A 61,245-nucleotide genomic window follows, 5' to 3' on the forward strand; every position below is an offset into this window, starting at 1 on the left:
AAAGATCTCATTTCAATTCTGAAAGAACTTGTTACCTCTAGAAGAAAAATGTGAGGACAAAAACCTATGTCTGGCTATTTTGAATTTGAATGATGGAAAGGATATTCTTGCAGATGATTTCAACCTGTCCACAATTTTGTAGACTTTACTGTTTCTAACATTTCTGATATCTGAAGAATTGAGCAATGAACAGGAAAATAGCCTTTTATTTTATTGGCAACTGAGATGAGAACTACCTTCAATACCCAATGTATCTATTTTGGAGAAAAGAAGAGTTTCCTCTGCTTTTTTCGCTGGTAGCTTCTGTTAAAATGAGAGTCCTGGTGCCTGTGTAAAGCAGGTCTCTTTCAGTGGCAAGTAGAGTAAATGGAGTGGCCACTGGGCAACATGATTCCTTTCTCTCTCCTAGACCACTTGCTAAAGAGAACGTAGTAAATATAGTGACCACAGAGAATATTGCACCTGTTTTCAAACAGTTCGACTCAAGTTCGCCTTTTCTCAATTGATTTGCTCTCCCTTCTACCTCCTTACTCTAACAGAATTTTATTTGGCCAAGGTGGTCAAGACCAAGTCAACTGCATGGCTAATATATACTCAACAAAATGCACATGGAAACTAACCTTAAGAATAAAGAGATTAATGAAATCTTCAACAAATACACATGTTCTTCAGCTGCATCAGTTATTAGAATCTTGTCACTAGAGGGCCCCTGAAGGTCACCTGAGAAATGTACACCATCCAGTGACTGTGGCAGATATCACAAATTGATGGCAGAATTTTTCCCACTCTGCAGACATGACCTGAGAACCCTTCTTATCCAACCATTCCACTTCTCCACTATCGTATATTAAAGTCAGTGCTCAAGGTAGAACCTCTTTTCTCCTCCTGGCTTAGTGGGACTACCCACTGTGTGGAGGCAGTTTCCCTTATAAGGGAAGGCCTTTGGTGGATAACTCAAGGATTCCCATCTCTGCTTCTAACTTTTCTCTCTAGCTCTAAACAGTGAGATGTAACATGAAGCTCAGCCTAATTAGATGCTCCCTGGTCCATAAATGAAGCCTTCATTGTTCTTGTATGACTATGCAAATGGTTGGGAGTCTCCAGCATTGCTACCAGCCCAACAACATTCCAGCATTCTCCAATGAGCATCCAAGAAATGCCTCTGCAGCAAAGACTTCTGAACCCTTGTGCCTGGTAGAATGTTATGTGGTCACCTCTTCACTGAAGTCCTCACAGCACTCTCTACCTTGTAATCAACCCTAGCAGGTGTTTTGCCACCAAGCTTTCTTATGTGGTTGGTGCTTTTTGTTTTCTGTTTAAGAAACCGTGTCTATCCCAATTTATACATGCTTCTTTAAAGTATTAACAAAGACACTAAGAAAACATCTCTGATGACTACTAACACTTTTAACATCCAGAAAAGAAGTCTGCTAAGAAAAATACTATAGACTGGGGAGCTGCAAGGAGCCTGCTAAGGAGAGGTGGAAGCCACAATTTGTAGGACTTGATTAAAAAAAAAGTCAAAATATTTAGCCAGTGTATAGACAGAGATGGCATGTTTGGGGTTATTTAATGAGATGTTCCTGAGTGGTAGGTCGCTTACAGTAAGAACATAAATTGGAAGTCACAAAAGGTAGAGTGAATAACATTAGGAACCATGTCCTGAAGATTTTCTGTGAACATGAAGGACTTATTGGGCCACAGAGCAAGGATACACAAACTACAGTTCATGGACTCAATATGGTCCACCACCTGCTTTGGTCAAGTTTTACTGGAACACGTACTGTCATTGGAGCTACAACAGCAGAGCTGAGTAGCTGAGACAGACACCATGTTGCCAACGATGCTGAAAATAGTTATTATCTGACCCTTTGAAAGTGTACAGTCCCTGCTAGAGAACAGCATTATGGACAAGGTTCATATTCCCCGGATCCTCAAGATGCTCCAGACTGAAGGAACTGATGGAGATGGGGTGCCAAGGACCCCTGGACATGAGTGCAGATGCCCACTGGGCAGTCTTGGGGTGTTTTGAAATGTTTTCAATGTTGCCTGTGAAATATAATTTAACAAAACAACAGCAAGCATCTAGAATAGAGCAAAGGATTGTCTCTGGTTGCACATTCTGTTGTAAGATTATTTGCACACTTACTGCTTTCAATTGTTTCTGTTAGAGAAGAGAGAAAACTCGCCTTGTAGTGCCCAAACGAGAATGGAACCAGATATATAGATGCCATCACTGTCGGCCATTGGGGATAAGTAGAGAAATAGACAGGTGAACTTGAGGGGAGGACCAGTGACATGATACGTTGCTGATGCCTGAGTGCAGGCAGACTTTTGTGCCGGCCCCTCCTAAGCTGGGGCATGTGCACATCTCTGCTCTGCTCAGCCCTGAAAGCAGGGGGCAAGTTAAAAAGAGAGACCTCTGCATTGGACAGCTGAGAAACTAGGGAAGATCATGCATATTTTTATAGCATCTTGATTAAAAAATAAGGGACTTTATTTAAAACTATTCTTGACTAAGATCTGTCCCTTAGTATGATAGATATTGTATTCTTTGACTCATAAAGTAATATTCTTTGTTGCTGTTGAAATCCAGCAACATAAAAGGTTTTTCCCCTGATGCCTGGACCGTGACAAGAGACCGAGGATCAGAGGGTGACTGGGGCTCCCCGCAGGAACTGGCGTTTCCACGTTGGATGGGAGGAAGGTGCCTTGCCTGGGGACAGGCTTTCTGGGAGTTTTCTTCCTCTCAGAGCACACACAGAGTTGCAGATTGACTTACTTTGTTGGTGCTGCTGTTATTATTAGGATAGGCTTCAGGTGCTATTTCAGTCATCACCCCAGAAATCAAGAACGCATTTTATTCTTCAACATCTCTTCTGATGGAAAGGCATTCAGTCTGAGGGAGACACTGCCCAACGTGTCACACAACAGTGGCGCAGTTACTCAAACACGACATCCAGTTGTAAACTGCGGGGGCTTGGGAATGTGTCAACTTGCCTCGACAGAACCGTGTTTCCCAGAATTTTTGTCTTTGTGTGACTCCAGTCAAGGTGAGCCAGGAGACATTTCTACATGTGATTTGGAGGGTGGAAAAGAAGCCCTCATTCTGCTTTTTATGCTTGGAATGGCAGGGTGGGTGTTTTTGTAGCTTGTAGCTCCCTGTTGCTTATCTCCTGGCTCCACACTGTGGTGTACAGGGCCCACCACCCCAGACCCCAATCCTCCCACAGGGTCTCAGAATCCCACGAAGCTTATCTCCACGGTGAAGAGCACCAGCTTCTCCTGTGGGACCCCCACATCATCCAGGGTGGTGGCAGTAAGAGCTGGCTTGGATTCCAGTCCACCATTGTGGGGGTGTATGCAGCCGGCTGAGGTCCTGCTGTCCCTGCTGTCCCCACATCACACACATCTTCCCTTCTCTACTGCCTGCTGTGGACTTTCAGCTCCTGCATCACACAGGAAGGCGGGAGCCTCACAGGCACTGCTTAGCCAGCTCCTGCCATTGCATAAAGTCAAATTCCTGTGAGAAATACATACTCATATGCATACCCCGCAGCGGTTCTTCTTCTCTCACTCAACCCTAACGCATGATTAAAGACACTTCATGAAACTGGGAACTAGGAAGTTAGTGATCTAGTTTCATTTCTGCCAGTTCTGGTTCTGTCACTTGGTGAAAATTATTTCACCCTTTAGGCCTCAGTGTCTTTCAAGTACAGGAGTGTTACCGAGTGACCAACTTAAATCCCATTCCAGCCCACTTAGGGCTACTAAGTGACTTGATGACTCTGTGCCAAAGTATAGCAGGCCCTTCATAAGTAGCTCTCTCACTGTGATGTATGGAGACTATATCATAAAACATGGGGGCTGAACAGAGCCCAGAAAAGGTAGGGTGAGGAGAGTAAGGCCCCTAGGGCACATCATTCAAAGACACACCCACTCTCATGGTCAGGCAAGTGCAGGGTCAGCATTCATACCATCCTGACAGCAAGGGTCTTCTTCAATATTACACCCCAGGTGCCTCACCCCCCTCACTCTGGTCTTCTGTCTGGTTCTGGAGCCAGACACAGGGGTTTGAAGCAAAGATCCACCACTTGCTAGTGTGTAGTCTTATGCAAGTTATTTAATCCCCTGGAGTCTGTTTTCTGATCTCTAAGATGGACATAATCACAAAATACATTGTAGAGCTGTGTCAGGGATTAAAACACCACAGTATACACAAAACAGCTAAAGCAGTTCTTGGCACACAGCTAAGGATCAGTTAATGTTAGCTATCTTTATTTTTATTTGTGTTATATTCCAATGTTAGAGGCATAGAACCATGTCTGCCATGTGGTTGAAATTCAATAAATATTGATTGAGTGAATTACTGAATGAATGAAGAGGATAGATGATAGACATGAACGAGATATTTATTCTGCATTCAGCACCCCTGAATTTCCCCTGAGCTCTTCAGAAAAATGCCAACAAAATAAAGGAAACAATCGCTGAAAAATTATTGATGATTATTTTTAAATGGAGGAAACTCTTTAAAATGACCACAATTGACAACTTGGTTTAGAGATATGACTGGGTTGGCAGCAGTGAGGTGCCTTCCTTCATTCATTCATTCATTCATTCTCCAAGTAAAGAAAGCACAAGTTTCAGTTTGAATCTCCCTAGTGTCTTTTATTCTGTGGTTGTTTTTACCCAAATAACAACCACCTTCCCACTCTTTTTTATGGGAACATGCTCCCCCAATTTTTGTTTTGCTTTTGTTTATTTATTCTTAAGTGTTCCAGCCTCAGCTGTATTAGAAATGAAACTTGAAAATACACAGTGCTGTGTAAATGCGACGGAAATGAGATGGCATGCTGTTGTGTGGAAACTCCATTGTACAACCCTGCCTTCTTCCTTCCCTCTCCCTCTCTCTGATCAGAAAAAGTGCTTTGTGGGAATCAGGCTCAGGGCCAAGAACCTGAGTGAGGTGACACCAGTGTGGCAATGGGAGAAAGAACAATTCTCACTCAGATAACGTACTGAGTTTCTTTCCTGGGAAGTATAAAGAGGGTGGTCTCATTTTCTCAGTTCTAACTTCATATCTGTGCTGAAGAAAAGGAACAGGTGACAGTGATCTCCTTACTAAAACTTTTGACAAACATGCGATGTCATGGCTGACTGACTCCAAAAGCTAGAGTCCAGACAGGACTAGTCTAGCTGGGGCATGAACCACCCTGCCCAGAAGCCCCCAGCCAGTCTTGTGAGATAAGTCTCTCTGTGCCACAGTGCCAGGGCGCTCTGGGCACTGTTATCCTGTAACTAACCCTTAGCAATAGCTTACACTTTGTCAGGCGCTATCCTTAGGGCTTATCTTGGCTTATCCCATGGAATTCTTACAATAACCAGATGGGGTAGGAAGCAGAGGCAAGGGGTTAAGTAACTTTTCCAAAGCTACTCAACTGGGAAACCTGCCCTACTTTACTTCAGAGCTAGAGGATGTGACAATTAAAATGGTTAGTTTGGAATATTAGCCAAAAAAATGATAAAGACAGACTCCAAGTTGTGCTTTATGCTTTAAAAAAGCAAGAAATCTCATAATATATGTTTAAATTTTAAAAAATATCAAATCTTAAGTTCAGGTTAAGTGCTCAGAATATATATTACTGATACATACATTATACATATTATACAGAATATATAATAGAATATTATATGATAAAATATATTACTTTCACATATTATATAAAAACATCTGCAATAATAAATAATGTGTAATATATTGATATAAATATTTTATTACATTTATGTGATATTTAAGTATTATTATAATATATTTACATATAAATATTATCACTTTATAATATAATATACCATCAATTTTACATGTTATATAAAATATATTTTGAAATAATATATAAATTGCTTAAATAAATAATAAGTGTGTCATCATAAATGGAAGATATTATAAAGACACAGATACATACATGTGTATCACGGGAACATGGAGAACAGCAGAGATTTTTGTCAACCTCTGCTTTACTGCAGCTCACATAAAATATACTTCAGAGACTGGCTTCTGTGGAAGATCAGTTATGATCAAGAACATGATATGCTCCCGGAAAAATAGCTGCCCCTTGGCTACATTAATACAGGCAAGGTAGACCAAAACAAGGTCATGAGATTCTGTGTGAGGTGATGAGTCCATCTGAGACTCCAGTGCTCATGGATGAACCCCTACCTGCCTCTCCCACCACCTTCTCTGCCCTTTTCTATGATATGCACCCCACCTTCTTCCCTCCCCCTGAGCCTCATGAGTTTAATGTCCAATGAGTTTAGTCCAAAAGGGACTATTCTCTAGAGGCGGATAGAGGAAACGAGATGAGGAGGCCCTGCTCAGCAGTGAGGCTGGGGGCGAGTTCTAGAGAAACGCCCAAGACTGCCTTTCTACCTCAGAGGCAGGTGGAGGAAACAGGGCAAGGTGGGAGTGGAGGAGACCTCCATGTTCAGGAAGGATTTCAGGAGCCAAGGGCCTGCCCCAACCTTGACTCAGAAAACAGGGCTTCTAGCCAAGCCACAAGAAGCGATAGAGACAACCAATGGAGAAATGCATCCGTTTCCTGAGAAAGGGCTTTGAGCTGAATCTTGACAAATAAGAGGATGCGCCAAGAGAGTACAGATGTCATTAATAGACACCTTTAACCAAACCTCACAACTATAACAATACATTACAGTGCAGGCAAATTTTAACACAGAACAAGAAATCTAGAAAAGGCTCTGAATTACTCATAAGGGTTTATGAATTCTCACCAAAAATTGCCTACCTGCTTCACCAGACGTAAAACTACTCTGGGGTAAAAAATTTAAAATTCAAAAGCTTATAAATCAAATGGGAAAGAACAAATTCCACTTTTTTTAATACAATGTCTTTATTTTTATTTTTTCTTTCAGTTTTATTGAGATATAACTAGCATACAATACTGTGTAAGGTGTATAGCATAATGACTTGAGATATATACATACTGTATAATACTGTGAAATAATTACCATAATAAGTCTAGTTAACATCCATCACCTCATGTAGTTACAAATACAATTGTTTTCCCTTGTGATGAGAAGCTTTTAGGATCTTTTTTCTTAGCAACTTTCAAATACAACACACCACGTTAACTGTAATCACCATGGTATGCTTTACATCCCCAGTACTCATTTATCTCATAACTTCTAGTTCACCTGCACCCCAGGCTCTGGTGACCACAAATCTGATCTCTATTTCCATGAGTTTGGACTTTCTTAGATTTCACATATAAATGAGATCATGCCGGGGTTCAGCCTGGGTGGGGTCTCAGGGTCCCCAAAGGATGCACAGCTAGGGTGAAGCAAATGAAGCAAGACACCCGGTGGGGTGCCACAGGACAGCCAGGCTTTTTGGGCCTGACTCACAGAAAAAAATCAATCTTTATTTTTATAGGGGAGGTTACACAACATTCAATGCATAGTGTGATTATTAAAACAGAAACGGTTACCATAGGAATAACTTCGAAAAGTACAGAAGGTTTTACAGATCAATCATGTTAAATAAAGAAATAACCAAAAAGTACAGAAGGTCCCACAGATCAACCATATTAAACAAAGGTTATTTTGATCAAGAGGGCCATTAATCAGATAGCCAACAAAGCTATACAGACACAAATTATCAGGTGCCGATTAGTAACTAGGTGTCTATTAAGATTCTAGGGATTGGTCTAAATTGAAAGGGTGCTAGAGGTGATTTCTAGGTTATGTAGAAATTAGCTATTATCTGTTGAGGTTAGATTTGTTTCAGTTAGGTCACTGGCTTTTTACCTAGGTTTTTTGATTTATATGTCTTGGGGGGATTGTTTTATATTCATTTTCATGTACTGAGATTATTATTTCCAACTAGAACTCCTTGCTTCTTTACACTCCTGACCAGGGTATGGGAGGGGTAGTAGCTCTAATAAATCTTAACCTTTTGAGTGGTGACTCCTTAAGAAACATTTCTAGCAACAGCTTGCTTCAACATTCTGGCAGTTGGTCTGCCCATAGTTTAATTTTGTCCTTAACTTCCCAGGTGGGGGAAGCAGGCAGCATTAGGGTTGCTAGGGGTCTCTACTCTGTAGTCAGCAAGTCATTTCACACAGACTCAGAGGCATCGTGCAGATTTTTTGTTATAGTGCACAGGTATCCCATACCCCACCACCTATTGCTAGCAGGGACAGGCATACAGGAGGAGATAGACAGGAGATCTGGCCACAGTTGCCTCTGCTGTGCAGATGTGTCTTATCTGACCTGACTGTGTCAAAGGCCAGCTGTTAGTAGGCTCCCAACAAGATCAGGTAGTATTTGTGTGTTTTTGTCAGACTCATTTCATTTAACATTAATGCCCTCAAGTTCCATCCACATTTTTACCAACAACAGTATTTCCTTTTGTGACTGAACAATATTCCATTGTATACATAGGCCACATTTTCTTTATTGTTCATTCATTCATCAGTGGACACTTAGGTGGATTTCGTGTCTGAGCCCCTGTAAATAATGGTACAACAAACATGGGGGCACAGATATCACTTCAAACTAGTAATATCCTCTCCTTCAGAGGCATATGCAGAAGTTGAATGGCTGGACCATCTGGTAGTCCCATTTTTCATTTTTTGAAGAAGCTCCATACTGTTTTCCATAATAACTCTACCAATTTACATTCCCACCAACAGTGTATAAGTGAACTCCTGAAGTTCAGATCCAGAGAGTCCTTGCTCTTAAGCCCACAACTAAACAAATGAGGTTCTAAAGTGAGTCCGACCTGGATTTGTCTCCTCGAGCATATTTTAAGCTCTCTGAGTCTTCTCTTATTCCAACGGTAAAATGCCATCTCTCACATGTGTGTCCAATGAAATAAATTAGGCCAGTCCTATAAATCCTTCAGCAAAGACTCTCAATCGACATTAGCTAGTGTTGTTATCAGTAACAGCAGCTCCCCTGAAGCCACTCAGGTCCAGGGGCCATTTAGATTTCTAGTTCTCTAAGTGCCACATTTGTGGTCCTCCCTTTTGGAAAGTTTCCTCTGCCTTGAACTTCCTTCCACAGGCTTTCTCCAAAACATTTTGTCCCAGTTGAGTTCTCAGGCAGAAAAGTCAAAGTGAAAGGGCTTCTTGCTAGAATCTCCTTTCTCCCAGCAGGAAACCAAAGTATCTGAAAGTTAGCTGTGCTTGCCCAGATCAATGTCTGTGTCCTGTGTGCAAGTGCACATCGAGGTACCCTTGCTCCTTGTCCTCGGGAGTCTGCTGCGGCTGCGGTCAGCTCAGGCTGATTCTCAGCAGCAACCAGCCTCTGCCAGACATTGCAGGAAGGACAGCTGCACTGCAGCCCGTGGCCAACGACCATGAGCTAAATGGTTTTGACGGTGCACTGATTCCTTGAAATTGTGCCTAGTGTCTTTGAAAATCTTAAAGCAGGCTTTTTTGAGGGCTAGGTTTCAGTATCTGCTTAAATATTTAACATACTTTAATCTAGATGGTAAGTATTTCAGGCATTGTAAAGTCCCTAGCACTTCCGGGCTCACACAGCCTCTCCCTAACAGAAACCTTTAGAAATCCTAGCCAGGAAGTGGCCAAGGCTGGAGTACAAAGGAACTAGAGAAAGGGCACCAGAGGCTTTGGGGAGGGGGGAGGGGCGAATTTATTTCCTTCTGCTGCTGGAAATTTTCATCAGTTCAGGATGCAAACCAGGCAGAAATGTTCTTACAGGCTTTTATTTTTCTGTTTTTCATTTGAAAGGAAAAGTCGGGAGTTTGGGGTTATTTAATTATAGTTTTAAATGGAAGGTATCTCTATCAGAGCCCCATAGTGGCTGTTTTTAGTTAAAAATGCATTTAGCTAATTATTTCCCAAGGAGCCACAGTTAGGCATGAAACGAGAACCCACATCTCTGAGGTGCCCCTGAACCTCCAGAGAAGCTGGGTTTGGTTAGTCCCTGTGCCCACACTAGCTTTCCTGCTTTGCTTTTAATCCTGAGTGATCTGTAGACAACAAAAGAGAACACATACAACACCCGCAAAACTAAAATTATGAGGGATGTTTTTAAGGATAAAAACACTATGAGCACACTTAAGAAACCTTGGGAAAAAAATCAGCTAATATAAGAGGGAAATTCAGACAGCCTAGTATATATAACCATCCAGAAATAAAACATTTCAACATTTATAAAACAAATTTGGGAGAACTTTTTTTAAGTTGAGAGTATATATTACATATATCGTTTCATCTTGTCTTTTAACATTATATTGTGGGAATTTCCAATTATTAACATTCTTTTATATTGTGAATATCGAAGGCTTCATAATAATGTTGCAAAGTATGGATGTATCACGATTTCCTTACCTTCCTTCTTTCCCTGCACCTTCCTCCCACCCTCCTCCCTTCCTCTCCCCATTCCTTCTTGCTCTTCTCCCTCATTTCCTCTTTCTGTCCTTCCTGAGTTCTTTCCCTTTTTCCTCCTTTCCTTCCTTTTTGATTTGTTCTTTTATAGTTTAACCAAATTTATACATTCACACTATTTAAATATTCTGCAAGGCAGGAGAAATAGCAGTCCCCCACCGTATTTCCCACCTCCCAGAGGCAACCATACATAATTCTTTTAGTGATTATTATGTTATTCATTCTATACTAAATAATGTTTATATTGTAAATTCTTGATTTTAAAAAACGTTTAGGCATTATCCAAAACAGAACTGCCTCCCCTAACACACACATACACGACTCCTCTGCCACATCCTTCCATCCCCGTATGGCAGTCACTGTGATTAGATTAATATTCAGTGATCAGGTTATTGCAACCACATAAATGCTGTTCACAACTGAGCCATGTCTTGTTTACAATGACTTCAATGCCTGCTCGGACCTTGCCTGCTTCTAGGGAATGACAGGTCAGGATGATGAGGAGGAGCATGACTTCCAGAATGAATTCAGTAAGGATCTCCCTGCAGGGAGAAACAAGTGCTCCATCTGCAGAAGGGCAACTTTCAGCGTTACCAGAGGCTGTGCGATGACACTGCCATCGGCCTCTACCAAACAGCCTTGACCATCAACAGGACCTTGACTGAGAAGGCAACACTGATCATTAACCTAAGAAGAATCGCCAATAAATAATCACACCAGACCCCCAAATCCAGGTGTTGGCCCCTGTGACATATCTTGTCTCTGCCAGCTTCTGTTGCTGCATTGGTTCATGGAGACAGTTGGATGGACAGTCCTTGAATCCATGGTCCTAGATTCTGGATCCTGGATTCAGTCCCTAAATCCATGGGGAGCAGAGGCTCCCCACTGGAGAGGATCAGACATTCACAGGTGGTATCAGTGAGGTTCACCGGGAGTCAGGAAGAGGGAGAAAAGATGAGAGGGAAAAGCATAAGTCTCACCAAAAGAGAAAGGGAAGTAGAAAATGGCTACTAAACAAAGAACACACTAACACACAACCCTTCAAGCCTATGAGCCTCATGGAGTTTTATTCAAAGTTCAAATATGGCTGTTTGTATGTCACAAAGTAGCTATTATGCTGTTTCCACATATTAGCCAATACCAATTATTGTTTATTATTGCAGCCTAACCATATCAGAAAAGCATATCAACTGTTATTCCGTCCATCTGACGGTACTGTAAGGCTCTGGGAAAAGCCCATGAACATGGGCTTCCAGAGACAGGGGTGCAAATCAGGGGTAGTGAAAATACGTGTACATACAAAACTAAAACACAAAGTGATTCCTGAGCTTTAGTCTTACCACGTTCACATTTCTTTCTAGTGAAAACGCATTAGGACACTCCTCAGGGGCAGCCTCGGGGCTTCCGCCTCACACACGGCCACCCGAGCTACACCAGCTGGTGAAGACAGTACATTGACTTCAGGAAAAACAGTGGCATCATCTCTCCACAGCACTTTTCTTCTCAAACCAGTGGATTTAGGACCTGACTCACAATTCAAGGTTCATGAACACACATGGTTGTGTGTATCAGTCTTCAAGTATTGAACATCAGCTGTTGTTGTTTAATGAGTGGAATTTGATTTTGAGGACTGCAGCAAACTAATTTGCTTCATCTGAGCAATGTAAACTCTTGGTAAACAACAGCTATCACAGATGAGACTTGATAAAACTCATTATAGAATCTTTATAACTGACACGGCTGGAGTGTCACTGGATTTGACTCGACACCTACTTCATGAGGACATGACAGAGTGTCCTTTAGATCCCCAAACACAGGGCCATTCTGCTGGACAGCCTCTCGGGGCCCAGTGATGAGAACCGGGTGCTTATGCACCAAGCTTCCCTCAAGGCGGTCTCAGGTTATTTACCAATGAACAGCTCAGTCTAAAAGTTCCAACACAGGGGGCAGTGTGTGCTGTGTGTGGGTACAAAAAGAAATACGGTGCATTTGAACCTGTGTGGACAAGCAGAATGGTTATGACCTTTCACACGTCAGTGATATTTTAGAAGTCTTAAAGAAACTACCCTGTGGTTGAAACACAAGCTGCATAATGGCCATGATTAAACAACAACAAAAACGCGAGTGCATTTCTAACCCTAACTGGAGAGACTTAGGTTATCTTCAACATCATCATTTTCTTGGATATAAAACTATAAAAGGGCTGGGAAAGAAAAATAAGGACTTTAGAAAAATTGAGCCAAGACATTTTGGACATGCTTCGATCACTGACTTGATGATGGTGAATGTGTCCACCTGGCCTTCACTGATACTTCCTCATGAGGTTCACCACCTCCTTATAGAGCTGCCAAGGGGCATCCAAGCCCCAGATAAAGTCCAGATGTTCCCACCCTTCATTACACTCATGGTACACCAAGTTGGGGATCTGGGTCAGTAAGACATTGACGTCACTGACGTCTGCGAGCCAGTCATGGTCCCCGCTCCACACCGCAGTCGGCACAGACATGTCTCTCACGTTGTAAGCGGGAGGAGAAGTCTGTAAGAAAAACCCACAGAGCACCTTCATGATGGTTGTTTTAACTTACAAAAACACAATCGACAGTCTCCATTAAACACTGATTAGTTCATTGAGAATAAAAGGCTACATTTTGAAAATCGTTCTCAGTTTGCTTTTCACATCACTTTACCAGAACAAAAAGAAACCTAACCCACAATGAAAGAACAGTTACTATAGTAATGTGGTGGGCTTGGTAACAAGTGTTTAAATCCCCTGGAAGGAGGCTGTACTCCCAGGTGGTCAGTGCAAACCCACAGAACCAAGCAGTTGGGAAGGGGCTATGGATCCATATCCTCCCCCTTTCCCTCCCTCTGGGGTGTGACACAAGGCACAGAAGGTCTCTAAGCCTCAGTTTCTTCATGTTTGATCATCATCATCATCACAGGGAAGTTGTAAAAATTAAATAAAATATGGCAAAGTGCCTTACACTTTAGAATACTTAGCACTCAAAAAGGGTAAATTTCTTGGTATATGGAAGAAAAGGCTTAGGCAATGTAATCTGGCCAAGGCCCTCCAGCTACAGATGACAGACCTAGTTTTGTCTGATTCTAAAGTCTGTGTTCCTAATCACTGTGAGTCACATGGAACAGTGATGGTGACAGCTGGTCCACAGGGCCAAGGACAGAACAAAGAGGGAAGGCTTGGACCACAACACCGACCACCAAGTTCAGGTTGTTCTGGAACTGAATGCTATCTGCCCAGCTCTCCCAAGCCTTTCCATGCACCCAAGCCCTGGCAGCGTCCCGACAACGACTTCCTTGATGCGTCTCCAGGGCCCATGATTTCTGAAGACTTTCAAGACTTACCTGGTTGTAATGAAAATAGTTCCTGGCACTGCTCCCCCAGTCAAAGGCTTGAAACTTTTGTGATTTCTTAATCTAAAGAGAAGATAATTTGGAAAAAAAGTTATCTGGCACAGATGTTTGAGATAACGTCACAGGTTGCTAGAATCAGCCACATCCTCAGAACCAATCCTACACCAATACTCAGACCTAGTCTTCACTTCCAAACTGTAATTTAAAGTAAATGACATCAGTTTGCTCTCCTTTAATAAATGACGCAATTTCTCACTGTAGGACAGGAAAGCAGCTACTGCATGACCCGATAAAGCAGCTATACACATGCTGTGAATGATACAGGACGGGGTGAAAGCAGGTGCAGTTGTGAGTGAGGAAAACACAGAGTTCTCTTCTTGTGTTATTTACTTACTAATGACTGCATTATTTTCCATATGAACAACTGTAAACCTACTCTTTCCTCACCCTGTACTGGATCAATGGTTACGTCCATTGGATAAACTTTGTGCTGACACCTTTTACTGAAATGTGAGTCTTAAACTTTTGAAAGACTTAACTATCTTATTTGGGAAAGATATATATCATACATAATATATAGGTTACTATATATTTATGTGGATTAATAGGTATTTCTATGGATTAATAACATATTTATACTTGGATATAAATATTGATTATATATCACATATTTATATGGCTTAATATAAACATTGTATATCTATATGTGGATTAACACAGTTATATATGCTTATATATAATCTCTATATTTTCTATGTATGCATTCTACTTGACTACTTACATTATTCTATATTTTAATGATTTTACTGATTTGGCACTTTGTCCTGAGTACCAGTATCAGCATAACCACCAAATTGTACAGCACACCAGCACAATTCTGACTAGTTGGGGACAGCAGTAATGAAATAATATTGTACATAAAATTTAAACTTATGCATATATAGTGTAATATAAAAGTATTAGCAAAGGTCACTTAGTTTTTTAATTTTAAGTAATGTACATTCATACTTCCTCTATACCCGCAAATTAAAACTGTCAAGAATTAAATCCAAAATTGGCAAGCCAAGTGAATTAGAAACTGTTCAATCTTTGGCCAGAGGATGGCGTATGGTCAAGAGGAAGAACCTAGACATTCTTTGTCTAGACTGCTCTTGATTTGTGTGAGGTTTCAATTCTTATCAATTGCATAAAACTCTACTGCTTGATGTAACAGGAAACAGGGTGAGACTAGAAACTACAGGGATTTCTGCAGGCAAAACGCTAACATCTGCTTTTGCCATAGCAAATAACGAATTTTTAAATGCGTCTGGCAGGTCTGGCAGGTCCAATGAGCCCGCGCATCTGCAGCATCTGTCAGTGCATCTACGCTGCAGCTCTAGCTGTCTGTGAGAAAACAGCCATGCAAGCTGCTCTGCCACCATAGACCGTTTACCACCTGAAACTTCATCACAGTGTCTTTCAGCACTGGTTAAAGCACCCGGTATGAGCAAGGAAGACACTGAGAAAACCTGCCTAGGGCTCAGGCTGAACCTCTAAACTTGACGTTTGTGCTCACAGTCATTGCCACTTGAAAGGGAGTCTCAGAAGGAGGGAAATGTGAAGATGAATGTTTACAGCCACAAAAACAGGGAAAAAAGTTAAAGCCCCACAGTAGATGTTCGGTTAAACGCATCGTGTTACCTCAATATGTTGCAACAGTATGCCACTTTCATAAATATAAATACAATAACATAGAAAGAGAAATATGGATAATGTTTATAAATAACATTGAGTGGGAAAAAAGAAAATGAAAATGAACAAGCACCTTGGTTACACTTACATGACAAGTATATGTGGCCAAAGATCAGAAGGAAATACTCATAACATTAAGCTTTAGGATAGATGGGTTTTTAGGTGACATTTTCAAGGGAAATTATTTTTACACCTTGAATGGTAATAAAAATGCCAATAGGTTCAACTCTTCTAACGTACAATACATATTGTCTTAAAGATATGCCAACCCTCTGGCCTCTAAGTCTACTTCTACCACTAGACCCTAAAAAAATAATCTAATGTATAAGGAGAGATCTTTAATTCAAGAATATTCTTCCCGGGATGTTTACTATTGCAAAAATAGCTATCATAGCAAAAATAATAGTAATGGTAATAATTATACCATTAATAATAATAATACAAGCAAAGGAAAACTGTCCTCAGTTACAAATATTTAAAATCATTGACCTGAACGGGTATTTTTGATTAAAGCAGAGACGGCTAATGGCCCATTCTTGCCCTCTTCCTTAATCCCCGAAGCTTTCGCTCAGCACATGGCCACCAGGGCAGGTACCACATCCCTTGCGGGCTTCCTTCCTGTGGCGGTAACACACATGGAGACCACCCGGCTTCCCTCAGACAGAAGAGGACCGCAGCCAGTAATGGCAGAGCTGCAGTGCGGAGGGAACCGGGATCCCGCGTGACCCTGGGGAGCACCACCACACCCCCCGCACCGCACACCTGTGCCGCTGATGTCTGGACTGCATCATGAGAAAGACAAACTATTCACAGGCTGTGTTTTGGCATCTCTGATTCAGCAATTTAGCAAATATAATGCTATTTAACTAAAAATTTTTTAAGTTACTTAAACGTGCACATAGTAGGATTGTACTTTTCTAATGAAAACACTTACACCAAAAGAATGTAAGCTGACACTGAGAGAGTTCAGAACATGCCACCAAAAATATGCTGCTTTGGCTGTTTTAATTACTGACTTAAAGGCACTTACAAAATGGCAGATTCAAGGAAGGTACTCTGGCCTTCCTTTGACTTTCTAAAAGCAAGATATAAAATTTCCAAGTGAAAAAAGCCATCCATCCCTGGACCATAAGCAAGAACAGTTCTTGTCACCAGAGACGGGGGGAAGCCTAGAGAAATTGTACAAAAAGACCTGGTTAAAATAACTCTTATCTCCTTTAGTCTCTCATATTTATTTTAGTAATTTTTTACAGTTGTTACTCTTTGTTCAACGTAAGCACTTAGGCCTAGGCACTTCTTTGAGTCTTCATCTTTCTTGTGAGAGCTCTTATGCACACGTAAATAAGATTCATGTGTCTTTCTCCTGTTAATGTCTTAGGTCGGTCCCAGACAGAAAGCTTAAGAGGGGAAAGGGAAATTTTAGCCTCCTCTACAATACCAACACACGAACAGTAGTTATCCCTGGGGGTGGAAACATGGGTGGTTTATTTTCTTCTCTGTACTCCCATATACTTTTAAACTTCATAATGAACACATATTACATGTATAATAAAAATTATGCTAAACATTGTTTTATAATGTTTTCAAGAGCCTACCCTCTTGAAAAAATGCTGCACATTTTTTTTAGGCTACTAGGTGGTTTCAAAGAACAGAACATCAGAATCGTAACAGGAACTACTTAAAATGCAGATCGCAGGAACATACCTCCAGGAATTTGAATTCTCAACAGGTCATGGGCAGGCCCAAGAACCTGGATTTTGTACAGCATCCTAAGTATTTCTGAACAACCCTGAAGAGACAGGTTGGGACCAGCTTTCTTCCAACACCAGTGAACACTGGGGCTCTGGACACTGGAGGCAGGGACTAGGGGACTAAAAGAGGCGTGGCTCTGGGGGGCGGGGCTCTAAAATTTGCCAGCTTTAGAAATGGAATAAGGTTTCTAAACTAAATTTAAAAGCCCAGTAGAGAACTAGGTTTTGGACTGTCTAATGACTATGCTATACATCTGAAACAAATATAAAATAAAACTGAGGGTACACTCTAATTAAAATGTTTTTAATTTAAAAAGAGTAGGAAACCAAAAAAATAAACATGTACAGAATAACAAGTAAAAAGTAAAAATGAGATTTTAGCACTGGCTGGTGTGGCTCAGTGGACTGAGTGTAGGCCTGCTAACCAAAATCTTGCTGGTTCAATTCCGAGTCAGGGCACGTGCCTGGGTTGGGGGCCAGGTCCCCAGTGAGGGGCATGTGAGAGGCGACCACACATTGATGTTACTCTCCCTTTTTTTCTCCCTCCCTTCCCCTCTCTCTAAAAATAAATAAAGAAAATCTTAAAAACAACAACACTAGGTTTTGGAACTGTTTAAAAAAACAGAATTGTAACTACTTAATTAAACTGTAAATTTCTGAATGTACTATGAATAAAATGGCCTGAAAAGGCACCTCCAAACTACCACAGGAACCCAAAACAAAACAGCTGAACTGCAGCCCTTAGCCTGCCAGCACCCAGAAGGCACACCTTCAGCAGCAGCCTCTCCCAGCTGGCACCACGGCAGCCTCAACCAGTGAGTTGTTGACAGGCAGAGGGGCAGCCCCTGGCCACCAGCCCAGAGGAGAGAGAATCAAGGAGAAGGCCCTCTGAGACAGCTGCACGAAATAACCTTTCTCAACAAAGAGATGGCACAGGGGAAAGAGGGCAAAGGGCAAGACTGCCTCCCGCAGTGAATCTGGACTTGGGAAACGTTCCTGAGGCACATTCCAATGGGGTTAGAACCTAAAACCACAATGGGGCCCCAGAGCAGTGCTCTGAACCTCCGCCTGTGGCCCCTGACCTCGGCCAGCTGCTAGATTAAAGGGTCTGGGCCACAAACAGAAGCCTGGGTTGCAGCCGGCCCAAGAGCTCTTGTGCACCCACAGCGCAGTGGCGGCCTGCCACACAGCAGGGTGAAGGAGCACTTCTGTACATGCAACAGCGTGGTCTGGCAGTCTTGGCTGCCACATTCCCAAAGTGCCCTGACAGGTGGGGTCTGGCGGTCATTTGAGAGTTGCTGAGGCATGTGGCACAGCACTCATGGGCTGCAGTGGTCACTCAGCATCTGCCTTCCTCCTGGCCAGTCATCCTCCCTACAAAAGTGCACTAATTCCTGAGGCAACAGAAACTGGACCTTGAAAAACAATGTCCACTAGGTAAGAGGGTAAAAAGTGTTCCAAAAGGTAGGGGCACTGTGGTGATAGGGCACACAAAGAAATCAAGTGCCCATAAACAGAAATGGGACTGAGGAGAAAAGCAGGAGGCCTGAGTGAAGGATCGTGAATCTGAGAACTTTTCAAGGTTTCGGGACATTCCTTAAGAGCTAAGGGGTGCTCTTCAGCATATCAACTACCTGTGTTCCCGGAGCCCCTCATCTAAGCCACAGGAAACTGGCACTGCATCACTGACATTTAACACTGGGCCTTACTGTCACCAGGAGGGGCCAAAAGCCTCAGGCACAGTCCTGCCTGGTTCCTCAGGGACCAGCCCAGGGAGAGGTGACCTACAGCACTCCCACCTGCCGCAGGTCACTAAGCCACTCAGCAGCAAAGGAGTGAACTGCTGACACACCTGACAACAGGTACCAATCTCAGAACAGTTATGCTGAGTGGGAGAAGTCACACAAAGCAAGTAGAGACTTCATTACTGTGGTCATACAAAACTGTAGAAAATGCAAACTAACCTATAATGAAAGAGCAGATGGCTGGTGGTTTGGGGACAGAGGTGAAAAGGGTGGAGAGGAGGGTGTACAAAGGGGGCAGGAGAAAACCTTTGGGGTGATAGGTTCACTCTCTTGATCATAGTGATGGTTTCATGGGCATATGCCCATGTCAAAGCACGCTAAATTGAACACTTTAAATATTGTATGTTCTGCCACTTACACATCCATAAAGCTGATTTTGAAAAAAATAAAAATAGAGATTCTGCAGTCTAAATGGATTAGAACCTCTAGGGATGGGACACAAGAGCCTTTGTTTTTAAAGACTCTGATTGTAGCTAATCCAACAGCTCTGCCACCAATTCAACTCCCCTTGGGGCAGACTAAGCTTCTTTCAGATGGCTGGGAATGTCCTTCAGTTTCTCTTTATTTTAATCCTCCCCCTAGGATATGTTTATTGATTTTAGGGGTTGGGAGAGAGCAAGAGAAACACTGATTGGTCACCCCGCCCCTGCACATGTCCCCACTGGTGATTGGAACCACAACCCAGGTATGTGCCCTGACCAGAAATCGAACCCGCAACCCTTTGGTGCATGGGATGATGCCCCAACCAAATGAGCCACCCGGCCAAGGGCCAATTACTTCTAGAGCCTCTCCTAGATAAGATTAAAGTTTCACTTGAATACTCAATGCTGCCAGCCCAGGGGGAACATGGAGGACAAGAGACACACTCTGCTCACCTGCATGAAGAAGGAAAAAAGAAGAAACCCTGTGCTGTAAGAGCCAGACCCTGGAGGCAGTTCCGGAGCCACACTGTCTACCAGTGCGGGCGCCCTTGATGCGTCAGGCTCCCTCCCTCCACCTTTTCCTCTCAGCCCATTTTCAGTAAACCTCTTTTCTTCTCAGTCTGTTCTGCCTCCTCTCTTGCTTTCTCTGGGGCCAGCAGGGGCTGGGAGAGGAGGCATGGCAAGAACCCCCTTACTGTTCTTAAACAATATTTTCTTAAAGGTATACTTTTCAAGTAATTCTGATGACTCTGATGCAGGCAGTGACTGCCCAATGTTTGGAAATTACTACCCAAGACACCCGCTGCATCTTGGTTTGAAACTCAAAAGGTAAGTAATTTCTATGTAAAAATTTAGGGGAGGGGAATTGTACAAAAATAGGTTCTGAGGTAAAAAATAAGGCCCTCACATATTGTTAGTTTGTTTTTTTTAAAGGCAAGTTACAGAAGAGTAAGAGAAGGTAAATTAATATATTTCTACTGCACAACTGTTATTTCTATCTGTACCTGTAACCACTGCCTCCTGAAATGACACGCAGCAGGAGGTGCAGGGCAGAACACAGAGACATTTCAAACCTCCGGGTACACGTTTTCCCTCTCTGTGTACAATTATAGGATAATTCTATTTTTTAATAATAAGTGAATTTTATTATTTGTTGCCTATGTGTAATTTCTAATTTTCTAGAATGAATATGCATTACTTTTGTGATATGTGATAAAACGATCAAACTCTACTTTAAAAGTTAGTTGCTCCCATTTACCTCCATGAGTGGTTTACCCATTGATGTTTCAGCATATTATGTTCACAGGTTGATGCTGAAATAGCAGCTTCTGTTTCCAAAGTGGTTCTAAAAGCTTGTCTTATGGAGCAATAGAGAAATAAAATAAATCTGGTGCCCTAGCCAGGTAGCTCAGTTAGTTAGACTATTGTCCCCATATGCCAAGGTTGTGGGTTCAATCCCAAGTCATGGAACATACAAGAATCAACCAATGAAGGCACAAATAAGTGGAACAACAAATCAATGTTTCTCTCTCACGTGCGCCACCCCCACCCCTTCCTCTCTCTCTCTTTCTCTACAAATTTAAAAAATATATACATAAATAAGAAACTTAATGCAAAACTGACAGAGGGGAGAGAAGGGGAAAGAAAAAGTGAAGTCAACTCCAACAGCTGTTTGGCAAACTCACACAAACAGTACAGTTGTGCCAGGGAGGAAAACAAAAGCAACACACACACAAACCAGGGATCCACCAATAGGGGGAGGACACCAGCTCAGCTTTGTAAGCAGACTGTCTTGCTGTTCGGGAAGGGCTTGCAGGAAGGTGTTTCATGGATGCAGGGATCGTTGTAATGCTGGTTTGACACAAATCCCAAATGCACTGCCGGGATGCCTACCTGGCCCCAATGTAACATGGTCTGCACTGAAGTCCCGGCAGGAGAGTGTGTCATGTACAACGCCACTCTAGACTGGGAAAGAAAAGTGTTGCAATAAAGAATCAACAAAATAGTGTTAAGAAGGCATTGATAATAAACAAAACTTCATACTTCAAAGCATTAAAAACCACAGAGCCACAATCTCAAATATATGAGATTAAGAGCAAGAAACAATTATTTGACTATAAGTATGCCCTATAAAAATAGAAAGAAACACCCTGACTGGTGTGGCTCAGTGGACTGAGTGACAGACTGCAAAGCAAAGGGCACGTGCCTGGGGTTGCAGGCCAAGTCCCCAGTAGGGGGAGCGCAAGAGTTTACAAACTACACATTGATGCTTCTCTCCCTCTCTTTCTCCCTCCCTGTCCCTCCCTCTAAAAATAAATAAATAACATACTTTTTTTTAAAGTAGGAACAAACCCATACATGGAGCAACACGGTAACCCGGGACTATATGAGCTGAGAGTACTGCCCATTTTTATTTTCTTTATCAGGCTTCTCTGAATTTCCAAAATTTTATGTAACAAGTATACCTTACTTTTACCATGAGAAACAAGAAAAATTATCATCGCTTTAAAAAGCTGCCTAGAACCTTCCAGAACATCAAAACCTGTTTTTAAGAGACAACATTACGCACTACAAGCATATTCAGAAACACCAGTGCATTGTTGGCCAAGGGCTGACAGCTTCTAAAATAAATAAATGAATGACAATTCCAAAATTAAACAATTATAAATATCAAGACCTAAGTGATGGGGACCTCCCCATTCAACAGTGTCCTCGCAGGGGCACTCGGAAGGGACCGTCGCTGGCCTGAGGACAGCAGCAGACAGTGCTCCAGGCCCTGGCTGAAGTCCATTCTGGTGCCTCATGAGTGAAGGACCCGTCAGAGCTAACGAGGGCACTCCTTCCTCTCCAGCATCCTCCCACACAAACAACCATATTTGCAGATGAAATAAAATCACTGGAAGTTTAAAGCAAGTCTTGTCATGAACATACTTACCATATTTAAGTTTCTCTCATTGAACCCGGACAGAAGAAAAAAGATATTTCCACAAAGCTCCTTTAACACAACTCGATCACAAACGTGAATACTCATCCACTTCAGAAATGTATTCTGGGGAAGAAATTCTTTGTCTCCAAATAAATCCTGCCAAATAAGAAGAAACCCAAGAATACCTCAGCATTACATCCTGATCCACGGGCGGACCCCATGACCCACCCCCGAAGCGAAGGCACGTACACATGTGCCAAGCATCTCCACAGGTGGCCTCAGGACAGAAACGAAACCCAGTGGATGTTCGAACTGGAGTACTTGTGCAATCTGCTTAGTAAGACAACAGCAGTTGTTACAGGTGTGTGTTTAATCTTTCAAATGAAGAAAAGGAGACAGAAAGTCAAGTAAATTTGCACCAACGTTTACAGTAGGAAAGGGCCTTAGTGGCCGCTCATCCCAGGGCCGACCCCACAGTGTTTCGCTAAACTCCAGTGGGCGGGCAGGGACCCTGGGAGAGTAGAATCAGTGCTTGGCCAGCAGCGTGCCTGCCCAGGGCACACACATCTCATCTGATCTACTGGCCAGTGTGCCGAATCCTGCCCACTGCCTGCTGTTTCCTTTAACACTTTCTTTATTGTGGCAAAAAGCTACCATTTTCACATGTTCCACTCAGTGGCATTAAGTACAGTCACGTGGTACGACCAGTGCCACATTCCATCTCCAGAACTTTCTCAACATCTTCACCTGAAACCCTGTGCCCGTGAAGAAGTAACTCCCCATTCCCCCTCTGCCAGCACGGCCTGCCTTCGCAAATAAAGTTTATTGGAGCACAGTCACCTCCTTTCTTTGCACATGTCTCTGCCTGTTTTTGCACAATAGGGGCAGAGATGAGTAGTTGCAGAGACCATGTGGCCCACAAAGCCGAAAGTAGTGACTACCGGGACCTTTACAGAAAAAGTTTGCCAGCTGCTTGTCTACATCGGCGCTAACCAATAGCCACGGAACCTGTGCTCAGGTATTTCCAGGATGATCACCATGGCCTCAAGGCAGATCTCAAAGTACTTCTCCACCAGGAAATAAGAAAAAGAACCCACATTTGTCCCCTTATTGCTTACACTTTTTTGCTGATGCCTACCCTCTGCATGGACAAGCAGGAGTGAAAAATTCAAATGCCAACAGAGGCAGTTTCATGAACTGAACTGTGATCCACCCACCACCACTGAAAAGACACATCAAAGTCCTAAACCCCACCATCTCAGCATGTGGCGTTATTCAGAGACAAGGTTTTCACAGATGTAATCAAGATAAAATGCAGTTGTTGAGAGTGTGTTCTAAGCAATAGGACTAGTGATCTGACAGGAAGGGGAAATTTGGACACAGTGGACTCAGGGACAGACACAGAGGGAGATCTGAACAGACACAGGGAAAATGCCAAGTGAAGATAAAAGGCAGAAATTGGGGTGATGTTTCTGTAAGCCAACGAACACCAAGCAAACCACCAGGAGCTAGGGGAGAGTCATGGAGGATTCCTCTTCACAGTCCTAACAAACTAAGATAGGCAGGCGTGTAAATTCAGACGATAAAATGGCCAACAGCATGTGAAAAATCGTCATCCTGTCCAGAGTGAGGATTAAGGAACAGTGAGAACGAGTGGACAGGAAAGCTTATGCTCAGCCTCCAGCAACTGCTCTGTGGCACACAGCTTCATCCCCACCCCCGAAAAATCCATTATCAAGATTTCACGTTAAATATCCTGCTCTGTAAAAAAGGTGCAACTAATTTAACTAAAACATTGCATGAGCCGCATTCAACACTCTTCAGGCAAATCTGGTCTACTGCCACCTGTGATAAGTCCTCGACCAGGCACCCAATGGCTCTCTAAAGACAGACACCAGGCCTCCTTGAAGGCTCCTTTGCTCTAGATTAAAAACATTAAGATTAGCTGGGGAGAATGAGGAACCAAGTACCACAGCAGAGAAAAATCACAGGCCATGAAAAGCCATCAGTTTCCAAAACTCCTGGTTTTGAGTCTACATAATAGTCACAGGTGATAAATGTGATAAATGTATATATTTTTGAGGTGCTACATAAGTCATATGTGATACATGTGATAAAACTTCTGCTTTGGAGTCTGCAGAATAGTCACATGTGATATATGTGATAAATGTACATATTTTTGAGGTTGTCTACTAAAAACAAGTTAGTACGATCACTGACTTAAATCACAGTAAGCTAAGCATTCATTTTGACTGAGAAGGAATGTGACGTCGTCTTATACCCAGGACTGTTACCTGAACAATAACTACTGTGGCAAACTCCACTGATCATTAAGGCAAAGCAGGATGGCATTGCAGAAAAATTCACCTTACATTTACAGGCCTGCTCATCCCAATTTTGATGTCTTATAATATATACCTGTGCATTTTGAGAGCTGCAATACTCAACCTTTATGTAAGCAACATATATATCCAGGAACAGCAAATTCCAAGGTTTTATGAACATAACCTTGAAGAACAAGGTTTTCTTTCACTTTGTCACATGCCTAGGATATAATAAAACACCAGTGTCTGGAACAGTAATTCCTAAATACCAGTCTGTTTGGCCTACCTTGAAATCAGGTAGCATGCTTGGTAACACCTCAGACCCTGGACCCCACGCCAGTGTAACAAAACACCATCTCCAAGGCTGAGGGAGTAAGGGGCAGAATCTGTATGTTTACAAAGCTACTAAATCACAATCTCCAAAGATGAAATTAAATTGAACACATTCCTATGACACAGCAATTTCAGTTCTCCATAAAAACAAGGCACAAGGATCCAGCAACAGCAAATTAGCAAGAACCTAACTATCCAACACAGCACCTGGTTTAATAAGTAGTCATTCTTCACAATGGAAAACTTATTACGTAGCAGTTAAAAAGAATGTAATGGAGCTTCATGTATTAACCTAACAGCTGTTCAAGAGTGAAAAATGTAATCTGCAGAAAATATGCATAGTTGAATCCTGTCTACATTAAAACAAAACAATATATTTTTCTCTGGAAATTCACAGACAAGGTCTATAGGAAAAGACCCTGAAGTGAGCACTGGGCTTAATCATGAGGAAGGTGGAAAGAGAAGCTAAGGTAGTTAACCAGTACTTTATTGGCACCTCTGAAATGTTCATAATGAAAACTGAGGCTTCTATTGCCCAAGGCATTACAAGTTAATTTGGTTTTTGAGGGAGTCACATCTCATCTGCATGTCTGTTCACCTATGCAGAGAATCCCATCTTATGTGAGTCAGATTCTAAATTCAGAGTATAGTCTGTATCTCTTCTGAAAGTAAATGGCCAGTACATATGTTATACCTGATTTTAAGTATATGGTCCTTAACGGGATTTAAGATAGCTGTGTCTGTATAAACTTGCCATACATAAAACCTATACAGTGCATGCACAGTGGACCATCTGTCCTGGGCTGGCTCTCAGCTCCTCATAAAAACTGCTCCCTCCTTGAACAGAGCCTGGGGGTCACATAGCTCTAGGGAGAAGCCCCCATGAGGTTACTGGCTTGTGTTTAGGGGCCACGTTATAAAACATAACAGCAACAGTGTCTTTAGATCGCCCTCAGTGTGGTTTGGGTTGGGCACGTGGGAACAGTGCATTTCCTTGTCCCATCTCCAGCCTGTTCCCATACACCACTCACTGCACAGAATAAAAGGCAACTCCCAAAAGGTTTAAGGTCCCTTCTCCCAGACTTTCTTGTGCTTGCTTTGTGTGATTGGTGGAGATTTGCACCTTCCCTGACTCCCCAGGATCTGAAGGAAGGAGTGAAAGGGAGATAAACCATGGAGAGAAGAAATCCCACTTTCCATGATAGCAAAACACAGAGGAGAAAAACACAGATTCTCCTTCTAATGGCCAGTTCTTCAGATCTGAAAAGGAAATTGGGGGCAGGGTGGGTTAAATACCTTGATGAGAAGACTTGGAATCCATGCCATCTTCACTAGAGGGCTAATAGAGAAGTTGATTGCAGCCACAGGAGCCAGGGCAAAAAACATTTTAATCTTTTTGGCCAGTGCTGGGAGCCGTGTAAATCCTATAAAACCTGTGGGACAAAAGGAAGATGACAGGAATTTGATCTTCTGGAAGGAACTTTCCATGAAAAGGCAAGGGTAGTCACACGTGATGCCCTCTAGTGGCAACATGAGAAACATGCGAGCAAACTCTTCAAATGGGGTCCTCTGAACTTTTCTATGCAGAAACACTGAGTTTGACTAAACGAGTAAATCAAGTATTTCTTACGTGATTGTTTCAATATTTCAACCTAGATACTCACTGGAGGAAATCTAGGTCGCTAAAACCAGATGTTTCCTGTTCCTCTAAGAATGTAAACCAAGCTAAGGAAATGCTGTATTCCTAACATCTAGGGCCCCACCATCCCCATCTACCAGTGACCCTCCCACAATCCCCAAGACCAATTTATAGAGGCATTCAAATCAACCACCAACAACTCTGAAAAGAGTTATGCATTTAGAGTGCCCTAGCATTAAAGTATCTCTTAGCTTCCTCTTGGGTTACTGCTGGCCTTAAACTTGGCTCCAGAATATTACTACAGAAAGCAGTGAGGCAAAGGACATTTAGTAGACTAGTCAAGAAGAAGAAGTATAAATGAAGAGTAATGCTTAACTTAATGAATAATAAAGGAAAAGGTGTGCACATTAATTTTTGTTTGTGGCCTCTCAAACTGGCAAAGAGTGTTTGCTTGGTAGTGAGGGTGAGGCCATTTAACCAACATATATCAAGACACTTAAAAGCATTCATATCTTCCATAGACTAATTCTCCTTCTAAGGATGTGTTCTAATGAGACCATGTGATATGAACACAAAGCTATTGGTCACAGTACACACTCAGCCCTGACCAGTGTGGCTCAGTCAGTTAGGTCTCATTCCAGAAAGCCAAAGGTCACTGGCTTTCCAGAACGACTAATAACACTAATATTAATTTTAATAAGTAGTAGTAGTAGTAGTAGTAGTAGTATTAAATGTCCATTTGAGCTAACATTTTTTATATTTTACTTTTCAGAACAAATGGAAACTGCGACAAAACATTACATCAACTTCCAGTCTTTATATCATACATACCTATCGTGGTGCCTTGGGAATGACCCACATAATACACTTGCTTTTGGCTGGTTTTGTTCAGAACATAGTTAATGGAAGCTGGTAAGTCATAGATGGCCATCTCATGAAAACTGCAACCCAAAAATGGAACTCTTTCACTGAGACGTTGCAGCAAATACAGCAGCACACACATAGGAAGGAGGCAGTGTGACCCCTTATCACAGACCGAACACAGCTGCGGGAGCCCCCCCTGAGTGCAGGAAAGAGAATTCCCAGGACTGCAAAAGCTCCCGGGGCCCCTTCCAAATGGGACTTACATCGTAAATGAATTCCACCCATTTTTGAACTTTTCTCTAAATTGGGTCAAACAGTATGTATTCTTCTATATTAGGCTACACCCAAACTGCCGCACATAGTTATAGGTTGTTCGTTGTGCAAACATACCACACTTAATTTGCCCATTCCTTGCTAATGGGCATTTGGTAGTTTTTAACTTTTCACTATCACAAACAGTTGTCACACATGTCATTGGCAAAAGCTCTTGGTCTTGCATTTGGTGGCCCTAGGTGGGCTCTGCTGTACACCTGCAAAGCAAGACTGGAGGATCCACAGCCTGGCCTTCTCTCACCTGGTATCAAGACAGAGCCCTGGACCTGGTGTGCAGGAGAGCGTCTTTGTCATCGGGAGAGTGACTCGTGCATTGCTGCCACCACTCATGATGGTGTGCCAGGCTCTTTGCCTGGATCGCCTCTTTTAACCCCCCAATAACCTGATGAGATAGGTATTCATTATCCCCGCTGTACATGAAGAAAACTCAGACACAGATGGCTTATGTGACAGGCCTGATGTCACACCGTGATTCATCAGTAGAGCCAGAAGCAAAGGAGAGGAGAGGAAATCTTCTGGGTACAGAATAGTGAGCATTTGGAATGTGTGTTGATAAAGGAAGGAAGAAGGTTATGGGACATAATTCACTCAGCAGCTCCCACACCACCAGCAATGCCAAAATAGCTAAAACATTTCTGATTGAATCTAAATCTCAGTGTAGTCATTTACTTAAAATTTACCTCACTGCTATTTAGTAAATCCCTAAAAAGGTTTCCAATCTTTCACGATCCATCAGTCTCCTCTCCCATGACCCTGAGTTACCCACCTATCTGCACCCGTGTGTCTGTTGAGAGCACTAAGGGACTGGAGCCCTGTCACGATCAATCCAAAGATACCTGAAGGCCCAATACTCAGCCTGAAGAACTGAAAGCATCTTGTGTTTCTGAGACCAGGTGTTTCCCCGGCTGTTCCCCATCCACACGTCAAAACCAGCGTCTGCCAGAATGAAGCCCAGGCTGCTGTTGGGTAGGTTTGTGACCCAGTTACTCGAATCTCCCAGCAGGCCATGCTGCAGGAACACCACTGGCTTGGGACCTGAAACACACTCATGTTTAGGAGCAAGCAGCACCTATCTTCAAAACAAACAGGTAATGCATAAATGACCCAAAGCAAATAGTGAAAGAGAGATCAGTTAAAATATTGAGGTGGCAGTGTACTCATATATAACATTACCAAAGAATTTTTTTTTAAACACCACTAGCAAGGTAACAACGAAACCAGACTATTTTTGCACATCTAGTAACAAGACACACTGACTTAATCGTCAAAAAACTGTTAATGTAACTTTAAGAAGTTATGAAATGTTTCTGTACTTTTTTCCAATAGATTTCTCAGAACGCATCCTAACAAAATAAACCAAAAGGAAAAAAATCTCTCACACACAAACTCATAAATATCTACACACATGTATTCATATGTATACACACACATATACATTTATATGTAAACATCTTCTACTCACCCATACCTGAGACAATGATACAGTAGAAAAAACAGACCTGGGAGTAAAAGAAACCTGACCTGCAGCTGCTTACATTGTGTTAAGAACATTGAGTGATTCATTAAGCAAACATATACTGAGTACCAGCTACATGCCCAGCACCTCAACTGTGTGCTGTGGACACAGCAGGGAATAGCGGGAAATGAGAAAAAAAGGAAAGGAAAACCTCATCCTCACGGAGCCAACATTATATTGACCATGAGTTTGAGAGTCAGACACTCCTGGGTTCAAATGTGTCCTTTCCTAGTTCTGATGTGCCCTCTTCAGCAAAGTATTTCAACATCCTCAGAAATTTATGTCATCCCCATTCAGAATGGAAAGGTAATGTGCCCCTTACAGGGAGTAATGAGATATGAGATATTATATGAAACATTCTTAGAAAAATGTCTGACACACAGTAAGACTTCAAGAAACATTAGCTCACATTATTCAGTCACTTAACCAGTCCCAGTCTCAGTTGCATAAATAACTGCTAGGAGGAATAAATGAGATCATTAACTGTATGGTGGAGTGACTGACACATAGGTCAAAATAAATAAGAACTCCCTTTGCCTTCCATCCATCCTTTATAACAGTGAAACACCAGAAATGAGCTGATGATTGAGCGGTCAAATACTTCACGGCCATCTGACTGGGGCCATGACAAGGACAGCGGCAGCACAGAGAGAGAAGCTTCCGGCAGAGCTTAAAGGGGGAAGAAGAGGAAAAGTACAAAATTAGGGACTACTCTGCATGACAGCTATGCAGCCATGATGTATGCAAATGAGAAGTCCAAAATGTCCAAGGAAAATGAGAAGACTCACTGGATAGTCAGATGGGAAGTGAGCTGACAAACTTATTTCTCTAAATCGGATTTCTTTGCGCCTTCTTTGCTGAGAAAAGCTGACTGGAATAACACCGAGGCATTGTCACCTGCTTGTAAGTTCTGAGGTGCTGTGGTGAAAATCCCGTGAAGCTGCCACTATTCCCACTTAGCAGACAGGGAACTGTGGCTAAGAAAAAAGTAATTTGACCACTATGAACCGAGAGACAGTAAGTGTGGGAGTTGGGACAGGAAGTCAGGTAGACCTGGTGCCGGGTCCATGATCGGAAACGTGCTGCGATAGGAAAGGACGTTAGCTGGAGAGGAGTCATTCTACACCATCCAGAAAGTCACTCTACCCCTCAGAGAATGACAGCCTGTGGAGGGGATGCTGTCTTGGAGGGAGCTGAACTGCATGCTTGGAAGGAAGCAATCTCTGCTAGGTGGAGGAGATAGAGAATGGGGACAGGGACATGCTACTCAACTTGGCTGCTCAGGCAATTCCCCCAAGGACCAGCCTGGCCCATGCACTCCAGCACCTGAGGCCTGGTGTGTGACACAGCAAACTGATGTGTCAGGGCCAGGGCTGCCTCCTCTGGCTGTGCCTGCATTTGGTTTGTTTCTCCCAAACTGGCTCTTGGGAGAGCTGGGAACTGACCGAAGGAAAGTCCCAAAGGCACCTTGGAACAGAGAGGGCAAGTGGCGTTCTCATGGTCACCTATATAGTTAGCCACAGAGCCAGCAATGACAGGCAACCCCGTGATGGCCCAACTCAGTACTGCCCGCCTGATTAGGCCCCCACGTGGGCGGCAGTGCAGAGGGGACTGGTCAGGCTATGAAAACGAATCTGCTGAGCCCACAGTTTGAAAAGAGGAAGATGACGAGGGCACGGGTGAGGGAGACTTTAGCAAAAAGGAAATAACTCATGAGAGTGAGTTATTTGGATTGGAGAGTGTCAGGAAGTAGTTCTCTAACTTATTAACAAAACAAATGCAACTTCAATTACAGCATTAATAATTTGGCTATCATGTCAATTTAAATCTGTACAGTCAATAAGTTATAAATGTTTCTTAGATAACGGGTAAACACAGCTGGCAACCAATAGTTCTCAAGCACTCCCTGTACACCTTGCAGAATAGGTGTCCAACCCCATCCTACAGAGGCAGACACCATGGACATCAGAGCCTACGACTGTACCCACTAACTCGGGGAATCATCTCCACGGTGAACTTCAAAGGCCTACTGCTGTGCAGAATGGGGGTGAACAATACGGACAACTTCTAGGATAGGCAGGATATTAAGGGGAGGTATACATCTTCATTTCACAGGCCCCTGTAGATGCTGAATGGCATGGTCAGGCAGTTATGCCCGGGCTCTGAGAAGGTCAATCCTGTGGGACTACACGAGATGAATGAAAACCACCAGGCTGGCAGAAAAGACAGCAGCTGCTGTGTGTGGAGGAGCAGTGGCTAAGCCCTGTGATCATAAAGCCTCCAATAATCTCCACATGAGTCTCTACAGGCAACCAGAGGACCACTGACACAGGACTGAAGGATGCTCACCACACAGCTGCAAACTCTGCTTGTGGCAGCACCACAGTGCAACCAAAACACTGAGAAAAAAACACTTTGAAAAGGGTAGGAGGAATGGTTTCACCTTGTCCTCCATAAACGACTCATGTTTCACTGTATCTTGCAATAATTTGTGGATAATATAGACGCTTGGATTATTTCTGTGTGTATTAAACATACTAATTTCTTAAAAGAAAAGAAGACTGAATATTTTCATATTCTTGTTTTGATATGCTTTCTTTTTTTAATACACAGGAAGCCTTAAAAATGGAAGTGGCTCAAGCCTCTTTTGGGCTCTGAGTTTGTCTCAGGCATCCAGTGAAGTGCTAACAAGAACTCAAGGAGGAGTGGATGGGAGTCAGGAGTGATTCTGCAGTTTCTAGCCGAGGTCATGTGGAGGGTGATGGTGGTATTAATAGAGGAGGAAGTCAGGAGAGGAAGTGGCATGAATGAGAAGGTGATGAGTTCTGTGTGAAGGACTTTATGACTTCGTCTCAAATGAGCCAAGTAACACCAACAACACTGTTGCTGACTATGAGTGAGGACAATGAAGAGCCTCTGCCTTGGACCACGAAATGCAAACCAGCTGTCAGAGAAAACCCCAGGCAGGGTCAGGAAAACCACAGGTTCCTTTAGATCACTGAGTCTCTTGTCCCAGATTTCCTCTGAAACTCCCCTCAGAGCCAGCTCACCGCAGGTATTATATAAACACCACTGAGGCCTCTGAAGAAGAGAAGAAGAAGGTGGGAACCTAATGCTATGGCCAGATTTAGGGTACTCTCTCTTCCCCATTTTGGAGACCAATGTTATCCACTGCCCCACACCTCTGCCAAAACAAAACAAAATGCCAGTAAAACAAAAAGAAGGTAGAACATAGCCTATAGAAGTAAAGAGTGATAAAGATAGAAGGGAAACAGCCAATTGACTATTTTTACAGATGAAGAACCCTAGGCCCACACACGTGAAATCACACAAGCACTTAGGGGCTGACACAGCCCTAGCACTGAGGTCTCCCAACTTTTCTTCCTACCCCCTGGGGATGAATGCAAAATCGTGCTCACTCTCTTCATATTCCGGGCCATAGTACCTTCCCCTGCAATGGTCTTGATACATATACACAGGGCCTGTGGCTCTACTTGCTTTTAATTGCTGTATGGACAGAGAAGCTTGGAGGTGGCAATAGGATAAAAAGAGGAGGCACAGTCTCTAATCTTGCTCTTACTGAGTATCCCTGCATCTTTTAACAATGACTTACATTGCTAATTATTCTAGTCAATTAACCATTTTTAAGAGAAATAATATCAAGACATATTTTTCTTTATATGGGATCTGAAGTCAGTATACAGAGTTTACTTTAGACAAAAAAAGAAAAGGAAGCATCATATGACCACTGTAGAATGAAATACGAGGTTTGTCTGGAAAAACTCAAGCCATTGTCAATATAATGAGAATGGTTTGCACGACATTGATGCAACCTGGCTGCCAAGAAGAGTGGACTGGAATGAAAATTCATGAACAATGATGACTTCCCTGTTCTAGATAGTGGGGGCAGTAGATGCTATTGAGTGAGCATTTGTACTGTGTGGCTGTTGCATTCAAATTGACTGCATCAAATTTCGCACTAAGCTTGAACATTCCTCTGCAGAAATGATTCAGATGATTCAAAAGCCACAGCTATGGACAACTGGTGATTGGCAACTTCATCACAACAATGTGCCCACTTATGAATTAGATCTTGTGCAGAGATTTCTGATGAAACATCCAGTCAGCCAGGTGACTCAGCCCCCCTACATCCCAGCGCACATTTGGCGCCCTATAACTTCTGGATTTCCCCAAAACTAAAATCACCTTTGAAAGGAAAGAGATTTCAGATCATTGTTGAGATTAAGGAAAATACAACAGGGCTGCTGATGGAGATTGGGAGAACTGTGTGAGGTCCCAAGGTGCCTGCTTTGAAGGGGACTAAGGCGTCATTGTCCTATGTACAATGGTTCTTGTATCTTCTTCAGTAAATGTCTCTGTTTTTCATAGGACATGACTAGACATCATCTGGACATACCTCGTGTATGTTTTGTGTGTTTGAGCACAAATTATATATAGAAGCCCTCACTATAGCTCACTATTCATTTCTGTGATATGCTGACAAAAGGGAAGCTTAATAACGTGTACCTGTAAATCATAGAAATCTTAAGAATTAGAAGTTAAATTTCAAAAAGAGCAAGGGCCATTTTAAACATCATTAAAAGCCTTATTATAGTTAGAATTTATGGAAAAAGAAATAGGCAAGTCAGATATTAAAAAAAAAACAGAAAATGATCATTAATGACGTTTTTAACTTTGCTTTGACTACTAATTTGGGAGGGAATTGAGACAAAGACGGCACTTCTGCTCGTATAAAAATTTACCTAAAGAGGACATCCGGCAAGATGGAGGAATAGGTGGGCGCACTGTACCTCCTTGCACAACTAAGATTAGAACAACAACAATTTACAGCTAAAATAACATTCAGAACTGACAGAGGATTTATCTGAATGGAAGTCGGACAGCCAAGAAGTTGAAGTAGACCTGTTCAGTTCATCCAGACTGGTAGGAGAGGATGAGCCTGGCGGGCGCGGGTCGGCGGCGCGCGGAGGTTGGGGGAAACTTGGTGCAAAATCGGCGCAAAAGCCATCCGGCACGCAAGAACACAGCGGTGGTCCCTGAGTACCCAAGCTGCGGCTGGCGGACCCAGTGAGGCGGTGATTGTGGACCAGGGCAGAGCTCGCAGCCCAGGGTCCCAGAGAAGGGACTGAGATCCCAGGAGAACTGAACTACCGCCATTGTTTCCTCCCGCCCCCACATATAACGTCACAATCTAGCAACTGGGGTGCCCAGCCCCAGTGAACACCTAAGGCTCTGCCCCTCACCGTAACAAGAGCGAACAGACCAAAAAAAAAAAAAAAAGAGAGAGAGAGAGAGTGATGGCTCAAATAGATGAACAAATCAGTGCCCCAGAACTCATCCTTTTGAGCGACCAAGAAATAGCTAACCTATCAGATGCACAGTTCAAAACACTGGTGATCAGAAAGCTCACAGAACTGGTTGATTTTAGGCTCAAATTATATGAAAAGATGCAGGTTACCATAAAAGAGATGCAGGAAGATACACGGAGGATAGCCAATAGTGAAGGGAAGGAAACTGAGTCTCAAAACAATACAGTGGACCAGAAGGAAAATAGAATCAACCAAGTAGGAAAGCATGATGAAATAAGAACTCAAAAAAACGAGGAGAAGCTTAGGAGCCTCCAGGACATCTTTAAATGTTGCAACATCCGAATTATAGGGGTACCAGAAGGGGAAGGGGAAAAGCAACAAATTGAGCACGTATTTGAACAAATAATAAAGGAGAACTTCCCCATTCTGGCAAAGGAAATAGTCTTCCACGAAATCCAGGAAGCTCAGAGAGCCCCAAAGAAGTTGGACCCAAGAAGAAACACACCAAGGCACATCATAATTACGTTAGCCAAGGTAAAAACGAAGGAGAGCATCCTAGAAGCAGCAAGAGATAAGGGAACAGTAACCTACAAAGGAGTTCCCATCAGACTGTCAGCTGATTTCTCAAAAGAAACCTTACAGGCAAGAAGGGGCTGGAAAGAAATATTCCAAGTCATGAAAGACAAGGACTTACATCCCAGATTGCTCTATCCAGCAAAGCTCTCATTTAGAATGGAAGGGCAGCTAAAGTGTTTCTCAGATAAGGTCAAGTTAAAGGAGTTCATCATCACCAAGCCCTTATTTTATGAAATGCTAAAGGGACTTATCTAAGAAAAGAAGATAAAGAAAAAACATGTATAGTAAAAGGACAGCAAACTCACAATTATTAACAACCATACCTAAAGCAAAACCAAAAGAAACTAAGCAAACAACTAGAACAGGAACAGAACCACAGAAATGGAGGTCACATGGAGGGTTAACAACAGGGGGGGTGGGAGGAGGACAGCGGGGGAAAAGGTATAGAGAATAAGTAGCATAGAATGTAGGTTGAGAATAGATAGGGGGAGGGCAAGAATAGTATGGGAAATGTAGAAGCTAAAGAACTCATAAGTATGACACATGGACATGAACTAAAGGGGGGGAAAATGTGGGTGGGAGAGGGAGTACAGGGTGGAGGGGAGAGAAGGGGGAAATGGGACAACTGTAATAGCATAATCAATAAAATATATTAAAAAATTTAACTAAAGAAGAGACAATTATCCAATTACCTTAATCTCAACATTTACTTATTAAGGAAAGTTTCTAGACCCAGAAAATGTTCAAGATTAAGCTACATCTGGAGAGGATTAAATAAGAATCAGATCTTTATTCTGATATTTAACAATTTCAAGTAATCTTTCTAGAAATTCTTTAATCTAGTTACTGATATAAAAACTGGCCCAATTCCTGCCTTGACAAAAAACACCCTTACCTTTGTCAGAATGGTCCTTCCTCCCATGAGGAATTCGGTGGAGGCAAAGAATGTATCCATCTTCTGTCTCCACGAGGTGTTCCTCACTAGGAAACCCCCAGGAGGAGATAATTTCACTCTATGGAGAAAATACGTAATTATAGCAGAAGGTCTATGGATAGAATCTGACAAAATCTCCCACATTCACAGGCAAAGAAGACACGATGTCAAGGACAGTCTCCAGGCTTTGTTTAAGAAATTGAACTGTCAGTCTGCTAAGTCTAGTCACACTCCCATCGCCAGAGGAAATCCTCCACGTGTTTCATCCCTGCGTTCTATTCCTCAGTGTTTGGTGAAACCTATGGTCACCCCAGCATGTTCTACAACAAGGGTGACTAATTCTGCCACAGCTGTGGGCCTCTTTGTTTCCATCCTGGCCCCCAGGCACAAATAAACACTCTCTTTCTTTTCAAAGTATGCCAGCCAATACTGTGGTCTACCTCCATTTTTATTTTAAAAGGCCCCATCCTGGTCTTTAAGTAATCTCTATTACCAGGATACTTTGCACCCAAACAAGGTATTTCCAAGCTTTATGGTTTACTTAGGATTAAAAACTTTGAAATGTCTTCATTACTGAAGGGATTGTTTTTGTTTCTCTGTTCTAACAAAATGTTGTTTTCAGATCTTTTCATTTTGATATTGAACTGTGCTTCCTGGACATTGCTAATCACGATCCTTGTTCAATGTATTGGAAAGCAGCTCCCAGTAGTAATGTTCTTGCAAAGTTTTGACACTCTTTTATTGTTCTTTAAACAGATTTAGTGAGACTTAAGAATTAAACAAATCTATACAAATGTCATTTATTGCTCAGTAAGAAGCATGTAGTTTTCACAGTAAGGGGCAACCTGTAAAATACACACCACCTGTGAGGAGAGTCTAGCAAACTGAATCTAAGCTTCAGAGAACTAGAAAAGCACTGAGATATCAAGCAATGAGAGCGTGTGGCTCCACGTAACCCTGAATTTAAGAACATACTTAACACTTGTCACATACATTCAAAAGCAGGTGACTTTGAGAGACCTACCACATTCATATTTGTTTCAGGATCCACAGGTGGTGTATTCCCTCTGGATGTCTCAGAATGCAGGGTCCCAAGGGCCAAACAGAACACCAAACCCAAAAGCCACATTTTCATTCTGTATAAAACAGTCCATTGTTATTTGTCCAAATTTTACTGCACATAATTACATTCATAGATTAATTTCCCATAGAGAGTTCAGAACCAGGTTCAGGGCAAATAAACCTTAGGTGAAAGGCAGATATGAAACAACTGACTCCAATCACATCTGGAAGCGCAAAAAGGAGGGATTCTTTTACTAGGAGACCCACCACCCCCACCTGCTGCCCCCAGTTACTATGTGACCTTTGGAGCCCAGCACACCTACTCACTGCTTCATCACGAGGTTAAATAAGTTATTACTGGAGCGGTAGCAGAAGGCCGCTCACTGTAGAGGAAACTAGGCTGAGAAAAAGGAAGATCCTCAAAAATCCCGAGCATGTTAACCTCCCGCCTTTTTTTCTCTAATTGTGATATCAACACTTGTGAGTTTGGCCAGTATTAGCTTTTGTCACCACTACCTACTAACTTCCATTCTTGCTCCAAAGTATGTGTGAGGATTCAAATTTGTCACCCAAAGGGAAAAAGTGAAATGAAAGAAAAGAGCCTACTAGAGGAACAGAGGGAGAGAAGACCACCCCTCTCCCCTCCTGGGACCCTCCAACCACTGACAAAGACCATCTGGTTTCTGGCTGTGGCAGCACAGAATCACAGCATGGCCGAGAACTGGGGATGGAGATTACAGGCACAGCGAAGGGACTCTCCCAAGGACACCCATATGGTTAGACACAAGGCTGGGATTACAGCCTGGGCCTCTGGCATTGTTTCAAGTAAATATAACCACTTAAAAAGGTCCATGTGTGTATGTCCACACAAAGTCTTGGACAAAAATGTTTATCACAGTCCAGCTTGTGTGGCTCAGATGGTTGGCGCATCCTTCCATGCACAGAAAGGCCGAAAGGCAACTGTCAGGCACATGCCTGGGCTGTGGGTTCAGTCCTGCTTGGGGCACATGCAGGAGGCAACCAATCTATGTTTCTCTCTCTCTCTCTGTGTCTTTGGAATCAATAAATATATATTTTAAGTGTTTATAACAGGTTATGTATCATAGCCCAAAACTGGAAAATCCCAAATGCCCCAAATGAGTGAATTGGTAAGCATATTATGGTGTATACACACTACTCAGCAATACAGAGGAATGAACACAGTAACATGGATAAATCTCAAAATAACTCTGGTGAGAGAAGCCAGACTTCCCCCCAAAAAATCCTATATATGATTCCATTTACATAAAACTCTAGAAAATGCAACCTAATCTATTTTGACAGAAAGCTGATCAATGGCTGCCAGAGGGGAAAAGAATTGGGAGGAGGGAGTTACAAAGGGCTATGCACAGGCAGGCTTTGGGGGTGGGGGTAGGGCGTGATGGACAGGTTTATTATATTGAATTTACTGATGGTTGCACGTCTGTGGACATATATCAAAGCTTATAAAATTGTACATTTAAAATATGTCTTGCTATTGAATGTCAATTAATACAATACAGCTGTTTTTAAAGACTATGCTTAAACCGAGTACACGCATACCTCGGTGATAGGAGGGTTTGGTTCCAGACCTTCCCAATCCAGTGAGTATGGCAACAGAGCTTTATTTGTTTATTCAATCTGGAAACAAACTCCAAATATCTCCAAGGTATGCCTGTATTCTACAAATCTGAAGAAACTGGTTCTCAGGAAGATGCAAAAGCGACCTGACACCTTCTTTCATGCAACTCCTGCTGCTGCTGCACTTATTTGTCCAAGCAGTGGCGAAGCCCACACTTGTAGATGGGGGAACGTTATCTTGGGGTCTGCACTGGCAAAGCAAGCTCACTTGCATTTATGCAAAAGTTTGTATTTCTTTATGGCAGTTAGAAGGGCTAACTTTTATTTTAAATATAACCTCTCAAAAATCTGTTATTACCAGGAATTTAGTCGATTGAAAAGAAAAATGAAAGGTTATAAGCACAATTTAAAACAATGAGGCATCCAGCACTAGCCACTTTCCATTCAGCACCTGTACTACAGCACCTGGACCCGCTGTCCACAGAGGACTCTCTCCACAGTAACAGCTGAAGCTACTCCAGGAAATATGGCCTACCTAAGTTTTCCTTCCTACACTACACTAACCAAGCTACTAATCAACCTACACTTTCTCAACCTACTAGTCAAGTGATTACCATAAAGATGAAGATTGACAGGGCTAAATGGAGGAAAAACCCTTTCAGGCTGGATTCCAGGGGCTTTTCTGGACTCCCTCAGCCACTTTCACTCACTTCTTTCTCTATTGTAACAACCCAATTATCTGCCCTCATTTCAGCCAAGCTGGAGGGCACAGTGGGTGTCTCATTCTACTTTAATCTCTAGGACCTATCCAAGTGCTACTCACATATGAGATGCACAGTCCAGATTTTGCAGTATGGAGTAGGAGCGGTCCAACAGTCCAGTGGCTGAAGAAAAGCCCCAAAGCAGTTTGTCATAGAGCTTAATAATAACAACAACAGCATCAACAACAGCAACAATAACATCGACTCCCATTTAAGCTCTTGCTATGTGCCAGACCCCACAGGCAGCGCTTATGACCTACTATTTTAATTACTCCTCCACCACTCTATGCAGCAGCCTTCAATACTTTTTGCAGGAAACTGCGGCTCAACCAAGTTAAGTACTGGACGCAAAGTGCCAACTGGTTAAACAGTTGGAATTTTCACCAGCACCAATGCCAAAGTTCACTCTCGACCAGGTCGTGAGTTCACAAGTTAGTAAGGCCGGGCAGGCTGCCTGAGGGAGCTAACGGGAGTAGAGGGCCAAGAGGAAGCCGGGAATCCAGAATCCTGGCTGTCACGGCAGTCGAAAGGCTCTGGGCAGCTTCCCTGTGCAGACCACGCCTGTCAGGGAATCAGAGGGCACCTGGGGAGAAGGCTACAACTTCGGAGAGCTTCCGACTCCTGGGTCGCTGCGATGTGGCTGGGCCACCCGCAATGTGCACGAGTAAGGTGCCTAGAGCCAGCAGAGGCTTGGGACGGCGGAACTGAAACCCCAGGAGTGGTGCCTACGCTCCCCTGGAGCCCGCAGGATGGATTCGAACTGCAGCACTCACACTTGGCAGAGCAGCTGGGGCAAGCACTCACCTGGAGCCGCCCTCCCCTCACGCTGTCCAAAGCCGCGGTGCCAGCCAGCAGAAGCCGGGCCTCTTAGAGTGGCCCTGGAGAGGGCGGAGACAGTTCCACCCGAGGGCGGGCGTCCACCCCGGCCTCAGGCTCTTAGCGCCAATCAGAACGGCCCGCCACCCGGAAGTGCAGCGACCACTCCCCGCTTTAGCTGAAAAAGGCGGTTCCCGAGGAGGCCCTGGGTCCCTGGAAAGCCAGAGCCACTGGCGGGCTGGAGCTGTAGGGCAGCCTGGGCACTACCTCCCAGGACGCGGCAGATCGCCGCCTAAACAGGGTAGCTAAGCCCTAGTCTCTTAGCTCTGCACCTGGAGCTACTTCTGTAGGGCCCACACCCTCTGCTTCAAATTACATACTCCATATGAAACACTTAGCATTGTGATTGATGCAAAGAGATCTTGCTGTACATTTTATTGTTATTGCCAAATGTGCCAAGCATTATTGAGACACTACGGGTACAGCAGCCAAGAAAACAAGACCCCTGTCCTCCTGCCTACATTCTAATGAGAAGAAGCATACCACGAATAAATAACTATATAAAATAAAATAGCAGGAAGCGCTATGAAGATCAACAAAAGGGAGTAAAAGGGGTAGGTAATGAAAGAAAATGCAATGTTACATGTAAGGTAATCAGAAAAGGACTGATGAAGTGACATCTAAACACAAACAGAAAGGTGTTTTCAGAGCAGAGTAGGGAGTGGAGACTGATGCAGAGAGGAGGGAGGGTGGAAGAGGAGGAGGAAGAGAGAGGGAGACAGAGAGAGAGAGAGGAGCGCCAGCCTCCAGGATCCAAGGTCTTCAAAGGGTTCCCTTGAAGTCTTGGGCTGAGTACCAATTCGGTGCTGCATGTAAAAACACTACACAAGATCAAGAAAAGACCCACTTAAAGGAAACAAATGGGAAGCCCTGCCCCAAGTTCACACAAGATTGGGAAGAGTTTTCAGGTTCCATCTGGCCAGAATGGGGAAATCCTGTAATGTAAAGGCACTAGGTAAGAGTCAAAAGGATATCACCTTGATGTTGGAACAAAATTAGCCCTGAAGTAAGGACACTTAAATATAAGAGTCCTGAAACACACCCTCAAATTATATTTTACCAGGATGCCAAGACAATTCTGTGGGGAAAGAATAATCTTTTAATAAATGTTGCTGGGGAAATCAGATAGCCTTACCTCATATCTTACACAAAGTTAACTCAAAATGGACCATAGACATACATTTGAGACTTAAAACTGTTGAAATTCTTGGGTGGTGAAGGGGGCATGGAGAAAATAGTAGGTTTGCCAAAGATTTTTAAAACACAATATAAAAAAAAGACAACCCATGAAAGAAAGAAAATCAACAAATTGGACTTTTTCAAATTAAAAGCTTGATTCTTTGAAAGACACTTTATAACCAGAATGAGATAGCACTTCGTATCCACTGGGATGACTATAATCAAAGACGTACAATAACAAGTGTTGCAGAGGATGTGGAGAAATTGGAACCCTCACACACAGCTAGTGGGGATGTAAAATGGCACAGGCACTTCGGAAAACAATCTGCAGTTCCTCAAAAGGTTAAATATCCAGTTTCCATGTGGCACAGCAATTTTACTCCTATGTATCTATCAGCCCAAGACTAAGAAGAACTTATGTCCACATAAAAATTTGTCCATGAATGTCCATAAAGCATTCATAATAGCCAAAGGGTAGACACATGTCTACCAACTGATGACTGGATACATGAAATGTGATATATCCATACAATGGAATATTATTGCATAATTTTAAAATGCAGTACTGATACATGCTGCAACATGGATGAAGCTTGAGAACATGCTAAGTGAAGACAAGCCAGTCACAAAAACACAAAACAAAACACTCTATTTATATGAAATGTCCCAAATAGGCAAATTGATAGAAACAGAAAGTAGATTAGTGGTTGCCTAGGGACAGTGGTGGGGGATGGGAAGAGAGTGGGTTGATGCCTGCAGGGTGTGGGGTTCCTTCTTTCGGATATGAAAGTGTTCTAAAAATAATGGTGGTGAAGGCTATACAGCTCTGAATAAACTGAAAGTCATTCAGTTATACACTTTAAATGGGTGGATTGTGTGGTATGTGAATTATATCTCAATAAAGCTGCTTTTAAAAACTATAAAAATCATGAGATGTTCTCCTTACAATTTAATAAGAAGACTAAAAGCCCAAACAAAATGGGCAAAAGATGGAACACAGCACCATAGTAGATATACACATGGCAAATAAACACATGAACATATGCTCACCATCATCAGTCATCAAGGAAATGCAAATTAAAGCCACAATAAGATATCACTGTTCTACCCATGAGAATGTCTAAAATTAAAAAGTGTTGAAAAGCATGCAGAGTAACTAGAAATCTCACACATTACTAATGGGAATGTAAAGTGGTCAGCCACTTTAGAAAACAATTTGAAAGGAAATAAATTTGCCTCCTATATGACTAGCTATTCTACCCCTAAGTGGAAATGAGAATTTCCCAACAGAAATACAAATTATTTGTATACAAATGATCTTTGTAGTTTTATTTGTAACAAGCAAAAATGAGAGGCTACACGTATGTCCATCAACAGGTAAATGGGTAAACAACTTGTGATATATCCATACAGTGGGTTACTCAGCAATAAAAAATAATGAACTATCTTTTAATCCTCACTTGAGGATATGTTTACTGATTTTTTTAAAGATTTTGTTTATTTATTTTTAGAGAGGGAAAGGACGGAGAAAGAGAGAGAGAAACATCAATGTGCGGTTGCTGGGGGCTATGGCCTGCAACCCAGGCATGTACCCTGACTGGGAATCGAACCTGCGACACTATGTTTACTGATTTTAGACAGAAGAGGAAGGGAGTGAGAGAGAGACACACATACATATTGATGTGAGAGAGAAAGATCAATCAGTTGCCTCCAGTATGCACCCTGACCAGGTATAGAACCCACAACCTAGGTATGAGTCCTGACCAGGAATCAAACCCACAAACTTTTGGTGTATGAGACAGTTGTCTACTCTATGGAGCTACTTGCCCTGGCCAGGGCAAAAATAATGAACTATTGACACACACAGCAACATGTATGACTCAAAATAGTTATGCTGAGACAAATGAAACAGACAAAAAAATCTAATACTGTATTATACTGTAATAATACTATATTATTTCACTTAGAGAAAATTCTAGAAAATCTAAGCTAACCCACATTGACAGAAGGAAGATAAGTGGTTGCTTGGAAAGGACATATTTTGGGGGGGAAGTGGTGGCGGGAGGAGGTCAGATCACAAAGTAACATGAAGACAGTTTTGGAGGGAGTAGATATGTTTACTATCTTAATTGTGGTGTGGGCACTGAAACAGAGCCCAGTTGTAGCATTTCTTCTCAGCCCCACACACCTGGTCATCTTGCATTTCGCAAGCTTGTTTAGAAGCACTGGTTTAGGAATGAGTCTTTTCTCAGAAAGTTTAATTTCCTAATCCAACTTCTTCCTTCCTCCAATCCATCCTCCTACATCGAGTCACTCATCACAGATTTGCCACCTCTAAACTCTCATACTATCATGAAAAGTCATTAAGATTTTTATATGCAGTAATCATGGTTTCAATTTGAGATGTACCAAAATACTCTCACAATTTTATTGTTATTTGTTATATCATAGGTATTGGACTTTACCTACAAATGTTTCATCTTGTGAAAAACTAGTCTTTGGTGGATTGCTACTGAATATTTAGAGGTAACAAGTTCCCTGTGTTTGGATCTTTGGTTAGGTTCATGTTCAGGAAAACAACTTGTTCTCTGAGATTCTTTCTGTTTACCATGGTAGAAACTACCCCTCACCTCTAACTCTGCCAAACATATCATGCAAAGGCAATAAAACAAATATACACAGAAAGGTATGATTAACTACAGTTGCTTGAGAAGCACAGATTAGTTTAAAGAAGTGCTAACAGCATATTAAATCAGTCAACATACTGCATGAACCAAGAGCAACAGAAAGAATGCTCTTGAGGACTTGTATTCTTTTATTTTTCTTCTACATTTTAAAAACATGTTCATTGAATCCATAGAATATCTGTGGAGCACTCATTATGTGCAAGGGTTAGGTTTAAAGATTATGAGAGACTTCATGAGTCTTCTTCCTGACCTGCTTCTTTTGGTTGATATTTGTGTCTTGGAGCTACTGATAGCAAGATGTCTTCAAGGAAATGCTAAAACTGGGCACCCTGCCTCCAACTTCAAAGCCATAGCTGTTATGCCAGATGATCAGTTCAAAGGTATCAGCCTCTCTGACTACAGAGGAAAATATGTGGTTGCCCTCTTGACTTTACCTTTGTATGCTCCATGGAGATCGTTGCTTTCAGTGACAGGGCAGAAGAATTTAAGAAACTCCACTGCCAAGTGATTGGGGCTTCTGTAGATTCTTGCTTCGATCACCTTGCATTCATGGATCAACACACCCAGGAAACAAGGAGGACTGGTACCCAGGGACATTCCCTTGATGTCAGACCCCAAGCACACCATTGCTCAGGACTATGGGGTCTTAAAGGCTAATGAAGGCATCTCATTCACAGGCCTCTTTATCACTGATGAAAAAAGGTATGCTTCACCAGATCACTGTAAATGTCCTTCCTGTTGGCCCCTCTGTGGATGAGACTCTGAGAATATTTCAGGCTTTCCAGTACATTGACAAACAAGGGGAAGTGTGCCCAGCTGGTTGGAAACCTGGCAGTGATACCATCAAGCCTGGTGTCCAGAAGAGCAAACGATAGTTCTCCAAGCAGAGGTCAGCACAGGATCATTACATGGTCATGGCGGCAGTGTAGAGCCTTCAGAACAAAACCTCTCTTTTCCTACTGTCATGCTTTAAACCCAAGATCTCAGATTTGGGCCGGATGTGTCCTGGGACAGGGTAAGACTTTCCTGTTGGGTGTGGGGAGGCCAGCCTTTCTTTTTCTGCAGGAAATGGCCTGAACTAATGTAGCAGGCCAACTGCTACATTAGTGGGTGTACAATAGTGGGGCGAAACCTTTTATTTCACGTAGTTTCTATTCACATTGAAGTGATACTTGAATCTTCATGGTTGAAGGATATTCTTGTAGACAATTTCACCCAGACCACAATTTTATAGTTTACTCTTTCTAACATTTCTCAAATCTGAAGAATTGAGCTATTAATGGAAAAAAAGGCCTTTTATTTTATCGGGAACTGAGATGAGAACTACCTTCAATACCCAATGTATCTATTTTGGAAAAAAGAAGAGTTTCCTCTGCTTTTTTGCCAGTAGCTTCTGTTAAAATGGTAGTCCTGGTGCCTGTGTGAAGCAAGTCTCTTTCAGTGGCAAGTAGAGTAAATGAAGTGGCCACTGGACAACATGATTCCTTTTTCTCTCTCCTAGACCACTTGGTGAAGATAATGTAATAAATATAGTGACTACAGCAAAAAATGCAGGTGTTTTTTCTCTGCTTCTTGCTAAGTGGCCCCAAGTTTCACACTAGTGGCAGGTGGACCTGGTTCTCAGCATAGACTTTCCAAGATGCCTCTAATCCACCAAAGGCAAATGCCAACCACAGATCATTTTGCAGCTCCTGCAAAGTGGCTCCAGGCAAGGCACAGGCAGCACAAGCCCTTGGCCTGCACTGGAGCCTTTCCCAAGAGGCCCCAGAGCCAACACAATTGGTGGCCGACTTCAGGTCACACCAGAGTACCATCCAATTAAGTTCACAATTGACACACCCAAAGAATGACTTTGCCAGGCACCAGGCTCTGCTAAAGCAAAGTACCTTCCATTGGGTCAGCTGCCACAAAACAGCTTCTCAGCTATAGTCATAGTCAGTCTTCATGGCCAGTCAGTCTGAAAGTCACTTTCACCCACTGACATGCCAACAGCAATCAAGGGTCAACAAGAGGGTACCCGCAACCCATACAAGAAACACCGCTAGAGTACTCAGCCCAGGTCAATTGGGAGATTGCACCATGAGGTCATACAGGACACCTACTGCATAAGGACACTCTGCCAAGACTAGGAGATATAGCACTTCCACCTATTACACAAAAACAGCCAAAATGGGGAGACAAAGAAACATCTTTGAAATGAAAGAACAGGAGAAAACCTCAGGAAAAAAAACTAAATGAAATGGAGGCAAACAATGTATTATACAGAGGTCAAAACACCAGTTATAAAGTTGCTCAATGAACTTAAGGGAAGAATAAATTAACTCAGTGAGAGCCTCAACAGAGAGATAGAAATTTTTTAATAAACAAAAGTGAAGACTACAATAACTGAAATGAAGAATACATGAGATGAAATCAGCAGCATATTAGATGAAGCAGAGGATCAAATTAGCAATTTGAGAGACAAGGTAGGAGAAAATGCCCGAATGCAACAGCAAAAGATAAAAAAAAATTTTAAATGCGTACACTGTAAGGGGCTCTTGAGAAAATGTGAAGTATACCAAATTTGCATCATACAAGAAGGAAGACACAGAGCAAGGATTGAAAAGCTGCCTGAAGAAATAATGACTAAAAATTTCCTTAACCTGGTGAAGGAAAGAGACATACACATCCAGGAGTCAGAGAGAGTCCCAAACAAGATGAACCCAAAGAGGCCCTCACCAAGACACATCAAAATTAAAACACCAAAAGTTAAAAGCAAAAAGAGAATCTTAAAGGCAGAAAGAGAAAAGCAGTTAGTTACCTACAAGGGAGCTTTCATGAGTCTGTCAGCTGATTTCTAAACAGAAACTTTACAGGTCCAAAGGGACTGATGCAAAATATTCAAAGTGATGAAAAGCCAGGACCCACAACCGAAGTTTCTCTATCCAGTCAGGCTACCATTTAGATTTAAGGGCAGACTAAGAGGATCCCAGACAAGAAACACACAAAGGAATTCATCAGCACCAAAACAGTATTATAAGAAATGTTAAAATTTCTGTTCAAAATGGCAGCATAGGTAAACGTGGCTCACCCCCTCACGCAACCACATTAAACTTACAACTAAACTATAGAACAATCACCACTCAGGACTGACAGTAATCGAGTTGAGTGGAAGTCACACAGCTATCGAATTAAAGGAACCACATCCATCCAGACTGGTAGGAAGGGCATAGACATGGAATAGGCTGGCCCCACATCCACATGTGGTGTATAAAAATTTGAAAGGTATATCTTGTGAGCAAAGCATCCCAGCCCCACACCAGGTCCCCCAGCCCATGGTTACAGTGCCCACACTTCCCCACATAAGTCCCCACAACTTCTGGCTGCAAAACCAGTGGGGATTGAGGTGGTAGAAAACAACTCCTGGAGTCCTAAGCAGTTCCTCTTAAAGAATCCCTGTGTGGACTTACTGAGACTCACTTTTCTCTGAGTTCTAGGCCCTGGGTAGCAGCTTGAAAAGCACTAGTGACATACAGGGATGAACTGAAGTGCTTGGCAGCAAGGCAAAAGCTAAAAAACAGCTCTGTAGCCCTAGCTGACGTATCTCAGTGGATTGAGCAGGGGCTGGGAACCAAATGTTGCAGGCTCAATTCCCAGTCAGGGTACATGCCTGGGTTGCAGGCCATGACTCCCAGTGCCACACATTGATGTTTCTCTTTCTCTTTCTCCCTCCCTTCCCTCTCTAAAAATAAATAAATAAAACCTTTTAAAAAGAAGATATACCAAAACACTGGATTCACATAATTCAAACAACAACAACAACGACAAGAAAAAAAACAGCTTTCTCCCAGTCAGAAATCTGGGCAGAGGCTATTGTCCTGTTTCTGAGCCCTCCCCTGACAGAGTCACTGAGCTGGTAAGCTGGATCCATCTCTGAAACCCCATCAACTGGGTTAACACTGCTTGTCCCACCCTGGAGATTCCTTGAGGCTCTATCCCACCCAAGTCACAGCTGTTAACTGTGGCTTTCCTATATGAATGACTGGCTTTGGCTCATGCTTTGCAACTTCCTGAGTCCTTTCAAAGAAGCAACAGCCAGCCATTGCAAAAAAAAATTTCTCACTGAAAAAGGCAAATACATATAAAAGCAGTGGATTGATCAACTAACTATAAAGCTATTACAAAGGTAAAAGGCAAAACTAGAAAAAATCTGTGTCATTACTACAATAAACTAATGGATACAAACACACATGCACAAAAGAAGTAAAAAATAATACTAAAAATGTAAATGTGGAGGGAGGGATAAGAGAAATGGTGATGATTTTTGAACATGTTTGAACTTAAGCCATTGCCAGCTTAAAATATGCTGTTACAAACACTGTTTGGTATATATAAAGCATGTGCTAACCACAAAGCAAAAATCTATAGATGCTATATGAGAAATAAAGGAATCCAAACACCATGTACAGAAAGATATCAATATATAAGAGTGGAGAGCAGGAGAAAAAGAAAACAATAGAGACTACAAAATCAATCAGAAAACAATTAATAAATGGCAATAACACATATTTATCAATAATTACTTTAAATGTAAATGAAATCAAAAGACATAGGGTCACTGAATGGATAAGAAGACAAGACTCACACACATGATGCCTATGTGAGATCGACCTCAGACCAAAGGGATGAAGAAGATATCTGAAGAAATCCAAAACATTAATTCCAAAAGATACATTGTAGGTTCAATGTTGCAATGAACCTACAGATGTAGGTTTTACAACATTATTTACAACAGCCCACATATACAAGCAACCTAAGTATCCATCAGTAGATGAATGAATAAACAAGATATGGTACAGATATACAATAGAAATGTACTTTGCCATAGAAAATTAATGCTAACATTTGAGACAATGTGGAGGGACCTAGAGGGTGTTGTGCGGAGTGAATCTGAAAAAAAAACAGAGAAAGAAATGAACAAACAAAACAGAGATAAATTCATTGATACAGAAAACAAACTGATGGTTTCCAGGTGGGAGAGGATTTAGGAGGGTGAAAAGGGTGAAGGGATTAGGAAATACAAAGTGGCAGTCACAAAACAGTCAGGGGACATCAAGTACAGCACGGGGAACATAGTCATAACATTGTGATAGCTGTGTGCACTGTCAGGTGGGTGCTGGGCTCCCTGGGGGTTCCCCTTGCACGGTACAGAAATCTCTGTACACTGGGATGTACACCTGAAACTAATGTAATAGCAAATGTCAACTGCTATTAAAAATAAATTAATCACAATTTAAAAAGGAAAAAAATGGTAACATGTTATAATTTAGTGAATTTGATCAATAAAACTAATTTATGTTGGATAGATGTGGGTAACAAATTTGAATTATAAAGTAAATCTCCAGGATTCGAACTCATTAAAGGCATCATATTTTCTCTTGTATTTTCATCCTAAACTGTATGGGGTGTGGTATCTCTTCAAGGTGGTGATTTCACCTCCTTTGGATATATACCATAAGTGAACTTGCTACATTTATTCTATTTTTACTATTTTTATGAAGAAGATTCTATTTTTATAGGACAGTTCAATCTTGAGTATTTTGAGAAACCTCTGTACTGCTCTCCCAACAGTGGTACCATCTATATTCCCACCAGCAAAGCACCAGATTTCCCTGTTTTCCACATCAAAAATGGCACCTGTTATCTCTTTATTTTTCTTTTGTTTTGTTTTGTTTTAGGTATTTTTTAGGGTTCTGGGATTTGTTACTCATTTTAACAGGTGTCAGGTGATTTCTCATTGTGATTTCTTATTTCCATTTCCCTGACTATTACTGATGCTGAACATATTTTCATAAACCTGTTAGCCATCTGAAAGTCTTTTTCAGAAAAGTGTCTACTCAAGTCCTATGCCCATTTTTCAATCAGCTTGCTTTGTTGTTGTTTGTTTTGGAGAGGTGTTTGTTTGTTTCTTTTGTGCTACTGAGTTGTATGGATTTCTTATAGCTTTTGGGTATTAATTCTTTATCAGACATATGTTTTGCATTTTGTTGATTTTTTTAAATTCAGAATCTTTTTAGTTTGATGTAGTGTCACTCATTGATTTTTCTCGTATTGCCTGTGCTTTTGGTGTCATATCCAAAAATTCATTTCCAAGAAGGCTGTCAAGGAGCTTTATCTGCAAGAGCCAAGCCTAGAGGAGTGGGAAGAGCTAACAGGGTGTCCCACTAGGGGGCGCGCGTGGCCCACTCTCCTGCCCAGCTGAGCTGCTCTGTGGTGGACAGTCTACCTTCCTCCTCTACAGGGCTACCTTCTACCTCCTCAGAAGTCAGTGCTTAAAAACAAACAAACAAGCAGCATTTTATTTTGTATTTCTTATTTGAAAAACAACACATACAAAATTGAGAAAATACCGGAAACCACAAGGAAAGAAAACAGAAATTATCCCCAGTCTCAGAACACTGGGATTCATCCCTAAGCAATTAAGTATGGAATGAGATGGCTTTTCTTTTTTTAACTAAGCTAACAGCTGACATTTAAATTCTTCTTTTGGGGAGGAGCTCCTTTTCATATTCATTTCCATTTCTTTTTCTCTCTGTTTTCTTCGAGAAAAATAAACTCACACATTTTCAGTGTTCAGCGTGGAAGGACATCTTGCCCTAGGAAGAGATGCAGTGTGGGGGCGGGGCGTCCTCCCACAAAAGGGCTTCAACATGCCTCCTGTCTCTTTGCAGCACAGTCTCAAGCTCAAGTTCAGTACACGTGTTTAATGAGCTCGAGACTTTGAGTGAATGGGCAGCCACGCAGGAAGTAACTGTTGGGACTCTTCCCTCCCCTCCCCTGTCTCCATCAGGCTTCTCCTGTTCTGGTGAAGCAGCACCCTAAGCTGACAGTTAAATCTGCTCCCGCACTGCTTGGAAGAGCCCTGACGGAGGCAGCAGTCCTGACTCCTGCCTCCAGGTAACTGGACTACATAGATTCTTTGTTTCTTTTTTTAAAAATTATTTATTTATCTGTTCAGGGGAAGGGAAGAGAAAGAGGGGGAGAAACATCAATGTGTGATTGCCTCTAGTGCACCCCCTACTGGGAACCTAGCCTTCAACCCAGGTTGTGCCCTGACTGTGAATGGAACCAGGGACACCTTGCTCCCCAGGCTGGCACTCAGTTCACTGAGCCACAACATCCAGGCCAGATTCTTTCCATGTGTGACACTCGATGGGTTTTGCCAAGGGTATACGGATTGGCCATGCTTCTGTTTTCTGCAGCAGAAAGTGAGTGTTGGGAGGCATGCAGGCAATGGGGAAAGGAGAGAGGGAAGCTGAAGTTTTCCATGGACATGCTTTGATATACTTTATTATTTTGACTTCAGGTAGGTAGACACTTTAAAAGATCTCATTTCAATTCTGAAAGTATTACCTCTAGAAGAAAACTGTGAGGACAAAAACCTATGTCTGGCCTTTTTGAATTTGAATGGTTCACAGGATATACTTGCAGATAATTTCACCCAGTCCACAATTTTATAGACTTTACTGTTTCTAGCATTTCTGATATCTGAAGAATTGAGTTATTAACAGGAAAATAGCCTTTTATTTTATTGGGAACTGAGATGAGAACTACCTTCAATCCCCAACAAATCTATTTGGAGAAAAGAAGTGTTCCCATTGCTTTTTTGCCAGTAGCTTCTGTTAAAATGGGAGTCCTGATGTCTGTGTAAAGCAGGTCTCTTTCAGTGGCAAGTAGAGTCAGTGGAGTGGCCACTGGGCAACATGATTCCATTTTCTCTCTCCTAGATCACTTGCTGAAGAGAACACAGTAAATATAGTGAAGACAGAGAAAATTTCAGCTGTGTTCAAACAGTTCAACGCCAGTGGGCCTTTTCCCAATTGATTTGCTCTCCCTTCCACCTCCTTACTCTAACAGAATTTTAATTGGCCAAGATGTTCAAGACCAAGTCAACTGCATGGCTAATATACACTCAACAAAATACACATGGAAGCTAACCTTAAGGATAAAGAGATTAATGACACCTTCAAAACTTCACATGCTTTCAGCTGCATCAGTTATTAGAATCTTGTCACTAGAGGGCCCCTGAAGGTCATCTGAGAAATGTACACCATCCAGTGACTGTGGCAGATATCACAAATTGATGGCAGAATTTTTCCCACTCTGCAGACATGACCTGAGAACCCTTCTTATCCAACCATTCCACTTCTCCACTAACGTATATTAAAGTCAGTGCTCAAGGTAGAACCTCTTTTCTCCTCCTGGCTTAGTGGGACTACCCACTGTTGAAGGTAGTTTCCCTTATAAGGGAAGGCCTTTGGTGGATAACTCAAGGCTTCCCATCTCTGCTTCTAACTTTTCTCTCTAGCTCTAAACAGTGAGATGTAACATGAAGCTCAGCCTAATTAGATGCTCCCTGGTCCATAAATGAAGCCTTCATTGTTCTTGTATGACTATGCAAATGGTTGGGAGTCTCCAGCATTGCTACCAGCCCAACAACATTCCAGCATTCTTCAATGAGCATCCAAGAAATGCCTCTGCAGCAAAGACTTCTGAACCCTTGTGCCTGGTAGAATGTTATGTGGTCACCTCTTCACTGAAGTCCTCACAGCACCCGACACCTTGTAATCAACCCTAGCAGGTGTTTTGCCATCAAGCCTTCTTATGTGGTTGGTGCTTTTTGTTTTCTGTTTAAGAAACCGTGTCTACCCCAATTTACCCACACTTCTTTAAAGTATTACCAAAGACACTGAGAAAACATCTCTGATGACTACTAACACTTTTGACATCCAGGAAAGAGGTCTGCTAAGAAAAATACTGTAGAGTGGGGAGCTGCAAGGAGCCTGCTAAGGTGAGACAGAAGCCACAATTTGTAGGACTTGATTAAAAAGTTAGTCAAAATATTTAGCCAGCGTATACACAGAGATGGCATGTTTGGGATATTTAATGAGATGTTCCTGAGTGGTAGGGAACCTACAGTAAGAACATGAATGGGAAGTTACAAAGGGTAGAGTGAATACCATTAGGGACCATTTCCTCAAGATGCTCTGTGAACATGAAGGACTTATTGGGCCACAGAGCAAGGATACACAAACTACAGTTCATGGACTCAATACAGTATGCCACCTGCTTTTGCAAAGTTTTACTGGAACATGTACTGTCATTGGCGCTACAACAGCAGAGCTGAGTAGCTGAGACAGACACCATGTTTCCAACGATGCTGAAAATAGTTTTTATCTGACCCTTCAGAAAGTGTACAGTCCCTGCTACAGAACAGCATTATGGCCAAGATTCATATTCCCCGGATCCTCGAGACGCTCCAGACTGAAGGAACTGATGGAGATGGCGTGCCAAGGACCATGGACATGAGTGCAGATGCTCTCTGGGCAATCTTGGGGTGTTTTGAAATGTTTCAATGTTGCCTGTAACATATAATTTAATAAAACAACAGCAAGCATCTAGAATAGACCAAAGGATTGTCTCTGGTTACATGTTTTGTTGTAAGATTATTTGCACACTTACTGCTTTCAATTGTTTCTGTTAGAGAAGAGAGAAAACTCACCTTTTAGTGCCCAAATGAGAATGGAACCCGATATATAGATGCCATCACTGTCGGCCATTGGGGATAAGTAGAGAAATAGACAGGTGAACTTGAGGAGAGGACCAGTGATATGATATGTTGCTGATGCCTGAGTGCAGGCAGACTTTTGTGCCGGCCCCTTGTAAGCTGGGGCATGTGCACATCTCTGCTCTGCTCAGCCCTGAAAGCAGGGGGCAAGTTAAAAAGAGAGACCTCTGCATTGGACAGCTGAGAAACTAGGGAAGATCATGCATATTTTTATAGCATCTTGATTAAAAAATAAGGGATTTTATTTAAAACCAGTTTTGACTGAGATCTGTCCCTTGGTATGGTAGATATTATATTCTTTGACTCATAAAGTAATATTCTTTGTTGCTGTTGAAATCCAGCAACATAAAAGGCTTTTGCCCTGATGCCTGGACCGTGACAAGAGACTGAGAGTCAGAGGGTGACCGGGGCTCCCCGCAGGAACTGGCGTTTCCACGTCAGATGGGAGGAAGGTGCCTTGCCTGGGGACAGGCTTTCTGGGAGTTTTCTTCCTCTCAGAGCACACACAGAGTTGCAGATTGACTTACTTTGTTGGTGCTGCTGTTATTATTAGGAGAGGCTTCAGGTGCTATTTCTGTCATCACCCCAGAAATCAAGAACGCATTTTATTCTTCAACATCTTCTTCTGATGGAAAGGCATTCAGTCAGAGGGAGACACTGCCCAACGTGTCACACAACAGTGGCGCAGTTACTCAAACACGACATCCAGTTGTGAACTGCGGGGGCTTGGGAATGTGTCAACTTGCCTCGACTGAACAGTGTTTCCCAGAATTTTTGTCTTTGTATGACTCTAGTAAAGGTGAGGCAGGGGACATTTCTGCATGTGATCTGGAGGGTGGAAAAGAAGCCCTCATTCTGCTTTTTATGCTTGGAATGGCAGGGTGGGTGTTTTTGTAGCTTGTAGCTCACTGTTGCTTGTCTCCCGGCTCCACACCATGGTGTACCGGGCCTACCACCCCCAACCCCAACCCTCCCCCAGGGTCTCTGAATCCCACGAAGCTTAGCTCCACAGTGAAGAGCACCAGCTTCTCCTGTGGGACCCCCACATCATCCAGGGTGGTGGCAGTAAGAACTGGCTTGGATTCCAGTCCACCGTTGTGGAGGTGCACGCAGCCGGCTGAGGTCCTGCTGTTCTGGCTGTCCCCACATCACACCCATCTTCCCTTCTCTACTGCCTGCTGTGGACTTTCAGCTCCTGCATCACACAGGAAGGCGGGAGCCTCACAGGCACTGCTTAGCCAGCTCCTGCCATTGCATAAAGTCAAATTCCTGTGAGAAATACATACTCATATGCATACCCCGCAGCGGTTCTTCTTCTCTCACTCAACCCTAACGCACGATTAAAGACACTTCATGAAACTGGGAACTAGGAAGTTAGTGATCTAGTTTCATTTCTGCCAGTTCTGGTTCTGTCACTTGGTGAAAATTATTTCACCCTTTTAGGCTTCAGTGTCTTTCAACTACAAGAGTGTTACCGAGTGACCAACTTAAATCCCATTCCAGCCCACTTAGGGCTACCAAGTGACTTGATGACTCTGTGCCAAAGTATAGCAAGCCCTTGATAAGTAGCTCTCTCACTGTGATGTATGGAGACTATATCATAAAACATGGGGGCTGAACAGAGCCCAGACAAGGTAGGGTGAGGGGAGTAAGGCGCCTAGGGCACATCATTCAAGGAGACACCCACTCTCATGGTCAGGCAAGTGCAGGGTCAGCATTCATACCATCCTGAGAGCAAGGGTCTTCTTCAATATTACACCCCAGGTGCCTCACACCCCTCACTCTGGTCTTCTGTCTGGTTCTGGAGCCAGACACAGGGGTTTGAAGCAAAGATCCACCACTTGCTAGTGTGTAGTCTTATGCAAATTATTTAATCCCCTGGAGTCTGTTTTCGGATCTCTAAACCAGACATAATCACAAAATATATCATAGAGCTGTGTCAGGGATTAAAACACCACAGTATACACAAAACAGCTAAAGCAGTTCTTGGCACACAGCTAAGGATCAGTTAATGTTAGCTATCTTTATTTTTATTTGTGTTATATTCCAATATTAGAGGCATAGAACCATGTCTACCCTGTGGTTGAAATTCAATAAATATTGATTGAGTGAATTACTGAATGAATGAAGAGGATAGATGATAGACAGATGAACGAGATATTTATTCTGCGTTCAGCACCCCTGAATTTCCCCTGAGCTCTTCAGAAAAATGCCAACAAAATAAAGGAAACAATCGCTAAAAAATTATTGACGATTATTTTTAAATGGAGGAAACTCTTTAAAACAGCCACAATTCACAACTTGATTTAGGGATATGACTGGTTGGCAGCAGTGAGTTGCCTTCATTCATTCATTCATCCATTCATTCATTCATTTATTCATTGTGTAGGAAAACACAAGTTGCAGTTTGAATTTCCCTAGTGTCTTTTATTCTGTTGTTTTTACCCAAATAGCAACCCACTTCCCACTCTTTTTTATGGGAACATACTCCCCCAATTTTTATTTTGCCTTTGTTCATTTATTCTTAAGTGTTCCAGCCTCAGCTGTATTAGAAATGAAACTTGAAAATACACAGTGCTGTGTAAATGTGACGGATATGAGATGGCATGCTGTTGTGTGGAAACTCTGTTGTACAACCCTGCCTTCTTCTTTCCCTCTCCCTCTCTCTGATCAGAAAAAGTGCTTTGTGGGAATCAGGCTCAGGGCCAAGAGTCTGAGTGAGGCGACACCAGTGTGGCAACGGGAGAAAGAACAATTCTCATTCGAATAACATACTGAGTTTCTTTCCTGGGAAGTATAAAGAGGGTGGTTTCGTTTTCTCAGTTCTGACTTCATATCTGTGCTGAAGAAAAGGAACAGCTGACAGTGATCTCCTTACTAAAACTTTTGACAAACATGCAATGTCATGGCTGGACTCACTCCAAAAGCTAGAGTCCAGACAGGACTAGACTAGCTGGGGCACGAACCTCCGTGCCCGAAGCCCCCAGCCAGTCTTGTGAGATAAGTCTCTCTGTGCCACAGTGCCAGGGCGCTGTGGGCAATGTTATCCTGTAACTAACCCTTAGCAATAGCTTACCCTTTGTCAGGTGCTATCCTTAGGGCTTATCTTGGTTTATCTCATGGAATTCTTACAATAACCAGGTGGAGTAGGAAGCAGAGGCAAGAGGTTAAGTAACTTTTCCAAAGCTACTCAACTGGGAAACCTGCCCTACTTTACTTCAGAGCTAGAGGACTTGACAATTAAAATGGTTAGTTTGGAATATTAGCCCCCAAAAATGATAAAGACAGACTCCAAGTTGTGCTTTATGCTTTAGGAAAGCAAGAAATCTCATAATATATGATTAAATTGTAAAAAGTATAAAGTCTTAAGTTCAGGTTAAGCACACAGAATATATATTACTGAATCATACATTCATACATATTATACAGAATATATAATAGAATATTATATGATAAAATACATTAATTTTATATATTATGTAACAACATATTTGCAATAATAAATAATGTATAATAAATTGATATAAATATTTATTACATTTATGTGATATTTAAGTATTAAAATATATTTTACATATAAATATTAACATTTTATAATATAACATCAATTTTACATGTTATATAAAATATATTTTAAAATAATATATAAATTGCTCAAGTGAATAATAAGTGTGTCATCATAAATGGAAGATATTATAAATACACATACACACATGTATCACGGGATCATGGAGAACAGCAGAGATTTTTGTCAACCTCTGCTTTACTGCAGCTCACATAAAATATACTTGAGAGAGTGACTTCTGTGAAATATCAGTTATGATTAAGAACATGATATGCCCCTGGAAAAATAGCTGCCCCTTGGCTACATTAATACAGGCAAGGTATTGCAAAAAAAGGTCTTCAGATTCTGTGTGATGTGATGAGTCCATCTGAGACTCCAGTGCGCATGGATGAACCCCTACCTGCCTCTCCCACCACCTTCTCTGCCCTTTTCTATGATATGCACCCCACCTTCTTCCCTCCCTCTGAGCTTCATGAGTTTAATCTCCAATGAGTTTAGTCCAAAAGGGACTATTCTCTAGAGGCGGATGGAGGAAGAGTGATGAGGAGGCCCTGCTCAGCAGTGAGGCTGGGGGATGTTTCTAGAGAAACATGCAAGATTGTCTTTCTACCTCAGAGGCAGGTGGAGGAAACAGGGCAAGGTGGGAGTGGAGGAGACCTCCATGTTCAGGAAGGATTTCAGGAGCCAAGGGCCTGCCCCAACCTTGACTCGGAGAACAGGGCTTCTAGCCAAGCCACAAGAAACGATAGAGACAACCAATGGAGAAATGCATCCGTTTCCTGAGAAAGGGCTTTGAGCTGAATCTTGACAAATAAGAGGATGCATCAAGAGAGTACAGATGTCATTAACAGAGACCTTTCAGCAAAGTTCACAACTATAACAATACATTACAGTGCAGGCAAAGTTTAACAAGGTACAAGAAATCTAGAAAAGGCTCTGAATTACTCATAAGGGTTTATGAATTCTCACCAAAAATTGCCTACCTGATTCACCAGACCTAAAACTACTCTGGGGGAAAACAAATTTAAAATGCAAAAGCTTATGAATCAAATGGGAAAGAACAAATTGCACAGACTCTAAGGAGATATGCTAGAAATTCCTTTTTTAAATACAATGTCTTTATTTTTATTTTTTCTTCCAGTTTTACTGAGATATAACTAACATACAATACTGTTTAAGGTGTATACCATGACTTCACATATATACATACTGTAATACCGTGAAATATTTACCATAATAATTGTACTTAACATCCATCACTTCATATAGTTACAAATACAATTGTTTTCCCTTGTGATGAGAAGCTTATAGGATCTTCTTTCTTAGCAAGTTTCAAGTACAACACACCACATTAACTACAATCACCATGGTATGCCTTACATCCCCAGTACTCATTTATCTCATAACTTCTAGTTCCCCTGCACCCCTGGCTCTGGCGACCACAAATCTGATCTCTATTTCCATGAATTTGGACTTTTTTAGATTTCACATATAAATGAGATCATGCCGGGGTTCAGCCTGGGTGGGTTCTCAGGGTCCCCAAAGGATGCACGACTAGGGTGAAGCGCATGAAGCGAGACACCCAGTGGGGCGCCACAGGACAGCCAGGCTTTTTGGGCTTGACTGACTCACCGAAAAAAATCAATCTTGATTTTTATAGGAGAGGCTATACAACACTCAATGCATAGTGTGATTATTAAAACAGAAATGGTTACCATAGAAATAACTTCAAAAAGTACAGAAAATTTTACACATCAATCATGTTGAACAAAGAAATAACCAAAAAAAACAGGAGGTCCCACAGATCAACCATATTAAACAAAGGTTATTTTGACCAAGAGGGTCATTAATCAGATAGCCTACGAAGCTATACAGGCACAAACTTTCAGGTGCCAATTATTAATTAGCTGTCTATTCAGATTCTAGGGACTGGTCTAAATTGAAGGGTGCAAGGGGTGATTTCTAGGTTATATAGAAATTAGCTATTGTCTGCTGAGGTTAGATTTGTCCCAGTTAGGTCACTGGTTTTTTACCTAGGTTTTTTGATTTATACATCTTGGGGGGGGGGCATGTTTTATATTCGTTTTCATATACTGAGCTTATTATTTCCAACGAGAACTCCTGGCTTCTTTACACTCCTGTCCAGGGTATGGGAAGGGTAGTAGCTATAATAAATCTTAACCTTTTGAGTGGTGACTCCTTAAGAAACATTCCTAGCAACAGCTTCCTTCAGCGTTCTGGCAGTTGGTTTGCCCATAGTTTAATTTTGCCCTTAACTTCCCAGGTAGGGGAAGCAGGCAGCATTAGGGTTGCTAGGGGTCTCTATTCTGTGGTCGGCAAGTCATTTCATGAAGACTCAGAGGCATCGTGCAGATTTTTTGTTATAATGCACAGGTATCCCATACCCCACCACCTATTGCTAGGAGGGACAGGCATACAGGAAGAGATAGACAGGAGATCTGGCCACAGTTGCCTCTGCTGTGCAGATGTGTCTCATCCAACCCGACTGTGTCAGAGGTCAGCTGTTAGTCGGCTTCCAACAAGATCAGATAGTATTTGTGTGTTTTTGTTGGACTCATTTCATTTAACATTAATGCCCTCAAGTTCCATCCACATTTTCACCAATAACAGTATTTCCTTTTGTGACTGAACAATATTCCATTGTATACATAGGCCACATTTTCTTTATTGTTCACTCATCCATCAGTGGACACTTAGGTGGATTTCGTGTGTGAACTCCTGTAAATAATGATGCAACAAACATGGGGGCACAGATATCTCTTCAACATAGTGGTTTCCTCTCCTTCAGGGGCATATGCAGAAGTTGAATAGCTGGATCATCTGGTAGTTCCACTTTTCATTTTTTGAGGAAGCTCCATACTGTTTTCCATAATAACTCTACCAATTTACATTCCCACCAACAGTGTATAAGTGAATCCTTGAAGTTCAGATCCAGAGAGCCCTTCCTCTTAGGCCCGCAACTAAACAAATGAGGTTCTAAAGTCAGTCTGACCTAGATTTGTCTCCTCGAGCATATTTTAAGCTCTTGGAGTCTTCTCTTATTCCTGCGGTAAAATGGCATCTCTCACATGGGTGTCCAAGATGTAATAAATCAGGCCAATCCTATAAATTCTTGAGCAAAGATTCTCAGTTGACATTAGCTAGTGTTGTTACCAGTGACAGCAGCTCCCCTGAAGCTACACGGGTCCAGGGGCCATTTAGACTTCTAGTTCTCTAAGTGCCACATTTGTGGTCCTCTCTTTTGTAAAATTTCCTCTGCCTTGAACTTCCTTCCACAAGCTTTCTCCAAAACATTTTGTCCCAGTTGAGTTCTCAGGCAGAAAAGTCAAAGTGAAAGGGCTTCTTGCTAGAATCTCCTTTCTCCCAGCAGGAAACCAAAGTATCTGAAAGTTAGCTGTGCATGCCCAGATCAATGTCCGTGTCCTGTGTGCAAGTGCACATCGAGGTACCCTTGCTCCTTGTCCTCGGGAGTCTGCTGCAGCTGCGGTCAGCTCAGGCCGATTCTCAGCAGCAAAGCAACCAGCCTCTGCCAGACACTGCAGGAAGGACAGCTGCACTGCAGCCCATGGCCAACGACCATGAGCTAAATGGTTTCATCTTGC

General features: G+C 42.3%; 1 protein-coding gene and 1 pseudogene across 3 annotated transcripts; one reads left to right on the top strand and one right to left on the bottom strand.

Moving 5' to 3' along the window:
• Positions 1-11,470: 11,470 nt before the first annotated feature.
• LOC114497297 (lysosomal acid lipase/cholesteryl ester hydrolase-like) lies at positions 11,471-40,747 on the bottom strand. 3 transcript variants are annotated; one of them, XM_028512998.2, is made up of 11 exons: positions 40,513-40,646; positions 39,771-39,831; positions 37,311-37,422; positions 36,248-36,365; positions 28,767-28,965; positions 27,565-27,674; positions 26,391-26,527; positions 22,447-22,593; positions 21,405-21,476; positions 13,794-13,865; positions 11,471-12,966 (listed from the first exon to the last, which is right to left on the bottom strand). In XM_028512998.2, exons 3-11 carry the CDS (start codon positions 37,419-37,421, stop codon positions 12,733-12,735), a joined length of 1,200 nt encoding a protein of 399 aa, XP_028368799.1. In that variant the 5' UTR covers position 37,422; positions 39,771-39,831; positions 40,513-40,646; the 3' UTR covers positions 11,471-12,732. The 3 variants fall into 3 exon arrangements, with proteins under 3 accessions (XP_028368799.1, XP_028368798.1, XP_035882859.1); XM_028512997.2 differs by lacking the exon at positions 39,771-39,831 and having other exon boundaries at positions 40,513-40,747; XM_036026966.1 differs by lacking the exons at positions 39,771-39,831; positions 40,513-40,646 and adding an exon at positions 37,676-37,698.
• Positions 40,748-44,684: 3,937 nt separating this feature from the next.
• Positions 44,685-45,379, top strand: LOC114497071 (annotated as a pseudogene).
• The last annotated feature ends 15,866 nt before the right edge of the window (positions 45,380-61,245 follow it).

The sequence above is a fragment of the Phyllostomus discolor genome, chromosome 5 (genome assembly GCF_004126475.2).
Source record: "Phyllostomus discolor isolate MPI-MPIP mPhyDis1 chromosome 5, mPhyDis1.pri.v3, whole genome shotgun sequence".
NCBI classification, from domain to species: domain Eukaryota; kingdom Metazoa; phylum Chordata; class Mammalia; order Chiroptera; family Phyllostomidae; genus Phyllostomus; species Phyllostomus discolor.

Coding starts and splice junctions, on each gene's coding strand:
- LOC114497297 (XM_036026966.1), bottom strand. Junction 36,366..37,310: donor CTGAAACAAATATGAATGTG/GTAGGTCTCTCA, acceptor TTTTCTCCATAG/AGTGAAATTATCTCCTCCTG. Junction 27,675..28,766: donor GCTGAGTATTGGGCCTTCAG/GTATCTTTGGAT, acceptor TTTGGGTTGCAG/TTTTCATGAGATGGCCATCT.